This window comes from Brachyhypopomus gauderio, unplaced genomic scaffold (assembly GCF_052324685.1).
Source record: "Brachyhypopomus gauderio isolate BG-103 unplaced genomic scaffold, BGAUD_0.2 sc77, whole genome shotgun sequence".
NCBI classification, from domain to species: Eukaryota; Metazoa; Chordata; class Actinopteri; order Gymnotiformes; family Hypopomidae; genus Brachyhypopomus; species Brachyhypopomus gauderio.
The window spans coordinates 488,170-560,258 of NW_027506898.1; the positions used below are offsets into that span (position 1 = coordinate 488,170).

The 72,089-nt window shown below is 41.6% G+C and overlaps 3 protein-coding genes and 1 long non-coding RNA gene across 5 annotated transcripts in view; 2 read left to right on the forward strand and 2 right to left on the reverse strand.

Annotated features, from left to right (window-relative positions):
- Positions 1–29,983: 29,983 nt before the first annotated feature.
- Positions 29,984–31,582, forward strand: LOC143491590 (apoptosis-associated speck-like protein containing a CARD). 2 transcript variants are annotated; one of them, XM_076990750.1, is made up of 3 exons: positions 29,984–30,480; positions 30,855–31,113; positions 31,394–31,582. In XM_076990750.1, the coding sequence occupies exons 1-3, from the start codon at positions 30,192–30,194 to the stop codon at positions 31,395–31,397; spliced, it is 552 nt and encodes a 183-aa protein (XP_076846865.1). In that variant the 5' UTR covers positions 29,984–30,191; the 3' UTR covers positions 31,398–31,582. The 2 variants fall into 2 exon arrangements, with proteins under 2 accessions (XP_076846865.1, XP_076846864.1); XM_076990749.1 differs by having other exon boundaries at positions 29,987–30,480; positions 30,852–31,113.
- Positions 31,583–44,700: 13,118 nt separating this feature from the next.
- On the forward strand, positions 44,701–46,395 carry LOC143491566 (uncharacterized). Its single transcript, XR_013125235.1, has 3 exons — positions 44,701–45,287; positions 45,764–45,963; positions 46,258–46,395. It is a non-coding gene; the product is annotated as an uncharacterized LOC143491566 (long non-coding RNA).
- A 217-nt stretch (positions 46,396–46,612) lies between these two features.
- On the reverse strand, positions 46,613–49,290 carry LOC143491565 (uncharacterized). The gene is made up of 6 exons (XM_076990720.1): positions 48,850–49,290; positions 48,481–48,609; positions 48,006–48,199; positions 47,683–47,830; positions 47,004–47,208; positions 46,613–46,925 (listed from the first exon to the last, which is right to left on the reverse strand). The coding sequence occupies exons 1-6, from the start codon at positions 49,132–49,134 to the stop codon at positions 46,621–46,623; spliced, it is 1,266 nt and encodes a 421-aa protein (XP_076846835.1). The 5' UTR covers positions 49,135–49,290; the 3' UTR covers positions 46,613–46,620.
- A 15,659-nt stretch (positions 49,291–64,949) lies between these two features.
- Positions 64,950–72,089, reverse strand: part of slc12a10.1 (solute carrier family 12 member 10, tandem duplicate 1) — a 16,455-nt gene continuing 9,315 nt past the window's right edge. Inside the window, exons 14-26 of the mRNA XM_076990682.1 lie at positions 68,616–68,771; positions 68,402–68,501; positions 68,212–68,323; positions 68,005–68,139; positions 67,768–67,874; positions 67,509–67,591; positions 67,351–67,419; positions 67,028–67,132; positions 66,799–66,910; positions 66,625–66,711; positions 65,645–65,780; positions 65,383–65,450; positions 64,950–65,088 (exon numbers count right to left, since the gene is read on the reverse strand). Coding sequence (XP_076846797.1) covers positions 64,950–65,088; positions 65,383–65,450; positions 65,645–65,780; positions 66,625–66,711; positions 66,799–66,910; positions 67,028–67,132; positions 67,351–67,419; positions 67,509–67,591; positions 67,768–67,874; positions 68,005–68,139; positions 68,212–68,323; positions 68,402–68,501; positions 68,616–68,771 — 1,409 coding nt within the window. The remainder of the gene's footprint in view (positions 65,089–65,382; positions 65,451–65,644; positions 65,781–66,624; positions 66,712–66,798; positions 66,911–67,027; positions 67,133–67,350; positions 67,420–67,508; positions 67,592–67,767; positions 67,875–68,004; positions 68,140–68,211; positions 68,324–68,401; positions 68,502–68,615; positions 68,772–72,089) is intronic.

A 72,089-nucleotide genomic window follows, 5' to 3' on the forward strand; every position in this document is an offset into this window, starting at 1 on the left:
TGTCCTGTTTGTGAGAATAATCTGTGGTCATATTTTTTTTGTCTCCTCCTAATGTTATCTCTTGTTTTCTCCCCGCTCTGAGGAGTGAATGGCGGCGCGCAAATGTTGTGCTATTGCGGCTTCTCCGACTCAGGGCTCCCAGTGCTTTAACACTGGTCCCGGGGGATGTTATCTCACTTTGTGTGACGTGACAATAAAAGCATCTTGTATCTTGTATCTTGTATCTATTGTTAAAACAAAAGTATAATAAGAGTAAGTATATATTATACATTTAATTATGCATGGCTTCTAATTATGACCTATATATACCCACATGCTACAAGAAACCAGAGATCCTCTTTGAGAATTGTTGCTTGTGTTTTCAGATTCAGGTGTCTTTTACCACCAGCATAAATAATGGAGTTGTTTGGGATCACAGTCACTAATCCCTTTTCACCCAAAAGTCATATCATATACACACTCATCACTCCACACTTCCTCCCTTTCAGTACCACAATGTCATTAACAACATTTAACTTTGAACAAACACTGAAACTATCACTATTACAAGTAACTCTAAAAAGAAACTTTTACATCACACATAGGAAAATACATTTATAAAGTCTTATCGGTGTTATAGTTTATAAGTCAAAATGTGAAACAGCATTATTCAAATACAATTTGCTCTTACCTCTATCATGAACAGTTTACAGTGTTATTCTGGGACAGTAAAATGTGAACTAACACAGGAGAAGATCATCCCTCCCTCTTTTACCAAACCATCACTGCTGAGAATACAGAAATAAAAATGGTGAAATATAGGCCTATCATTGCGTGTTTGAGCTGTGACCCTGCTATAATTGTACAAAACAGCTGATAGGTAGTGGCTACTACTTGATATATCTACATTTAGATAATAATAATAATAATAATAATAATCATTATTATTATCTCTTACTGGCACTACAATAAATAGGTGAAATCTAACTTAGACAAAATCTGGCGTTTTTTAACCTTTGCAAGACATATAATCTCAACAGGTGTTATACTTTGTGTAATGAAATGAAAATAATTTTTTTAAGGAGTGAGATGTTTTATAACTGCTAGATCCTGAAATGAGACAGACCTCTGACTGACCAAATATATCTATAGAGCACTGATCCTGTCACTTGTAGATTAATCAAAGACATTTTCATGGTTGCACTTGGAGTTATACACATTTCACATGGGACTACATGTAGCAGGTCTGTCTACCTCTTTCCTGTCTCTTGCATTGCTTGAGTCAGCCGATGTTTAATCATGTGGTTAATTCACTCAAGAATGCCTGATGATTGAGGGTCAAATGAGGGGAAGTGAAATGCCCAGTCAATGCTCTATTTGCAGAGTTCCTCATTAGTCTAAACACTCCACATGCAAACATGTGGTTGAAAATTATTTGCAGAGACTGATAAGGAGTCTCAGAAGGGGGAAACAACTCATGCTTTTACTGTTTTTATTTCCACATTAATTTTGTGCAAAACAGGACTCTAGCATGAAATGTTTTCATAATGCAAAAGTGTTTTTCATTATGAAAATGATGAAATTCTTTTACACAAAGGCTTGGCATAATCACAAATTGTTGCCAATGGTGGCACATGGTTCACATTTATTGACAACACGTAGCGAAAACAAATGCTCCTTAAATTTCCAGTGCTTGAAGGCATCTGTCATTATTGCTGCTTGAGCTGAAACTGAACCGCGCGCTTGCTGCTCCAGCACAGAAACAAACAGGAAACAGCGATATAGGGCGCAAAGCAATAAAAAATATCATTAAATATTTCGCAAAGGTTTTTGTTTATATTTTTTAAATGTAACTAAAATTGTAATTCTTAATATTTCCAGAAGTAACTGTAACTGAATTACATATTTTCTCATTGTAACAAATTACAGTTACACATTTTTTGTAATTAAATTACGTAACGTCATTGCATGTACAGTTAAGGTCAAAATTATTAGCCCCCTAGGAACTTTTAACTATTCCCCTAAAATACTGGCAATTCTTTGCAATATACATAAAATTTCATATAGTAAATTATTAATCCATGATATAGGCCTGTTTTGGTCCACTTTGGAATGTAAAATAAATATTAAATATTTCTTTATGAAACAAATTGGTGAAAACTGAGATGGTCAAAATTATTAGCCCCCATGTGATTTTGTGTATTCAAAGCCAATTAACTGGGTTTCCAACCACACCTGACCAATCAATTAGGTTTGAAAACATACCTGAGCAATCAATTAGCACTTAACCTTATTTAAGTGACTCCAAGAAGCAGAGTTAGTATTACTTGACTGCTTGAATAAAAGGGATACTCTAGGGTTGCTCTATAATTGTTGTAGGAAGCAATATCATCATGCCAAAAAGAAGAGAAATCAGTCTGGACCTCAGACAGAAGATAGTGGACCTTCATTTTCAGGGGGAAGGATATACTGCCATTTCCAAGCGTTTCTTGGTTTCTAGAACAGATTTCTAACACCGAAAAAAAAATCTAGTTTATTTATTTCTGATCCATATCTATGATTCAGTGAGTTACTAGTTCGCTGTGGCGCCAACTATCGATCGCGATATAATACTTAATTTGTGTCCATTTCACACCGCCCCATCAACAATTTACACTCGCCACCCCCTCCAGGTTCAAATCTCACTCCAAGCGATCTTGAAAAGTTGGCAACCCTGATAATGGCTAAAAATTATTCTGTCAAATAGTCCTAGACAATATAAAGTGGTCAACGCAGGATGAAGACGATGTGTTAGAAACAAGCCTACTGGCACGCACACGCGTGTGCGCACACACACACACACACACACACAGTAAATACTTACCTCGTTCCTTCTTACTGCTTTTGAAACTTAGCATTGGCATGCCAACAAGCCTACTGCTACACACTCATCGTAAATATACTTACTATTTATGAGAGATTGCCATTGTGATGAATATATGTTGCATGCTCACTGCTACATTGATGTTGGGGCTGATACTCAGGTGATGTACATATACTTGTATCTCTTCATGAATACCAATTGTGTTATGTGGACATTCTGTGCAATCCCTCAACGGTACCTAGTCAACGGTACCTCCTCACCAGGGCTCTCAAGTTTTGGATTCATGTCAGAGTGTGAGAGTTGTTGATGGGGGGTGGCGAACGTTAATTGTTGAGCGGGGGGGGTGGCGAACGTGAGTTGTTGAGCGGTGGGGTGGGGGTGGCGAACGTGAGTTGTTGAGCGGGGTGGGGGTTTGTATATCGCGATCGATCGCCAGTGGAGGGCGACATAGATATGGATCGGAGGTAACTAAACTAGATTTTTTTTTTCTCGCCGTGTGAAATCAGATGTGTGGCGTGTGAGCGTGTGAAGACGGTCAAATGCGTGTGTCACGCGCTCAATGCGTGAGACTTGAGAGCCCTGCTCCTCACGATTGGAACGTCCAGGACCAATATCCACAGATTCTTCATCGTCATCGACAAGATTGCCATCCCATGCTGCGCCACAACATCACTTGGGGCCTTTGATGAGCTATTCAAAGCGCATTTTGTCTTCGGAACAGAGTTCAATGAGTGTCTTGGTAACATGTACACTTTCATTCAGACCACCATTTTCAACATAGACGTCGGACTAGTCAAAGAAAATCTGCGTGTCATTGAGCTTCGATTAAGTTTTTTTCAGTAGTCCCGATAGATATTTTACCCCAGATATGATTTGTTTCATTTGCAAGACCCATCATTCTGATGCAAATGTTTCAGTGAGGCATTTAAAATTAATGCATGGACTATGTCCTGGAAGAACCCTCAGGTTGAAATGTGGTGAGACTGGTTGCGCACATGTTTCTGGAAACTTTTCTGGATTTCGTAAACATATTACAAGATTGCATGAGCAAAGACCTCCTAATGTTGAGGCTTCTGAAGCTACTAACCATTTTCAAAGCAGTCATGACCTGTCATTAAATCAAATCAAATATATTTGTATAGCGCTTTTCACAACATATGTGTCACAAAGCGCTTTACATGATTTACAAGGTTAACAATACTATGGGTCCAAATCCCTAATGAGCAAGCCAAAGGCGACAGTGGCAAGGAAAAACTCCCTAGATGGTGGGGAATAGGAAGAAACCTTGGGAGGACCAAGACTCAAAAGGGAACCCATCCTCCATTGGGCGGCCCGTTAACACACAAATGACACAAAAACAAATTATACAGACTAATACACAAGTTACAAATAAATCACACAATCAGGCCAAGTATAAGGTAACTAGAATGAAAATTCCGGGTGCCGACACCATCAATGCAAACGTCCTATGATGAACGCCAGGCCTTCATTCCATGCCGGAGCGATGACACCGGAACTGTAGGCAGCAACCGCAGTGCCACTCCCCAAGTGAACCTCGGAGAAGAAAGATATGTGATGTGGTAAATATGTAACAGATTATGGAGTCCCGAATAAAGGCAGGAAGATTATTCCACAGTTGTGGAGCTTTAGAAGAAAAGGCTCTTCCACCTGCTGTGATCTTTTTGATCCTAGGAACAGTTAACCCTCCTATTACTTGGACGAGAAACGGAAATGTTTGGATTAAAGCAGGAGAACGAACACAAGCCAAAATAATAAAAGAGAAAAAAGAGTTAGATGAGTTCAGGAGGGGACAAACAACACAATGACAAAGCATTTAGGAACAAAGGAATAACACAAAGCTATTCAAATCAAATAAACTATCATAGACACAGATAACCAAAATATGGACTGTGATGATACAGAAATCAAAATATATAATTCAGATAATATTGTAGATGTAAATTTTTTTCCAGGAATTAAACAATGTGACTACTATAATGAGGAACAATTTAACAATGATAAACAACTAGATGGAGCGCTGTCAATAATTCATTTTAATAGTAGAAGTTTGAATGCAAATTTATCTAAAATAAAAGACTACTTAAAACAATTACAGAGAAAGTTCAGTGTTATAGCCATTTCAGAAACATGGCTCAATGATGAAAATATACAAAGTATTGAAATAGAAGGATATGGACTGTACTACATGAATAGAGGTAATAAAAGAGGTGGTGGAGTCGCATTGTTTGTAAATACTGAAATAAAATGTAAAATTAAAGATAAAATGTCAACAGCTGTTGACAATCTAATGGAAATAATCACCATTGAAATCATAAGTGAGATCTCAATAAATATAATAATCAGTTGTGTTTATCGGCCACCCGACTCAAATATTGAAATATTCTCTAATAAAATCATGGAGCTCCTTGAAATGAGTTATAATAAAACAGTTTTTTTGTGCGGTGATTTCAACATTGACCTTGGGAATCAAATTGATACCAGTAATATGTTCATTAACGCAATGTATAGTTTGGGTCTCTATCCATTAATATTAAAACCAACAAGAATTACAACATTTACTGCTACAATAATTGATAATATATTTACTAATGTAAGAGATGGAGAAGTGTTGAGTGGACTTTTAACAACTGATGTAAGTGATCATCTACCAGTTTTTACTGTTTATAAAAATTATCAATGTAAAAGGTCTATAGCTACAACAAAAAAGAAAAGGTTTAATACATCAAAACATACTTTGGATAAATTGAAAGATGATTTAAATAAACAAGACTGGAAAGAAGTATATGTTAATGATGTTAACAAAGCATATGACGCATTTATGAATACTTTGGAAGTTTTGTATGAAAAACATTATATGGAAAATGTTCCCAAGAAAGATGTTGTGGACAAGCCATGGATGACCAAAGGGTTGAGAAATGCCTGTAAAAAAAAGAATGCTTTATATTCATCCTTTTTGAAATTAAGAACAAAAGAAGCAGAAGACAGATACAAGAAATATAAAAATAAACTGGTATGGATTATAAGAACACATAAGAAAGAATATTATAGTGACTTATTAAGCAAAAGTAATGGTGATACTAAAACAACATGGGGAATAATAAATAGTGTCTTAAAAAATCATAAAGCACGATCAGGTATTTCACGATACTTTGTAAAAGAAAATAAGGAACTTCATGACCAATATGAAATAGCAAATGAATTCAATCATTATTATGTTAATGTTGGTCCAAGTCTTGCGGCTCAAATATCAAAACCTGATAATGACGTGACTGAAACAATCAGAGGTTGCGCAAACAGCATCTTTCTTGGTGAAACAAATGAGGATGAAATATTGAGTTTGGTCAAAAATTTTGCTGACAAAAGATCAAAAGATTGGGTGGATATGGATATGATGTTTGTTAAGAAAATAATGAGATATGTTATTAAGCCATTTACATACATATGCAAGTTATCATTTTCAACAGGAATATTCCCAAACAATATGAAAATAGCTAAGGTAATTCCAATTTACAAAAATGGTGAGAAATGTGTATTCAGTAATTATAGGCCAATATCCTTATTACCACAGTTTTCAAAAATCTTGGAGAAATTGTTTGTGACCAGATTGGATCAATTTATCAATAAATATACCATTTTAAGTAATAGTCAGTATGGATTTAGAGCCAATAACTCAACTTCAATGGCCCTCATCGAACTGAAAGAACAAATAACAAATTCTGTTGATCAAAAAAAATACTGCGCTAGTATCTATGTTGATTTAAAGAAAGCATTCGACACAATTGACCATAGCATTCTACTTGAAAAACTAAATAAATATGGGATTAAAGGACCAGCATTACAATGGATAACTAGTTATTTGGAAAATAGAAAACAGTTTGTACAAATACATGATGTAAGATCTGAACTCAGTGGAATAACATGTGGAGTTCCTCAGGGATCAGTACTTGGACCAAAATTGTTTATCCTATATGTGAATGACTTGGTCAATGTGTCTGGGCTCTTTAAATGCATATTATTTGCTGATGATACAACATTTTTTTGTTTGGGTAAAGACATTGAACGTATGTTAGAGAAAATGCAAACAGAATTTGTGAAAATACAAAACTGGTTTAAATTAAACAAATTATCATTAAACTTGGATAAAACTAATTATATGATATTTACAAAAAGACAAAGAACTGTTAATATTCCGTTTAGAGTTGGGGGTGTGGAGATAAACAGAGTCAGTGAAGTAAAGTTTTTGGGTGTTACTATAGATGAGAAATTGACATGGAAACCTCATATAAATCACCTAAGAATAAAACTAGCTAAATCTATTGCATTGCTTTATAGAGTAAGGGACTTGTTTAATGATAAAGTTTTGGATATGTTATACAACACATTAATTGTCCCACACTTGGTTTACTGTGTTGAGGTATGGGGTAAAGCATGCAAGACTATTACACATCCTGTTTTTGTTTTGCAAAAAAAAGCTGTAAGAGTTATCACTCGAAAAAATTACCATTATCCATCTAATATATTATTTTGTAAATTGAAATTATTGAAATTTTATGAGTTGGTTGATTATAATATATTGTTAGTTATGTACAAAGCTCACCAAAACATACTACCTTCAAACATTCAGATAAATTTTGTGAAGAGAGAGTCCTGTTATAATCTTAAGGGAATAGAGATGTTTATAAAACCTAAATGTAGAACATGTTTGAAAGAACGGTGCACCGCAATCCAAGGAGTAAGATTATGGAATGATCTGAAAGATGATGTTAAAAGGGCCAAATCACTGTACATGTTTAAGATATTGATAAAGGCTCGACTTTTAAAAAAATATGAAATAATATGAACTGTATACATAAGATTTGTCATTCTAGAATGATCTGATGCTTTTTGTTTTGTTTTTGTTGACTGGATTATTGTGTTTGAGTTTATATTTGAGGAAAAAGGGGCAGACATTATAAGATTTTCTCTTCTTTCTGCCACCTTTCATTTCATTTTATTTGTGTTTTCTTTTATGTACATAGAATCATTTGTCTTTTAAGAAATGAATAAAGTTTGAAACTAAAAAACTTTGAAACTATTATGTGCATCCTTGCAAAACAGCCGTACTGTTTAGGGTAACTTTGACCCTGGTGCATGTTTAATTGTTCAAAAGATGTCTGAAACCAAAAAAAATCCTAACAAACAGTGTGAATATTTAATTACTAACTACATTACTAAATATTCTATCAATATTTAGTGCAATGGTGTTCCTTACTTGTAACAGGTAATGGTTCAATTAGGATCGTTTTTCATAAAAATGCGAAAATTCCCATGTTCAAACTATGATACCAAACACACACAACACTCTCATACACTTATACACACACACTCACACACATACACACACACATACACACACACAAACACACACACACACACACATACACACACACACACACACACACACACACACACACATACACACACACATACACACACACACACACACACACACACACACACAAACACACTCATACACACACATACACAGACACACATACACACACAGACACACATATACACACACACAAACACACACACATACACACAAACACTCTCATACACACATACACACACACATACACACACACACATATACATACACAAACACACATACACACACACACACACACACACATATACGTACACATACACACAAACACACATACACAAACACACACACACACACATACACACACACACAAACACACTCTCATACACACACAGACACACATACACACACATACACAGACACACACACAAATACACAAACACACACACACACATACACACAAACACACACACACTCTCATACACACATACACACACACAAACACACACACAAACACATACACAAACACACACTCTCATACACACACAAACACAAACACACACTGAAACACACACACAAATACACACACAAACACACACTCAAACACACACACACACACTCAAACACACACACAAACACACACAAACACACACACACAATTGTACACACACACATACACACATACACACACACACACATACACACACACACAAATTAAAAAAATAAAAATAAATTTTTTTAAAAAGGGTCAAAAATTTAAAAAAAGGTCAAATTTACCCGAACAGTATCTATGTGATACTGTCATGCATATTAATGTAATCTAGTCAAAATCAGCATGTTCTTGGAATCTAATTAACATTATAGGACATAGCTTTTCTAACCAGAATGGTGTTTATAATGACGACTAAAAGTGGTCTGTGGCTGGCAACACAGGCCTCTATTAAGGAAACCACGCAGCAGCAGCATGTGTGAACAGATGTCAGCACTATATATAACAATAGAATAACATCAGAGAAGAAAATTTTATTGTAAACAAAAAGTAAAACATTGACAGACCTGAGCATTTACATGCAAGTTTTTTCATCATTGTGTCAGAAGTGGTTGTCAGACCATCACTCTTTTAATAATAATACATATGAAATAATAATGACAAATGAAAAGACTGCTAAAACACTGCTGGTATTTTTTATTATTACACATATTTTAAATTAAAAAAAGAAAAAATGCATAGTGAGATAAAAAATAATGAACAATTGAACAGTCTTAACATTGAAACTAGGTCTTAACGCAGAGCAAACAAAATGAATGCAACAGGACAAAAATTAGCTCTGGTGGGTTTAAAATGCTCTCAGATCACTTTTGAGCTGAATATGCCAGAACAGGAAGACAGTGTACATGTCAGAGTCTAAAAGATTCTGCAGTGCACAGTGAGGCCAAGCTGATCACCTCAGATTACTGAGCTGTGTGTTTTTGGATCATCTGGATTCTGTGGTGGTGTCATCTTTATGGCTGTGTTGTACCCTCTGTGTGTTTGGGGTGTCTGACTGAGATTCTCCCAGTAGACCAGTACACAGAGGAAAGGCTCTGAGACCACTCTTAAACTCATCAGACAGTTACTCACCACGTGAATTTGCCAAACATGAAACAGAAATAAATACAGGACAATATATACCATATATGGGACAACCATGAACATTACAAAACCCAACACTGTATAATCTGACCTCCTGGTCCTGTATGAGGTTTCATCAGTGTGTGGTGGAGTTGTACAAGTGAATATAAATGTCATAACTGTCAGAGCTAACAGAAGTGACAGATTCAACACAAGAAGATAAGGGAAACCAAAAAATTCAAATACGAAGAAACAAATGAACACAATGATTGAGAGTATAATGGAGCAAGAAGGAAAGAAAACATGAGCAGAGCAGTATGGATGTCTTATGGAGAGAACACTCTCCAGCACTACAACTATATTTAGGTGAAGACCATAGTGTCTCGCTGCTGATCATAAAGAAGTAAGTGTCCTGCACATCATGCTTGTGTTCCAGCAGTCTTCATCCTGTAGCATTTTACCAGTATGTATGGATCCAGAAACAGTTCCAATTGGTCACTAAGGATCAGTGTAAAGATGAGGGCTGAGATTTGGCCTCCACTCTTACGATGATGCCACAGAACACAACCAACCCAAATTAGAGCTGCCACACCTGCACTTGCACCAATGATGAGGAAGATGGACAACCTTGTATTGCCAGCCCAACATTCATGATAACTTGCAGATCCATAATAGCAATCTGAGAACAGGATGTGATAAGATTTATCCTGTGATAAGATCTAGATTTCGAATGTTTAAAATAAAAATAAATATTTGCAAACATGATTTAAACCATGGTGGTATTCAGTCATCAGTGAGAACAATCCTTTGAAAATGAGGTGATGCAGTACAATCCACCAAACAAGACTTGAAAAAAAAAAAGGTTAGAAGGGGTCATAAAATGTGAAATGTTTCAGCTCCAGTATGTGCAACAACATGTAGTAGACATTGTAGACATTGGTATCAATCAACAGTAGACATTGGTAACAAAGAAAAAGTAATTTCATATAAAATTTTTTAAGTTTTACTATTAATGTCATAATTAGTTAATTCTCAGGTTCAATATAGGCTCACAAGTAGGTTTCACTATTAAATTGTCTTGGTTACAAAGTTCCTATTGTTAGAACAAGAGTGTAAGTGTCACGGTACAGTCCCTGACCTCTCCCTTCCAGTGTGTGTATGTGTGGTCTGCATCTGTTTATGTATTTCTTTTGGGTGTGGTTCAATGCATGTGCATGTTCATCCGTCTCACCTGTCACTCATCTCATCAACGTTGTGTTGCACTTGGTTCTTGTTTGTGTAAGGTATTTAATGTTTGTCAATGTTATTTGTCTTTGTCAGAGTCAAATCCGTGTTTTGTGATTTCACATTCGCGGTTTAAGCGCTCAACATGCTGTAACAACAAGTACTCTGTGTTAAAGCTACGACTCACTCTCTGCATCTTCTTCATGCCCCTCGTTACAGTAAGTCCTCATAAAACTTACATCACACATAGGTAAATACACATATAAAGTTTTATTGGTGTTATAGTTTCTATGTCAAAATGTGAAATTACATAATGCATATACAGTTTGCTCTTACCTCTATCATGAACAGTTTATAGTGTTTTTTTTCTGGGACAGTGAAATGTTCTGAAATAACAGAGGAGAACTATCCCCCCCCCTTTTCCCTCTACCAGAAAAAAAATAGCAAATGTGGTAATACTTGTTTGAGCTGTGACTGTTGTGGCTTCTACTTAATACATTGTACATTTAAACACTTGTAGCGATATATTGATTGCTTATGAATAATTATAAGGGGCACTACCCTGAAATTTCAGGGAAACGTAACTGGAATAGATCAAATTGTGATATATCAGTCTCATTAACGAACATGAAGCTGAGAGTCTGCGCAGTGACCCAATACCACTGGTTAAAATATATTTGCCACAGTAGTTGGTTTAATGAATAAATGCAGATTTTATTGATCAATAGATATCAACAGATATCAGGGTTAGATATTCAGGGTTGCCAACTCTCACGCATTGAGCGTGAGACACACAGATTTGACCGTTTTCACACGCTCTCAAGCCACACTTCCGATATCTCACGCCGAAATAAAAATCTAGTTTATTTACCTCTGATCCACATCTATGATTCAATTAGTTACTAGTTCACTCTGGCGCCATCCACCGGCGATCGATAGATCGCGATATAACCCTTAATTTGTGTTCGTTCACCACGGACTAGCTATGAAATAGAAAACTTCCATTCAAAAAAGAGAAGCTGAAAAACTACGATTGCTCCATCAGATGGCGCCAGTTGACTATCAAGTACTTGAACATCTGCTAACTCAGCGTCAGGTTTTATATTTATTGGGTCATTTCATGTCAAATCAACCAAGAAGTTGTGTAAATTTGTGTAAATGATTTTTTTGTGTAAATACTGCATTTTAGCACAACATAAATTTTGTTTTGCTTCTTTTTTGAATGTTATTTTTCCATGATATTGGTGATTTTCAGTGGTGAATAAAACCAGTATATCAAAAAAGGCCATTCCAATTTTTCTACCATATAATCAGCACATATCAGGGTATATAACAGAACAAAAAAAAAGAAAAAATAAATATAGATATTTTGGGAATCAGTGTCCAAACAAGGGTACCGTACATGTGAAATCGGATATTTGACAGCAAATTGTGCAAAAACTGGACCACATACAGGCAACTTAATTATTACTTCAAAATTGCCACTGTAAGTACTTTGAAACATAAAACACAGATCAGCCTTCTTCTACTACATCCATGAGATAATGACAGGTGAAAAAGACTCTTAGTTGATTTTTTTTCCAACTTTGGGAATTTTTTCTATTGACACAACACAACGTACCGCACCAGAAAGTACATGAATTACAAGAATTTAGCCACTTTCGCAAAAGATGCGTCTGAGGGTGGGGTTACAAAAACTGCTGTAATTCTTGAAATATTGAACATGGAACGGAAATACTTTGGATTTTTCCATGAAACATATCTGCCTACAAATGCGGAAAGTTTGAAGGGATTCTGAGATGGTCAGGTGGGGACCATTGTTTGAGTTGATATGGAATGACCCAATAGCAGCAAACCAGACTGACATCAAAGCGGCATGATGAATGAAGGCGCCTTACTCAGGGCGAGAGTCTTCTAGGCTCGGATGGGTGTCACTGGTACAGGTGTTCTGAAAATCTGTGCTACCCATCGAGCTGTCCTACCTAGGGCTACTGCGCATGCGCATGCTAGGGGTGGGCGATACTCGGAATTTTGGTATTGATACGACACCGATACGATACTGGTCAGTATTGCAGATACCGATACCGATACTTCCAAACCGTTGGGGGGGGGGGGGGGGGCGATGTAATGAAATGTAAAAAGTGTCTATTCTTTTTACTTGAAATGTGACTCATGATCATTGAATAGTTTATAATTTTGCCTTAGTTAGTTGATTATGATTAAACACAGGATGAAGATTTTAGGCAAATAAAAATGCTTTTTATTAACTAGAACAATATAAAATATTTAAGAATATAAAGAATAACACACATTTGTTTAAGAAAAAGGTCTCTCGTGCAAAATAACAAAAAAAGCAACAATTTAACAAAAATATAAATATAACAATATAAACACAAAAAATGTCTTTCATTGCACACAGATATTTGTAAATAAATTCAGTAGTGCAAATAAAGTGTATAACTATAATTGGCTCTCTTTCGTAACCTTTGGCTCTTTGCTCACAAAGCCCTCCTAGGAAGTATCCCTCAAGGTGCCCTTTTGGCTCTGTTCCCATGTTGACAACAGATTTAAAGGTTTTTATTCAGGAACAGTAGCATGTTTACATTCTTCCCTTTTATTACACTTCTTCTCTGAGTTATTAACTGTCCCGCCTTGGAGAAAAGAAATGGCAGAGACTGTAGACCAGGGGTCGGCAACCTTTGAGACATGGAGTGCCAACTTTAACATGTCCAGTCAATGAGTGTGCCACTATGGCGGCGAGTTTAAATTGTTGACCAAGGAGAGGAGGGGGGGGGGGGGGTGTAAATGGACACAAATTAAGTATTATATCGCGATCGATCGCCAAGTATAAACGCCTCCGCCGTTCGCGCGAGGTGTGCGTGCGGAGTCGCGCGCTACGGTCACTCGCGAAAGTATAATCCATTAATATAATAATTTATATTAAATTATATATATTTTTGCTGATGCTGGTCCAGCGTGTCGCGTGCCAGTGATTATCCCTCGTGCCAATGGTGGCACGCGTGCCATAGGTTGCCGACCCCTGCTGTAGACGGTCAACCAGTTTCAGCTGTGGAAAATTCAATTAAAACAGGCGAATACACCACAATTAAGCCAACTACAGGAAAGTCTGATGTATGGAAGTCATATTCCATTGTAATTAATGGAGAGGGAAATCGGCTTGTTGTGATTGATATCAGAAAGTGTTGGTGTACGTCACCTGACGGCATGTGTTTGGACTGTGGTAAGAAATGGGACAGCGCGATCCATCGCTATATTGCTGTTTTAATAAATACATAAGAAAATTTCAAGTACTAAATCTAATTAATTCAATTCATATTAGGATTGCGGGCGGGGGGTGACAGAAATGTGTATGTGGCGGGCGGGTGCGGGATTAAAACAAGCGATTTTTTGGCCGGTGTGGGCGGGAGCGGGACTAAAACAAGCAGGTGCGGGCGGGAGCGGGATTAAAACAAGCGATTTTTTGGCGGGAGCGGGATTAAAACAAGCGGGAGCGGGATTAAAAAAGCAGTCCCGCGCAGACCTTTAAACTGCAGCAAAAGAATCGATATTTTCGTCGTGGTATCGATCCGATACCGATCCTCACCTTTGTATCGATACTATCGATATAAATATTGATCCGCCCACCCCTAGCGCATGCTAATTTCACATCAGTGTCAGCGCACACCCATAGTGCAAAATTTTAGACATATCTATAGATTCATGCTACCGTGTCAAAATGTACTACCGCAGCAGTAGCTGTACGTACGATCATTTTGTAGGATATATTAACTTATCAGAACGTGCTTCTAGCATTAATACTGTTGGAACAATCATTTTATAGGCTAAAATGATCAGAACGTGCTTCCAGCAATAAGAGTTAATTAAGTCATGCACTGATTACTGGAACGCTGTGCTTAATATTCTCATATGCAAATAACATGGTATCATGGGAAATATGATCAATAATATATATGCATTAATACAGGGTTGCCAACTTTTGAAGATCGCTTGGAGTGAGATTTGAACCTGGAGGAGGTGGCGAGTGTAAATTGTTGATGGGGAGGGGGGTGGCGAACGTAAGTTGTCGACGGGGGGGTTGGGGGGGGGGGGGGGTGGCGAACGTAAAATGGACACAAATTAAGTGTTAAATTGCGATCTATCGCTCGCCGGCGCCGGTGGTTGGCGCCAGAGCGAATTAGTAACTCATTGAATCACAGATGTGGATCAGAGGTAAGTAAACGATTTTTTTTCCCGCGTGACATATCGGAAGTGTGGCGTGAGAGCGTGTAAAAACGGTCAAATGCGTGTGTCTCACGCTCAATGCGTGAGAGTTGGCAACCCTGATTAATATGGAACACACAATTCACATAATCATTTTATTAATAATGAGACAGGATTTAATTTTTCTGTTCAAACATAAGTCCTGATAGCACAGTGTAGAATTGTCTAGTTCCAGAAACTGAATATTGTTGGGTCCATGATCAGATAGTCCTGTATTCTTCAACTACAATTTTATCATTTTCTTTATAAGAATGAATCCAAGTTTGGTGTATTTGGAATAGTCTTGAAGAGCTGCTTCACCTAAAAAGGGTTAGAAACCAGTACCTATCCCAGAATTTAGAGTTATAAGAATCATGGTTTATTCTGGTATTCTGGGATATAGGTCTGTTCGCAAATTTCAAAGGCAATACTAAACCTAATCCTATGTGCTTAGGTAAACAGAGAGGCCATAAATGAGGCCCTCTTCCTTGGTGAAAGCCATATTTCCTCCAACAAGTTCCTGGTGAATCTGATAAGAAGGTTTCCTCGGTCCGGGGATCGTGAACTTTGGGTCCCCAGTGGAGGGGCTGAAAGAAAACCGTTCTTAGTATTTTTCACTTCATGCTGCAGGAACCTTGAAGGACCAGAGACAATTAGCTTCAAATTTTGTGAGACATTGCACTTCCTGTGTTTATGCCCTCAGAGCAAGGAAGTGAAAAGTCTTCTGCGGTCTTCACACTACACACTAAATCACAAATTGCAAACACAAGATCTGTCTGTTTTAACCTCTATAAGACTAGTTATCTTAACAACTATTCCATTCTGCGTCAGCTGTCAAAAACAAAAAGATTTTTTAAAGGAGTGAAACATTCAAAAGTGCTAGTTTGCTTTTTCCTTCAATTTTCAAGGTTGCGGTCTGTTGTGTGTCAGTCACATATGACTACAGATAGCAGGTCTATCTACTTCTTTCCTGTTTCTTGCATTGCATTGTACAAAAAGGTACAAAATTAAAATTAACATACAATAGACACAGTAAAATTGTTATAAAGAGAATGCAGTCTTAAACAGATGAGTTTTGAGTCTGGTTTTAAATAATGGAAGAGAGTCTATATTGCGAAGAGATGGTGGTAGTGAGTTCCATAGTCGGGGAGCAGAGCGACTGAAAGCTCTGTTCCCCATAGTGACCAGTCGAGCAGATGGTACATGTAGATAGGTAGAAGATGATGATCTGAGAGTCCGGGGAGGTGTGACGATTTGGAGCAACTCTGACAGATATGTAGGTGAAAGATTGTGAATGACCTTAAATGTTAACATAATAATTTTGTATTCCGAGCGGTACTTAATGGGTAGCCAGTGAAGCTGCTGTAATACAGGAGTGATGTGATGGGTGAGAGGTGTTTTGGTAATGATGCGGGCAGCTGCATTCTGGACTAGTTGGATTTTATGGAGTGATTTATTGGGAAGACCTGACAAGAGAGTTACAGTAGTCGAGGCGAGAGGTGACGAAGCTATGGATGAGAATGGCAGTGGTTTGTGGGGTAAGAGAAGGACGGAGACGATTAATGTTGCGAAGGTGAAAATAAGCAGTCCGGGTTATGTTATTAATATGAGATTGAAATGATAGGGTACTGTCGAGGATGACACCCAGACTCTTCACCTGAGGGGAGGGTGAAACAGTACAGTTATCGATAGATATGGAAAATGAATTTATTTTAGATAGAGATGATTTTGTGCCAACAAGGAGAAACTCTGTTTTATTGCTGTTTAGTTTAAGAAAATTTGTTGTGAACCAAGCTTTTATTTCTGTTAAACAGTTATTAAGCGTTGAGGTCTGGAAATTGGTGGATGGTTTACTGGATAAATAGAGCTGAGTGTCATCCGCATAACAATGAAAATTAATTTTATGTTTCTGAAAGATATTGCCCAAGGGAAGAAGGTAAATGATGAAAAGCATGGGACCTAAGACAGAGCCTTGTGGTACACCAGTTGTAACTAAAATTTTTTGGGATGTGCATGATTTCACCTGAATGGCCTGAGTGCGGCCTGAGAGGTAAGATTTAAACCAGTTTAGTGGTGTCTGTGTCAAACCAATGGTTGATAGTCTATTAATGAGGATATTGTGAGAAATGGTGTCAAAGGCCGCACTCAGGTCGAGGAGAATGAGAATTGAGACTAGTCCAGAATCAGCTGCCATGAGAAGGTCGTTGGTTACTCTTATTAGTGCTGTCTCAGTACTGTGAAGGGGGCGAAATCCAGACTGAAACTGTTCATATAAATTATTGTTTGTTAGGTGGCAGTGTAGTTGAGCAGCTACTGTTGTTTCCAGGATTTTGGATATAAAAGGAAGATTAGAAATTGAAGTTGGTTGGGTCAGCACCAGGTTTTTTGAGTATTGGAGTTATGATAGCTGATTTTAATGAAAAAGGAACCGTTCCAGTTATTAGGGAAGAATGAATAATATTAGCGATTGGGGAAATTAATGAAGGAATGCAAGCTTTAACCAGTACTGTGGGGAGTGGATCTAACTGGCAGGTCGATGTCTTAGATTTGTGGATGAGGTCAGATATTTCTGTGTGAGTGGGAAGCCGAAAGGAGGAAAAGATATGAGTAGGTGATGGGAGTACAGAGGAAACGGAAAAGGAAGGTTCTGAAGAGAGATGCTGGTGGACAGTGATGTCAGTAACGCGTTACTTAGTAACGCGTTACTCTAATCTTACCACTTTTTTCGGTAACGAGTAATATAACGCGCTACTATTTCCAGTCCAGTAATCAGATTAAAGTTACTTATCCAAATAACTGTGCGTTACTATTTTTATTTTCCCTAGTAAAAATATATATTTTTGCTTTCTTCTTGGCTCAGTTCTACTTTTGCGTCTGACCGTAGCGCTCGACCCAATAGTATACGGCGCGAGACTGGGAGACTCTCTCACCATGGCTCTCTCATCCTGGCTGCACCGCGCTGGTGAAGTTCCGTTATAGTATCGCGTGATAGGAATTTCTAAATAAAAGTAATAAATGCAAATTTACCGTTTCTACATAAATAACTACATATACTACTTATACCTTCACTCTTTGCATTTACGAAACATCCTACATGGCATTATAAGGATGTTTGCAAAGGATTTGAAAACTTCAATGCACATTAAACTTAATGTTTTGCAGATAAAATTCAGGTAGAAATACATGAAAACACACAAACAAAATATTTCCATTTAGAACTTTATTTTTGCAAAAACCGCATGGCTTCCCCTCTTTAAACACTGTTCAATTTACAGTTGATTGGTATTCCCAATTTGTCAAGCATTGTTCATTGTTCCCATGCGAAGTTTACAATGCAGAGAACAGAGCTATTCTTAAATGTTTTCCTCTCCATAAAGTAACTTTATGAACATATACACTGCCAATACAAGACTAGAATGTAAGATTCGTTTGTCTACAAAAACGAGGTATTTTAACTTACACTAAACGCTGGCGTCGGCCATCGTTTTGCACACGAACGAGCATGCGCGAGATCAGGAACGCGTTTGTGCCATGGCCAGGCAGCCACGCACACGCAGCCACGGGGAGGTGGTCTCTTTTCTCGAGCCGTACCCTCCTCGCTCGACTCCGCACGCTGCGCGCGACCCTGTGAGAGCGCGAGCGCGTTTTACAAGTCATTTTTTGCAGTGTCCTCCCGTAACGATATGTGGTAGTATAAAGAAACACCCCTCAAAAACAGAGGAAGGAACATTTACCTGAAGAATTTTAATGTTGCACTGTGTTCCACGTTTGAAAAGTGCTGGAATTTTGACTAACGTCGCCTACTTTAAAATGCTTGAAATTGTAATGGTATTTCGTTTCACAAGCTGTCTGACTGAACTGGGGTGGGTTTCCCGAAACGTTCGTAGCAGGTTTGCGTTATCAATAAAGTTTCCCTCCTCGGGATTTTTGGATTAAGCAGTTTCTGCCTCGGTTACCGAACCTGCTTCAATACATTGCTACTGTTAAAAATGCACTTCCAATAAAGTGAGTATTGGAAAATTTTATTTTGCTGCTGAATGTAACTACTAAAGTAACTTGTAATCTAACGTAGTTACTTTTAAAATCAAGTAATATGTAACGTAACTAAGTTACTTTTAAAAGGAGTAATCAGTAATCGGATTACTTTCTCAAGGTAACTTAGCCATCACTGCTGGTGGATGCTCTGGATTTTCTCTGTGAAGTGTGACATGAGTGAATTACAAAAAGCCACAGAGTGAGTACCTGGAAGTAATGTATCGGGACAACGGTTAATGTTATTAAATAGTGAGAATAATGTTCTAGAATTACCAGCATTGGAAGAAATGATATGTGTATAATATTTGGATTTAGCGTGGTTTATAGAGTCCTTATATTGTAACATATGTTGAAAATACAGTTCCTTATGAGTAATCAGCCCAGATTTTTTATAAAGTCGCTCCAGTTGACGTCCTCTGGCTTTCATTACTCTGAGTTCAGTTGTAAACCAGGGGGCAGTTTGAGAGAATGTGACAACCTTTGTTCTTAGCGGTGCAATGGAGTTGAGAATGTGTTGGAGTCCGGTGTTGTATTGAAAAACCAGTTCATCAGGGGTGGATGTATTGTATGTATCAATGTGCAGGGCAGTGTTAATGTCAGAAGAGAGAGATTCCAGGTTAATGTTCTTAATATTGCGGAATGAGATGGATCGAGAGGTCTTGGTAGTGGAAACAGGAAGTGTGACATTAAATGATAACAAGAAATGGTCCGTTAAAGGGAGTTCAGTTGTAGATATGTGAGAGGGAGAGGTTCCAGAGCAGCATATCAGGTCTAAAATGTGACCTTTAGTGTGTGTTGGTACGTTGGTGTGCTGCTGTATGCTGTAACTCTCAATACATGACAGGAAGTCTTTGGTTAGTGGATTGGAAGTGTTGTCTATGTGAATATTGAAATCAAACATTTCATTTAGTTTCTGTGCAATATTTACAGAGAGCCTCAAAAATCAACATACATGGGAGTCAGCTTTATTAGTGAGTTTGAGAGTAATGCATGAGTTTGAGTGATGCATGAGTGTCAGCTTTATTAGTGTGTTTGAGAGTGATCTCAGAGCTCTATTGTGTGTGCGAGGAGGAGAATCTCAGGGCTCAGACACCCACACAGCTCAGCGCTGACCAGTAGACCAGGAAATTACCATTTTTACACTCATCCTTTCAGATTTTATTTTTTATTTTTGTGCTCTTATTCATTTGTTCTACTTTCGTATTTTTCAGGTATTAAGCTTTTTGTGCATCTTGTTTATTTGCGGTAGTCTTAGTAGTTTATCTTACCTAATAAATCATAGTGTCCTCAGCAGAACTTGATGGTTAAAAGGTCAATAAAACACACATATGCAATAGAAAATAGCTTTACTTGTGACGCTCATGGGTCGGCGAAAGACGAGACACAGAATCCTTCCTTTATGACTGACGTCACTTTTAATTTAGACAATGATTGCGCAATAGCGCACAGATAACAGAAACTCTCACACAGCAACGTGTAGACATAGACAACGACGAGCACAGGACACTGCGCGAGCGCACATTAAATAGACAAACCACATTAGCCCCACGTGATCACGAGACGATTCACAGGTGAGACTTATTAATCACACGACAAAACCCTAACCACGTATATACACTAACGCAGACAAAGCACGTGGACAACGTTGACACACGCCCAAAAGGGAGGGGCCGGGGTCCTCAACGTGACAGACGCCCCCTCCAAGGGCACTACCCGTCCCGGGGTGCCAACAGGACCGAGTGCCCCGAACCCACGACGATGGGCGGATCCGACATGCTCAGTCCTGCGTCTGGGAGGTGACCGCCCTTGGTGAAGCGTCCGCCACGGACCGCCTAGAACACCCTCCCTGGGAAGACGGGGGAAAAGACGGGAGACACATTAAACGGAACATTCACAAACACACACAGACACGTTTACACAAAGTGGCACAAGAGGGAAAAACGGGTTAGGTACACAAAGGGGAAGACTGACAAACACAGGAACACACACATGTGACATAGGCGCCAGGCTTCGCGCCAGGAGAAGAGCGAGTAGGGGAGAGAGGTCCGGTGCTGCTGGCGCTGTGTTGGGCAATCCCCCTCCTGCCTTCGCTGCGAACCCTCCGCCGGGTGCAGCGTGGCTGGCGGACGTACCAGGCGCAGGCGCATCAGCTCCTCCTCGCCCTCCAGGACCCCCTCCATGGACTTAGCCGGACTCTCACCCCGGGAATAGTCCATGGGGCTGGCCCCGGAAGGACTGGAGGACGCGGTCTCTCCAGGAGTCCTCCTCCCTTTGACGGTTCTCACGGAGGAGGGAAGGCTCTCCTCCTCGTCCTCCGTGTAGGAGTCGCTCTCGGGTGTTCCCGAGCCCACAGATGGGGAATAGTCCTCTGCTCCGTACTCCACTGTGGACCTGTCATCCTCCAACGGAGGGTAATGGTCCCGCTCCTCCTCACCCTCCTGGCCCTTGGGAGAGAGACCCACAGGCAGAGGGAGGTAGTCTTCCTCCTCTGACTCCTCCTCCTCTTCGCCGTAGTCTATGGTGGTGTCGGTGTAGATGGAGGGAGGGTACTTCTCTTCCTCCTCCCCCTCCCCAACATAGTCCACAGTGGGAGCGGAGTAGATGGATGGAGGGTAATCCTCCTCCTCCTCTGACTCCTCCTCGGAGTCCCCCTCCCCGAATTCGCTCTCTGGGGTGGACTCCGTAGCACCGAAGACGCAGGAGTCCACCCTCAGAGGCGAGAGGGCGCGTGCTGGATGGGGGCGTCGCTGGCGCTCACGTCAAATCCGCACCACCCCCTCGCGGAGCTCCTTGGCCAACTCGGAGTCCTGCGTCCTCCGTGCTGCGGCCAGCTGGAACGCGTAGACGGGATCCTGCTTCAGCTGCTCCTGCGTCGGGGGGGTGGGGGGGTCCTCTTCCTCTACAAGCTCGCCCTCTGGTGGCGATGCCTGGTAGAACTCCGGGACGCTCACTCTTATGGGCGAGCCCTCCCGGGAAGGTGCGGGGTGCCGCTCTCGCCACACTCGGACCCCAGTCCGGTAGTACTCCTCCTTCAGCTCGGGAATAGTGGTCTCCTGAGCCGCGCAGAGCAGGTAGGAGCACTCCGGGTCCTCCATGAGCTGCGTCCGAGTCGGCGGAGCTTCGTGGCGTGGGGGAGAAGACGAAGAGCGGTGATGCCGCCTACTGGGCTTCTTGCCCTTCTTCGGCTTCCCCTTGTAGCCTGGCATTTTGGGTTGGTGTCTCGAACGGCTCGTCATTCTGTGACGCTCGTGGGTCGGCGAAGGACGAGACACAGAATCCTTCCTTTATGACTGATGTCACTTTTAATTTAGACAATGATTGCGCAATAGCGCACAGATAACAGAAACTCTCACACAGCAACGTGTAGACATAGACAACGACGAGCACAGGACACTGCGCGAGCGCACATTAAATAGACAAACCACATTAGCCCCATGTGATCACGAGACGATTCACAGGTGAGACTTATTAATCACACGACAAAACCCTAACCACGTATATACACTAACGCAGACAAAGCACGTGGACAACGTTGACACACGCCCAAAAGGGAGGGGCCGGGGTCCTCAACGTGACATTACTGTTCAAATATTAGTATAAATGATGCATATATATGAAAAAGAATGCAAATATGTGAATTAATAATGTAGGCTATTTGAGGCTAAAAGTTAACTTTTCATATTATTTATTTATTATTTATTATTTTATCACAAATACATGCATGTTTCTGTATATCTTTAAAATATTTATTTTTAAATAATGCTGTTAGGATGGTTCTGGTGGTAGGACTCAGAGTCCTGTGCGAATAGGAACTGGAATATCCTCATGAGCGGAGGTCAATTCAATTTTATTTATATAGTGCCTTTTACAACACATGTTGTCACAAGCTTGTCACAGCTTTATTTCAGTCCTCATCATTACACTGATCTTTGGTGGCCTTTCGGAACCGTTTCTGGATCCAAGCACATGCGTCCAGATCCCTAATGAGCAAGCCAGGGGTGAAAATAGCAAGGAAAAACTCTCTATGCAGGGATTAGGAAGAAACCTTGGGAGGACCAAGACTCAAAAGGGAACCCATCTTCCAGTGAGTGGCCCAGCTAGTAGAAGTCCATATTTATAGTTCCATTTCTAGGCCGTGTAATCACAATCCCTCCAGTGTGGATGCCTCAGGTAGAAGTTGCCATCGCCACAACCACTGGCAAGCCAGACCATCTCCTAGTTGCTTTTATGGAATTGTCTTTGTAGAAGCATGCAAACAAGATACAAAATACAGGTAAAATATGTAAACATTAAATAAAACATCCATATATATAGCACACTTGCCAGTGAATGTAACTGAGTCAATCACTGATTTGAGCTGGAAGACTGTTCCATAACTGAGGGGCTTTAAAGGAGAAGGCTCTGCCTTCGGCAGTAGTCTTGCTAATTCAGAAGAAAACCAAGTAGTCTGACCTGGCAGCTGAGTTTGGGCAGGCTGATTGAAGGACAGTGGCAGTGGGGTGTAAGGGTTTTGTTGGATCTTCAGGATCTGGTCTGCTCCGTGAAATAGGATATACATGATCAAAATCGATTGGGCATGACCAAAGAGCTTAATCCTTTGAGGAACTGCACCACCCTTTCTCTTGCTTGTCTCTTGAGAAACGGCAAGAACCCCTACACCATGGTACATGAACAAGGTGTGCACCGCCTCTTCATCGAGAACACTGAGGTCACTGGTTTATGGGTTCTTCCCCTCATTCTCCAAGGGCTACTAGAAACCCTGTTGGCATCAGCATTATGGTTTGGCAGACCTGTAATAAATATTAAAGCTGTAGATCGACAGTGCAGCAAGTCTTGCTGAGAAATTTTGCAGTTTTGGGGATGAAGACATTAAATTGTTTTAAATTGTTCTGTTTTAAATTGTTCTTTGAATTGCAACATTGGAAGTGAATCTGAAAAGTGACTCCCTGGAGTGTGTATTGTAACATAAACTTAAATATTCTCATAACTTATTATTATTATTATTATTATTATATGTGTTATTCCAACACATATAAGCATAAGCAGTCATAAATGCTGCTATCAAGAACTTTGACGTCACATTTACATGATTATGAAAAGTGCCCGATAATTAATATTTTTGTTCAATAAACTGGAATTGGAAATGTGTTTTATTTGACTGGCTTGAATTACGAACTGCTCATGACCAATTAAAAATGCTCAACACATTCTTGTCCATATGTGAAAATATAAATTTCTTTTCAAATGAAACTATGCACACCAACAATGGTGCTACAGCTACTTCTGAAATATGATTAATTGTCCCATAGCACCACCACTAATTTGAAAACCAAAAAACATAATTTACACTCTGCACTGTGCTGATTAACAACTACTTAATTTATAAAATAAAACACTTGAATGATTTTGACCTTTTACTTTTACATAGTTTTGCTTTTGTTAGCTCAGTAGTGAGCAATGTATTGATTTATGGTCAGCAGTCAACTGACAAAAACCACAACACTGAAATAGATGCGCAAGTAGTTCAAATGAATAAACAGTGCTCCACTGGAACATGGTCATAGTTGGGCCACAGCTAAAGACTAAAGGAGTTACTCCTCAAGTCCACTAATCAACAGTTGTACACTTTGCTTTAAATGTGGCGAGTTGATGTGCATGTTACTCTGTGTGACGCTGGCGTGCCGGAGGAAGCAAGAGACACGACGAGCGTCTTGGAGTGCACAAAAAACGTCTAATTATCACAGACACGATGAGTCCAGCACAAGAGACGCAAGCACGCTGACGCGATGCTTGCATAGGCATGAACTATAGACAAAGACGAGCACAAGACACCGCGCTAACGCACATTAAATAGGTGAATAACACAGACCCACGTGACCTCGAGACAAGGCACAGGTGTAACAAACGAACACGCTCACAAACAACCCACGCCCACGGAAGTACAAACATGGACATAACGACACGCAGACAACGTAACGGCACGCCCACAGGGAAGGGTCCGGAGCTGTGACCGTGACAGAACCCTCCGCCAGGGGCTCGCTACTCCCGGAGCGTCCCGCGCAGCTGGAATGCCCCGATCCAACACCGACGGGCAGGTCCGGAGCCGCCGGGATCACGAGCCTCCGAGAGCAGTCGCCCCCGACGGCGGGAACCGCCGCGAACAGCTCTAGTACACCCTCCCTGGGAAGACAGGGGAGAAAACATTAAACAATGGCACGTTCACAAACACGCACACTGGAACATGAAACACAAGAGGCATAAACGGGAAAAGGAAGTTAGGGAGACACAAGGGGATAGACAAAAACATAGGAACACAGACATTCATTCCCGGAGCTAGGCTTCCCGCCTGAGGCAACGCCTGTAGCGGCGCGAAAGCTCCGGGGGCTGGAGACGCTGCAGCTGGCGGTGTTCCTCCCGCCTGTTCTGACCGCTCACCGCCAGGTGCCGCACGGCTAGCGGACGCGCTGGGCGAAGCGCGACTGGACGACTGCTTGGTGGCAGTCCCTCTGGCGGACGCGCGAGGCTTTGCGCGACTGTCCGACCACTTGGGGGCCGTGCTTCGGTCGGACGCGTGGGGTGCAGCGCGACTGGTCGACCACTTGGGGGCAGCACACCTGGCGGACGCGCGAGGTGCAGCGCGACTTGTGTTCCGCTTGGAGGCAGCACGGCCGGCGGGTCTCACGGCACCCTTCCTCCCGGGTTTGTGACTCCCTCCTCCGGGAGAACCGTAGGGGCTTGCTGCTCGATAGGCCTGCCGACACTCCCTCTCCGGGAATCCCCCGTAGGAAGACCCTCCTTTGCCAGGCCAGCCCCCTTTGGAACCGGTATCGGGGGTGGTGTCCATCTCTGGCTCCTCCTCCTCGGCCACGCTCCAGTCCATGGACCGAGCGGGGGTCTCGCATCGGGAGTGGTCCATGGGCTCCTCCCCACAGGAATCCCCACTCCCCGACGCGAGCGAACTGTCCGGTCCGCTCCCTCCCCCTTTGTATACCGTCGGGAGCGAACACACAGACGGAGGGCTTTCCCCCTCGCTCTCCTCGCCGTAGTCGGATGGGAGGGGACTGACGTCATCCCCTCCGTAACGAACGGTGCTCTTCGAGCATACGGACGGGGAATACTCCTCGGAGTCCGTCCCCTCCGTCTCTTCCTCCGACGGTGGGAGACTGCTCTCCTCTCCCCCGTAACACACAGTGCTCTTTGAGCACATCGAGGGGAAATAGGACTCGTCCTCTTCCTCGCTTGGGGAGCCCGCTTCCTCGAACTCCTCCTCGGGAGGGGTGAGGGAAAAGGCGCCCGCGCTCACCATAATCGGCTCATCGTTCTCCTCCTCCTCGGGGAAGACCGGGAGCAGTGCGCCGTCTTCCTCTCTTTCACAGCTGCCCGTTGCACGGGGTGGCAGGTCCACGGACGCGGGGTTCTCTCTCTCCCTCCACACGCGCCTCGCGGTCTGGCGGAAGCATTCCGCCGTCTCTGCGTCCTTCGCGTCCCGTGCCGCGCAGAGCATGTACGCGCAGAACGGGTCCTGCTCCATGGTCCGCTCGGTGACGGGGACATCATGCCGCCGCGCTGGGGAAGCACCGAGGCGACGTCGGCCTTTCTTCTTCCCCTTTGCGTGCTTGGCGTATCCGGGCATCTGGTTCGGCTCGTCTTTATGTGACGCTGGCGTGCCGGAGGAAGCAAGAGACACGACGAGCGTCTTGGAGTGCACAAAAAACGTTTAATTAACACAGACACGATGAGTCCAGCACAAGAGACACAAGCACGCTGACGCGATGCTTGCATAGGCATGAACTATAGACAAAGACGAGTACAAGACACCGCGCTAACGCACATTAAATAGGTGAATAACACAGACCCACGTGACCTCGAGACAAGGCACAGGTGTAACAAACGAACACGCTCACAAACAACCCACGCCCACGGAAGTACAAACATGGACATAACGACACGCAGACAACGTAACGGCACGCCCACAGGGAAGGGTCCGGAGCTGTGACCGTGACACTCTGGACATTTAGTGTCTAATTAAGTGCAAATAAATATCCACAATGTGTTTCGTTTAATCTAATTTCCCTATGTTATGTTTTTTGTCTATTTTGTCTTCATAAAGAACAAACTTGTCTGGCCAGAAAAGGATCTGGCAGCAAGTTAAAATTAAATACAAAACATTTTGCGACTGGTAAGTGACTTTAGTGTAGATAACAATGAACAAATGAGGTGAATAGATTTAGGTGTCTTCTCATATATTGAATGCCTGTATGATTGTAGCATTAAAAAAAGCCCATAAAACTGGCACAGGGGGTGGCCCACCAAGCCAGGGTTTGAGCCCAGCAGAGAAACTGGAACTCCATTTACAGTTTTTGACGACTGCTAACGTGCATTTCCCAATACTTGTGATACATTGTCAAAACTCTAAACACAGCAACACATTGACCTCACACAAATAGCCAAATGGTTAATATCGTGTTCAAAAGCGCATTTTCTTAACTAAATAACAACTCTGCATTTCACAATGCAAACAACTTTGTTAAAACACAGCAAACCTGGTTCAGTATCCAAGCATTCTTTCAAACACTAGCACATATTCTCTTTTCGAGATGAACATAGTCAATCACTGCACAACCACTGTAAAAAAACTAACATTTGATGGCAATACAGAAACAGTATTACACGTAATATTTTACCCTCTCCCAGCAAACAATAGACATTTTACAGTAACATCTGTTGTTTTCTTAGTCAGTTCATTTTTACTGTAATCCGCTTCATTTGGAATTTTTTTTTCAAATGTGTGCATTTTTGGCAACATACTGTCTACACAATGGGTGATATTTACTGTTAGGTACTATATGGAATGTAGATTAGACAAAAAAGGAGTCAGTAACAGTTTTGCAGTAAAGGGTATATTTTACTGTATTAGGGACATTACTGTAAATTGTGGCATAATTGTAAACATAATTAGCCATGGTCCCATATGTGTAAAAATACACATATACAAAAAAAGCCACACAAGGGGGAAAAACAGAATACAAAACTAAACAGTCTTGTTAGGTCTAATCTAAACGGTCTTCAGCAGATGTGATGAGGATGTTTTCATCCTCATCACATCTGATGTTGGCTCTTGCCATGCACCTGGGAAAGAAAAGCTTGGTATGCCTTATTCACCCCTGGCAGTCTTCAGCTGAAATGTCTCTGCAGCCAGGATCCATTGCATGCAGCAGGGACATTTGGTCACTGGGCCGATGATCATACACCTTCCACCTCCAGATTGAAAAAAGTTCCTTAGTGGGGTTGAGGAAAGGCGAGTAGGGCGGGAGGAAAAGGGACATCACTCTTGGGTGGTCTATAAACCAGTTTGTGATGACATGAGAATGACAAAATGCTACATCGTCCCATCACAAATGTCCTCGTGTTTCCTCCCACCTGTTCCCTTTCTGCTTCTGGAACCAGTTGTTGGTAGAGTTCATTCAAAAACGAAAGAAGGAGGTCACTGTTATAGGGACCAATCTGGCATTTGTGAAGGACCAAACAAGCACTTGAGATTGCAGGACAAATTGTTATATTTGCTCCTCTCTGACCCGGTACATTACTGTACTTCAATTTATTTCATTGATCTATATGTGCAAAAATATGTATTACAGTAATAGCTTTTCAGCTGCCTTTGTTTTTGCAGAACTTTGCATTTTATACAGTATTTAAGGTTTTGAACCTTAGGTTTTCATTTTTGACATGCTGTGTGCAAGCAATTGTAAATAAGGCAAAAATGATCCAGAATTTTGTTATTGGATAACCTTGTGTATAGAAAATTTAAGCATTATAAAAACATGTAAAATGACTGCATTTTGTGCCATAACAACATGAATTGAACTAATAGTATAGCCACTGAAGACTGATGTTGTGTTCAATGTGTTTAGAGTTTTGAAAATGTGACTACAGATTGGACAAATGCACGTCAGCAGTCGTCAAAAACTAAAAAAATAAAAAATAAAAGATTCGATAATAGCAACATTCCACCGGTAGAGGGCGATATTTACTAGGCAATTTACCAAACAATTCCTAAATCTGACAAGTTTATAAAGATGTGTGTAAAAGGCCTTCAGTGCACCAGCTTGTTCTTCAATTTAGAAAGCTATTACCATATACTCTCCAGCCACTATAAACGTGTGTATTTTGAGTTTCCAGTAGCATCTGCTCCTTGAGTATTGTTTACATTCTCTATAAACCCCGTGACACATATCTTATTGAATAAACCTCTACGTGTATATTTACGAGCTATAATCCACCTGGGAAGTTGGGAAGCTGCACGTTGGGAAGCTGCAATGTTTGTCAGGTACAGTTGCAATTCTTGTTTCTTTCTTCCCATTGTTCATTATCATTGCTGTATTGACCGTGGTTTGCTGTCAAAAAATTGACAGCCGACAGTTTTATTTAAAGACTTTCCGTTATTTCTCGACTATTTTGTACTGTAATTTAAAGATCATCCACCAAGCTAAAATATTTCCTGATCTCCAAAGAGAGCAGAACTTTGAACGTAGAGCTCGAGGACGTTGTGAGTACGTCAGATGTGTTTTTTAGCAATGCTGCGCGGGCTTTATATGGGCGTGGCCTCGTGGAGCCGCGAAACTTCCTCATAACAGTAGGGGCTCTGACGTTTACTTTCACTTATACTACGGAGGATTTAGCAAGATCGGCCTGTCGACTACATTACATATATAATCTAGTAAATGTTAGTAATGCATATTATTTACAAATCTTTGTAGTTTACCATCTTTAATTGGATCTTCCTTGAACCCTAGCTATCTTTTATTTATTGCCTTCTTCAGTAAATCAAAATGATTCCGGAGTTGCTGGTGAATAACCTAAACGAGCTAGTACAGGCGGAATTTGACAGATTTAAATGGTTTTTGAGACAAGGTGTGGATGATTATAAAAAGATTCCCAATGCAAGACTGGAAGATGCGAAATCAAGGGAAGCTTTAGTGAGCGAGATGATATCCACCTACGAGCCAGGCGGTGCTGCTAAACTTACGGTGCTTGTTTTGAGGAAGATGAACAAGAACTACAACGCAGGACAACTGGAGCGTGATCTTGAGCCCGTGCTCGGGAGTGGCGGTGTAACAGGTAACACAACCCGAACCCAACTTATTTATTAAGATGATTATTTCGGACCCACACCTATCGCAGCTATCATGTTTGCAGTAATCAATGGACATGCTGTCCAAGGCACTTCATATGTTAATATTACAGTTAAAAGAAGTAGACAGCACAAAAAGTCATGCAAATTTGTTCACCTGCTTTCTTGTTTTAACCATTCAGTGAATATTTCTATATTCTTAAACTCGCTCTATATTTTGATTATTGTATTGTAGTTTATTTTTAGGTGGAGTAGTCACCAAAGCATTTCACTGCCTGTTGTACTGTGTATGACTATGTATGTGACAAATAAACCTTCACTTGACTTGATCAGTCATTCTTTTCTTCAATCTTTTCAGTAGGACCATTAAGTTCCAAGGCAGTGACATTTGTGAACATGCACGAGGCAAAGCTCATTCAGAAGGTCTCATTGGTGGACCCGATCGCAGATGATCTGAAGCCACTGATCGGGGATGAGAAGTACGCAAAGATTAGAGCAGCTGTAACACCTCAGGATAAGATGAGAGTGCTCTACTCTTTCCTGTCAGGATCAGCAATAAAGGAGAGATTCTACCAGAGCCTACTGAAAAATGAGGAATTCCTGGTAAAAGAGCTTGATAGGTAAGGCATCGATGTGTTGATAAATTAACTGCAGATAAGTTATTTTACAACTCAGAGTTTGTGAAAAGGTTTTGCGGAATGTTTCTGCAAGAACATGTAAGAACCCAAACTATAATAACACAATAACAACTATTCTAATGTAAAGTGATAAGTAGCTGTAGTTAATTGTTGCATTTGTAAAGTAACTGCATGTGTATCCAAAAGCATAGTTTCAAGATTGTATTTTTTTAAGATTCAAAGAAAATTAAACAAAAACTAATTTTGTTCTTTTTCCTTCTAGCTAGTGATTGGAAGCTTTATTGAAGAGGCACATAAATGGATTACCAAGAAAAATCAAAATAGTTAAAAATGTTATGTGAAAAGTGATAAACGTCAATTGTAACAATTACCTGTATGTTTTAGTATATTAAAATTTTGCAATATACAAAAATGTGGAAAATGAATAATAAAACATTGTAATGCACAGTTATGATTCCAACCTCAACTAGTCATCAATCAGTCAGACATCAAGAGTCTTTCCCAACCCAGTCCTCAGGGCCTACCTGACAGTCCCACAGCAAGTTCTCAGCACATTAGGTTGGAACAAAAATGTGGAATCGTTGAGAGACACTGCTGTCTAAAATAGTCTTTTTCATCTTATTCTTCAAAACAAAAACAATTACAAAAAAAAAAAAACAATGCTACACATGCAGAACTAAGCCTTATTTTCTAACATAATACAGCAAACAAACCCTACTGGTCCTTTGGCTTTATTTGGTTAAATATGTCATTTAGCACATGATGCTAAATGTTGAGTTTACACTAAGTTTACTGCTGTTCATGCTCCTTGTTTATCAGTCGTAAATCATATACCACCTGTTCATGCCTGACATCGCTATCCACTTGAGAAGTCTTGAGAAGACATACATACTTTCCTGGCCATATCAGACCTAAGCTAAGCTTTTGAGAGGTCCCTAAAATGTCCTTCAGAGGAGAAATTCATAAACACATTTTGCAAACACTTTTTATGTTTTTAAATACCTATTCAGCGGTTAGACAAATACTTGATGTAACCATGTTTTGCTACAAAATCACACATTGTTTCTAGCAACTTTTTCCCAGGCTGTTCATGTTAGTTGTAGATGATGATGTTTCATGTAGACATTGTAGAACAATCACTTTTTTATTTGTTGTTCAACCACTCCTGTTGCTTTGGGATTTGGTTTGTTAGCAACTGCAAATATTTTTCAACAGTCATCTTTTGCTGAATTTTGGAGTTTTAAGTAACAAAAAAAGTCAGTTAACCCATCTGTGCAGTTAACACACACACACACCAGTGATTACTAGGGGGCTGTGGTGCACACATGCCCAGAGCAGTGGGCAGACCTAGCCCGGCGCCCGGGGAGCAGTTGTGGTTAGGTGCTTTGCTCAAGGGCACCTCAGTCATGGCCTCAGGTCTGGGAATCGTACCCACGACCCTCCGGTCACAAGACCAGTTCCCTACCACCAGGCCATGACTGCTCCAAACATAAAGAATCATGATATAAAAGATTGTGATAAAATGTCACAATATATGTGTCACGGTACGGCGGCCCCCTACTGGTCGCCCCCGTCTACAGCAGCAGCTTGTCATGTGGGTGTGGCGTTGTGTTCGTCCCTCAGGTGGGCGGAGCCCGCGATCCGTCTCACCTGAGGGTCGTTTGTTCGTCTATATATGTCTTGTCTTTGTACCAGTTGACTGCTGGTTATTATATCCTTAATTCGGATCAGTTCACGGGTTTTGGTTTGCGCACTTTACATATTAAACCATCCTATTTCCCTGAGACTTGGCGTGATCGCTTCCATTTATTTTCGCTCACCCTGCCCGTCACAGAATAACCAGCCACCTTCGGAAGCCGCCAGTCTCCTTTGCTTTTTCCTTCGTTCGTGGTCATGTCTCGTGGTAAGTGTTTGTCTGCGTGGTGTTTTGTTTGTTGTTGAAGAGCCCCGCCGTGCTGAAACGTTGTGTGTGTGTGCAGCACGGCGGTGACCAGGGCAACCGTCCCCGGTCGGGCTCTTCGTGTTGTGTGGTCACTTGTGTGTGCATGTGTGTGTGTGTCAGTGAACGGATGCATGGAACGTTGTGCGGCGCTCGCGTGTGTTAATTGTTAAATGTGTTGTGTGTGACGCTGTCGCCGCTCGTCACGGTCGCCTCGCTCCCCCGTGTGTCTAGTGTTTTATGTGGGGAGCGACTGCGAACTTGAGCGGCGCGTCACCACTGTTTATGTAGAGCGCGCATGTGAGTCCTGTCCGTTTGCCGTTTTGCACCGTGCTTTTGTCTAGTCTTTGTGTGTTTTTGTCCTAGCGTGCTTGTGAACTGTTGTGTGTAATTCCACACATGCTCCTCCCCCTTGAGTGTGTGTGTGTGGGGGTGGACCAGTGATGGTCCCGTGCCACGGGGAGTGGCACGGAGGGCGTCGCTCCTAAGGGAGGCCCTGACCAGGGAGTCGAGGGTGTTCTCCGGAGCCGGTAGGGGCCCCTCTCCTGATGCATCAGGTGAGTTGTTTGGTGTCCCCTCCTGCTGAGATGGAGACCCCTCCCCCCGGATGCGGGGTGCCGAGATGGTCAGGGTAAGTGCGCGTATGTGTTTTGTGTTGGTGTGTGTGGGTGTGCGTGTGCTTTTTGTGTTTTATGTGCAGGTGCTTCTCCCTGGTGGTGGATCGTGGCAGTCCTGGACCTTGTGGGGGTCTCCAGCTGGCAGGAGCCCCCTTATGATGTAGGGTGACCGGAGCCCGGTCGGAAAGAGCCCCTCCCTAGAGGACTGGGGCCCCCGGATGTTTGGGGACGATAGGGCTCTGGTCCGAAGAGCTCCTGCTGAGGATGGAGATCCTCCCTCCTGCTCGGGGTGACCAGGAGGCCCTTGGGGGCTGTTCCCCAGCCCGCGATAAGGGTGCTCTGGGCCTCGGTCTCTGGCGCTCCTGGGTTTGGTGGAGGAGTCCACCTCGTAAAGTCAGGCTCCGGCTGGGGCTGACTCCCCAGGAGGCTGGGGTGGCCCCTAGCAGAAGGCAGGGGCCAGCTCCGGGAGGAGGTAGGTCCAGGAGGTGACTTAGCCACGCCCCAGGGAGGTAACCTGCACACATACACCCCGGACGGACATGGAGCCGTGGCCCGCCGTCCTCGCACCTGTGGGGCTATGCGGCTTAAGGCCGGTTAGGGCGTGAGGGCCCTGTGACCGACCGGGGCGTGGTTTTGTCTTGTTGACGGCCCAGTCGGTCCAGGGTCCCACCCAGGTAGGTGAGCTAACCTGTGTTTGTTTTGTGTTTCAGCTCCGGGACTACAGGGGGTGTGTCCCTTGTCCCTGCCTGCCTGCCCCTTTGTTTTGTGTGCTGCTGCTGTAGGCCGCACAGCCGGTGGAGGGGAGTGCGGCTTGGAGGGGGGATCTGTCACGGTACGGCGGCCCCCTACTGGTCGCCCCCGTCTACAGCAGCAGCTTGTCATGTGGGTGTGGCGTTGTGTTCGTCCCTCAGGTGGGCGGAGCCCGCGATCCGTCTCACCTGAGGGTCGTTTGTTCGTCTATATATGTCTTGTCTTTGTACCAGTTGACTGCTGGTTATTATATCCTTAATTCGGATCAGTTCACGGGTTTTGGTTTGCGCACTTTACATATTAAACCATCCTATTTCCCTGAGACTTGGCGTGATCGCTTCCATTTATTTTCGCTCACCCTGCCCGTCACAATATGAAACATTTAATACTTTTGTTATAAATTACCTCAACCTGTTTCTTCTGGTTCTGCCTGTGTCTGTTTTCCAGTGGTGAAATTTATAATCGAGGTAATGTTGCAGTAAAAAAAATGTCAGGGTTAGGCTTAGGCTAACAAAATGTAAATCAAAATGTTTTTTTCTTTCCATTTTAAATGTAATAAAAAGTCGTAGTCTTGGAATACCGTACTATTACATAAGTCAATTACAGTCCAATAGGCTGAAGGTGCACAAATATGTGTCACGGTGAGGGGGCCGGGTCGCCACCAGAGGGCGCGCAACCCGGCCAGCAGCCGATCCCAGCACACACCCCCGCGCACGCAGCCACTCCCACAGTCGCAATCACCATCATACTGAGCACCTGTTTCTTGTTTACTTTGCACTTCTTAAGCCCACAGGTCTTCTGGTCCAGTGCTGCACATTGCCGCTACACGAGCGTCTCTGGTGGACTGCACGTCCCTACCGTGTGTGTACGAGCGTCACCTTGCATCCACAGTGTATGCGCTACGAGCTTTACCTTGCATCTCCAGTGTATGCGTTATGAGCTTTACCTTGCGTCTACAGTGTATGCGCTACGAGCTTTACCTTGCATCTACAGTGTATGCGCTACGAGCTTTACCTTGCATCTACAGTGTATGCGCTATGAGCTTTACCGTGCATTACGTGCTACGAGTGTTACTGGTTGCCATGGATAATAAACCACCTTCTGTCCAACCCACGTCTCCGGCTGCCTCTGTCCCGATGCCCCCGGCGTCACAGAATGTGCAGCCTGGAGCAGCCGGAGGCGAGGGCGCCTGGGCATCCTGGGCAGACAACAGCAGGAGCTCCAGGAGCTCCGCTCAGTGGTAACTACCCTGACGACCTGCATCCAGGCTCTGACGGTACAGGCATCTGCGCGCCCTCCGACGCCAAGAACGCAGATTCCTCCACCCGAGCCCTACAACGGGGATCCGGAGCGCTGTGAGGGCTTCCTGGTCCAGTGCCAGCTCTATTTTACCAGCATGCCCCACCTGGAGGAGAAGGAGAAAGTCGGCTTCATGGTGAACAGGTTGCAGGGCAAGGCACTGGACTGGGGAGCAGCCCAGATCAGCGCGGAGAAGCCCTGTACCCGCAGCCATGACCAGTTCGTTCGCGAGCTGCGGGCGGTCTTCAACCACCCCAGCCGCGGGAGGGTCTGCGGCCAGAGCCTGTTACAGCTACGGCAGGGAAGCCGAAGCGCCGCAGACTACGCTCTGGAGTTCCGGACCCTGGCCGCCAAGACTGGTTGGGGAGAAGCGGCTCAAACAGACGTCTTCCTGGCGGGGTTGAAGCCTGACCTGAGGGCGGAGTTGAGCTGTCGGCCCGAGGGACAGGACCTGAATCAGATGGTGCACCTGGCCATAACCATGGACAGGTTGCTGCAGGAGCGAGGCAGAGGAGCGGCGCTTCCTCCTACCCCGCAGGCTCCCGTGCACACACCGCCCCGTGAGACCACGCCCGCCGAGCCCATGGAGATGGGTGCTGCCGCCACCCCCCCCCCCACTCGTACCGCTGGTCCGAAGAGGGGGCGGGCTAGGGTGAGTATCGCTCTGATGGGAAATCTTTTAACGTGGGAAGCGTCAGTGTCTTACGGGGCGATGTCCTTATCTGTGTTTGCATTGGTGGATACGGGAGCCTCGGGGAACCTGATGCCACCCGGAGGAGCACCCGGAGGAGCACCCGGAGGAGCGTCGCTGAGCAGCTGAGGGTGCCCCTGATCCAACTCGAGGAGCCGAGACGCGTGCACGCACTGGACGGGCAACCTGTGGGCGGGGGTTTTATTTCTCACCGCACTGCACCAGTCACCATACACGTTCAGGGCCGAAGGGAACAGATCAGTTTTTTTGTACTCCCTTCCACACGCTATTCCATCACATTAGGTCTCCCTTGGTTTAAACTCCACAACCCCGTTATCGACTGGTCCACGGGTAAGCTGCTGAAGTGGGTAGCGCCTCTACAGGGCACCCGGTCTCCCTCCCGTGTGTTCGCGCAATCCACCAGCGTTGAGAGCCCTAACATCAGCTCCACCCCAGTCATTCCCGCTCCGTACCGTGATCTAGCAGAGGTGTTCAGCGCTGCCAAGGCCACCCAGTTACCACCCCACCGACCCTGGGACTGTCACATCACCCTCAAGGCAGGTACTACGCCACCGCGCGGTCGAGTCTATCCACTTTCTCAGGAAGAGGAGCGGGTCATGGCCCAGTATGTTAAGGAGGCTCTCGCTCAGGGCTATATTACTCCCTCCACCTCTCCTGCCTCAGCCAGCGTCTTCTTCGTAAAGAAGAAAGACGGTGGGCTGAGGCCATGCGTAGATTACCGAGGGCTCAATTCCCTCTTAGTGAACTTTGCCTACCCGCTGCCTCTAGTGCCGTCGGGGCTGGATCAGTTAAGGAATGCTAAAGTCTTCACTAAATTAGATCTGCGCAGCGCCTACAACCTTATTCGCGTACGCGAGGGTGATGAATGGAAGACGGCGTTTAGTACCTCTACGGGGCACTACGAGTATCGCGTCTTGCCTTATGGCTTGGCGTCTGCTCCGTCGTTCTTCCAGGCGTTCATTAATGAGGTCTTAAGGGAGTATTTGAATAGATGCGTTGTCGCTTATATCGATGACATCCTGATCTATTCTCCCTCCCACGACCAACATGTGCGTGATGTACGGGCAGTTCTGGGCACGCTCTTGCGCAATCGGTTGTATTGCAAGCTCGAGAAGTGCGAGTTCCATCTCAGCGAGATGAACTTCCTAGGCTACACCATTAGGCCAGGCTCCGTGCACATGCAGCACAGGAAGGTGGAGGCGGTTGTAAAATGGACACAGCCTCACACACGGCGCGAGTTGCAAAGATTTCTGGGCTTCGCGAATTTCTACAGGCGGTTCATTCGCGCATATAGTCAGATCGCAGAGCCCCTTACTGACATGCTGAGAGGGGGAGGAGTTAAGCTTCGCTGGACAGAGAGATCTACGAGAGCGTTCGACCAGCTGAAGCAAGCGTTTGTCGACGCGCCGGTTCTGCACCAACCAGATCCTAACCGTCCCTTTATAGTGGAGGTAGACGCGTCGAACGTGGGAGTAGGCGCGGTGCTGTCACAGCGACCGAAAAAGCATAGCTCTCTCCGTCCCATAGCCTTGTACTCGAGGAAGCTCACCGCCGCCGAGCGTAACTACGGGGTGGGAGACCGTGAGTTGTTGGCCATGCGCAAGGCGTTCGGTGAGTGGAGACACTGGCTGGAGGGAGCTAAGCATCCATTTACCGTGCTTACTGACCACAAAAACCTGGAATATATCAGGACCACGAAACGGATGAACGCCCGTCAAGCCAGGTGGTCTCTGTATTTCTCTCGTTTCAAGTTCCAGGTGACATACCGGCCAGGAGAGAAGAACCAGCGTGTGGATGCGCTATCTAGGTCCTTTCCTGGCAGTACGGAGTCGACAAGCGAGGAGCCGGTGCTTACGCCTGAGTGCGTCGTGGGAGCTTTGGAGTGGCAGATCGATCGGGAGATCGAGGCAGCGAACCCGCATCCAGGTTGCCCGCCGCACCGTAAGTACGTTCCCCCCGCGCACCGTAGTGCCCTCATCAGCTGGGCTCATACGTCAGTGGGGACGGGGCACCCAGGGGTGTCAAAAATGGCTCAGTTGTTGGGGGCTCGCTACTGGTGGCCGGGGCTGCACCGGGACGTACTGCAGCAGGTGGCGTCCTGCGCGGTGTGTGCGCGGTGCAAGGTGCTACACACTCCTCCTGCGGGTATGCTCCTCCCTCTCCCTGCACCCAAGCAACCATGGACGCACATCGCTTTGGACTTCGTCACGGACCTCCCCCCGTCCGAGGAGAACACGGTCATCATGGTGGTAATAGACCGGTTCTCGAAGATGGTTCGCTTCCTTCCCCTGCGGGGCCTGCCCACCGCTTGGGAGACTGCGGATCTCTTGTTTCGGCACATATTCCGGCAGTTCGGTCTGCCTGAGGATATCGTGTCGGACAGGGGACCGCAGTTCACCTCGCGTGTGTGGCGGGAGTTCCTATCCAAGCTCAACATCACGGTTAGCCTAACCTCTGGTTACCATCCGCAGGCTAACGGACAGGTGGAGCGAGCGAACCAGGAGGTGGGAAAGTTCCTGCGCGCGTACTGCAGCGAGCACGCGGACACATGGTGCGCCCTTCTGCCCTGGGCCGAGTACGCACAGAACTCCCTCACACATTCCAGCACGGGGATGACACCGTTCGAGTGTGTGCTCGGTCGCCAGCCGCCGCTCTATCCTTGGAACGCCGCGTCCTCAGACCAGCCCATCGTCGAGGAGTGGTGCAAGAGGAGCGAGCGGGTGTGGGAGGACACCCATCAGCGGCTGAGAGAGGCGATTCGGCGATTCAAGCGGAAAGCCGACCGTCGGAGGGGAGAGACCCCATCTTATCAGGTAGGGGATAAGGTGTGGGTCTCCACCGAAGATGGACGCCTGGGCAGGAGAGGTAAACTGGGGGAGAGATGTGCTGGCCCGTACGTCATCTTGAGGCGGCTTAACCCAGTTACTTACCGCATCAGTCTGCCCGAAGACAGACGTGTGTCACGTGCATTTCATGTGTCCGCTCTCAAGCCATACAGAGCAGGTGCATTGGAGGAGGCCTCGACGTCACGGCCGCCCTCGCCGCTGCAGTTGTCGGACGGACCCGCGTACCTCGTGGAGAGGTTACTGGACTCGAGGCGCAGAAAAGGTGGCTTACAGTACCTGGTGGACTGGGTCGGATACGGACCGGAGGAGCGCTCCTGGATACCGGCCTCTCAAGTGGTAGGCCCCTCCCTTATCGCCGACTTCCACAGGGAACATCCAGACCGGCCAGCTCCGCGGCGACGGGGAAGACCGCGTGGGAGTCGACGGGATGGGTCCTTGGGGGAGGGCTCTGTCACGGTGAGGGGGCCGGGTCGCCACCAGAGGGCCAGCAGCCGATCCCAGCACACACCCCCGCGCACGCAGCCACTCCCACAGTCGCAATCACCATCATACTGAGCACCTGTTTCTTGTTTACTTTGCACTTCTTAAGCCCGCAGGTCGTCTGGTCCAGTGCTGCACATTGCCGCTAAACGAGCGTCTCTGGTGGACTGCACATCCCTACCGTGTGTGTACGAGCGTCACCTTGCATCCACAGTGTATGCGCTACGAGCTTTACCTTGCATCTCCAGTGTATGCGCTACGAGCTTTACCTTGCATCTACAGTGTATGCGCTACGAGCTTTACCTTGCATCTACAGTGTATGCGCTACGAGCTTTACCGTGCATTACGTGCTACAAGTGTTACTGGTTGCCATGGATAATAAACCACCTTCTGTCCAACCCACGTCTCCGGCTGCCTCTGTCCCGATGCCCCCGGCATCACAATATGTTCCAAATTTGCATATAGTTGCCATATGGTAAAAGCAGGTACAAACATGGACTTGCTGGTCATGTGATGTAAAAAGTTACTGTTCTTGTCAAAGTAGAAGTCTCCCCCACCCTCCCAATTAAATAGTAACACAGATTTTATATTTAGACTTATTAAAACCAAGATAAAGTAATTGCAATAGTTATTGTTCCATGCAATAGAACAGGGGTACTCAACTATCCGGACCCAAACGCAGTCCTGTCCGGACCCAATCTCATTCCTGATTAACTGGATACGGACCAAAAAAAAAAACCGGAGCATTTATTTCAGGGCTATTGAAAAAACACAACGTCACGAGTGTTACGAGTATTTAGTTGAGTACCCCTGCAATAGAGGGTTAAAAATGTAGTTTCCCTTATATGAGCATGACAGTCCAAAACAGGTCTTTGCATCTTCAGAAAAAATGCAAACTTCTCAGAGCAGCAAATTGCTACTGCAGCTTCATGCCGTACTCAGTCTTTGAGCACAAATGGAATGTGCCTTAGAGTTTACCTCTCTAAATTATTTGAATTATATTTCAGGATGTAGTAGCTTTAGCAAAAATAGTCTTTCTGGCCTCCAGCCAGCAGGAACACCACTACCCACAATCCCACACCCCGGCTTACGTCGTCCTGTCCTGATTACTAGACTCACCTGAATCTTATTTTCCTACCCTTTAAATACTGTAGTTCTCTGTTGTTCTGTGCTCTATGTTGTTTGGCAGTATTGCAATATTGCTCTGAGTTTGTATACATATCAAGCATTCTACTATCATATGGTCTTTACCCGTTGCTGATCTGATCTGGTTTTTGCCTCTGACTCGCTCTGCTGGTTTGTCTGCCTTCCTTCAGTATTTTCCTACTTTTGACGCTGGGCTGTTTTGACTCAGATCTTGACCTAGGTTTCTTGACCTCTGTATTTGTCTTTGGAATTGTGCTGTTGCATTTTGAATCTGTTATCTTCTGAATCCTGCTTCACCTATGTCACAGATGTCACAAAGTCCAATCTTAGTTTTAACCAGTTTAAGGGCAGTCATGGCCTAGTGGTTAGGGAACTGGTCTTGTGACCGGAGGGTCGCAGGTTCGATCCCCAGGCCATGACTAAGGTGCCCCTGAGCAAGGCCCTTAACCCTCAATTGCTCACTTGTATAAAAAATGAGATAAAAATGTAAGTCGCTCTGGATAAGGGCGTCTGCCAAATGCCGTAAATGTAACCATTTACCTTAAACATGGTCCACAAAAGCACTACATCGATCTTACCAAGAACACTTATTTTTATATTTTTCAGTGAAAATATTTCAGTTGAGTTGACCTACGCTCTGGGCGATGGATTCTGATGTATTTCCATGGCATCTAAGCCATGATGTGCTTGACTTTGAGACAATACCTTATGATGTCCTGAGGTTGCAAAATATAGTGACCATCATGATCAACCACTATGGTCTGACAAAGCTGTGAGAGTCACTGTGCTCATTTTAAGCACAATTACCCAGTCCACTATAAAGAACTAACATTATTAGTGTATGTATAGTTAAAAAACTATTAGAAAGCATTATGTATATTATTCAAAATCACATTATTAAAAACTGACTTTTTCGTTAGATGAAATGGAAATAAAATAAATGACTATGAATAGCAAACACACAACAGTGAACACATCTGATACACAATCACTGACAATGTGAAGAAAAATGGGATTTATGTACACATGGCAACTGGAGGGAGAACAAATGTCGTGTGTAACAACAAGTTCACACGGTGACATGGCAACATAGGCCAGTGCACACGTGACAGGGCTGTACCACTTGGGTTAGGGTTGCAACTAACTTGAGAGTAACTTCATTGGTCTTCTGTGCATTATTGTCACTACTCCCAGAGTCTTCATTAAGAAGAATGACGAATGACGTGGCAATGCCAACTCCTACCTGAGGCCCAACATCCACATTGGAGGGACTGTGACTACTCAGCCTAGAAATAGAACTATAAATGTGGACTTCTACTAGCTGGGCAGCCCAATGGAGGATGGCTTCCCTTTTGAGTCTTGGTCCTCCCAAGGTTTCTTCCTAATCCCTGCCTATGGAGTTTTTCCTTGCCACTGTTGCCTCTGGCTTTTTCATTAGGGATCTGGACCCATGGGCATGTAAAGCTACTTTGTGACAACATGTGTAAAAAATGCTATACACAGGGGTGAATCTACCGGGGTGACATAGGGTGGCAAATGCCACCCTAAAAGAAAGCCTTGCCACCCCTGCTGCCACCAGTTGGCAGCAACGAATGAAAACAAAAGTTATGGGCAATTTGACATTTACGAATGCGAATCTCCAATGTCTGGCTGTAGTGAATCCAGCATGAGATAACGTCAGAGTGGTAAAAGACATGGGATTTTTTTGACATGGGAGGAAACAGGTAAAAACTGATTAACTATCTATCAAGATATGAAATTATAGTGAAAGCACAGTGCTGGTAAAGGTGCAATGCTGATTTAGAGATGATAAAAATCAGGTTAATGAACGTTATTTTGTTAAACATACATGTGTAGCGACTACTACTCCTTACAGCGAATTCCCTAACGCAGTGGTTCCCAAAGTGGGGGGCGCGCCCCCTAGGTGGGGTGCGGAGCTATTGCAGGGGGGGCGCGGAGCTTGGAAGTAAAACATGTGCACATGTGTCAATATGTGTGTGTGTGTGGGGGGGGGGGGGGCGCAAAAATATTTTCATCTACTAAAAGGGGGCATGGCAGAAAAAGTTTGGGAACCACTGCCCTAACGGACAGGCACTTGGCCACTCAAGGAGTCTTAGCCCTTTAAGTAACACTGGGGGGGCGGCGCCTGCACGCGCTAGGGGTGCAGCAGACTAGGGGGGAAGAGGTTAGTGAGAGCGGACAGTGCTATTGTTCAGTTGCGTTGTCAATAAAGTTTACCTCCTCTGGATTTTTGGATTAAGCAGTTTCTGCCTCGGTTCCCGAACCCACTTCACATGTAATGTTAGCTAGGTCTGACGTTAGTTCTGTGTATGTCAGGGCTGGCTCAGATGCCACGCCTTCTACCTCCGCAAGAGGCACCCGAGTCAGTCCCAGACTTAATCGGCATAATCAGCAGTGATTTGTCTAAGCTGTTTTATAGGCTTCTTAAGGAAGCTTGGTGAGACAAATCACTGCTGAATCATTTTGGTTATGCCGTCACGTTTTCAGCCTTTCCCTGCCTTTACTGGTTGCGTTCATTTGCAAGGTGTCTCACCACCTTTCTCTCTCTCGCTTAACTTTCATTTATTCGAGTCTCTATCTCCTGCGCTGCTCTCTAGCCATTCTCAAGTTTCCCCCTACTGTTTTCTTCCTATCCGTGTTACCTTTATTTTGGGAAGGGTTTTATTTTGCTGCGGCGTGTTTTGCCTGCTGCCAGCTACTTCCTCTGGCATTCTCAGTTTCATTATACGAGTTGCATTTATTATTTTTTTCTTTCCTGTTTCTCTACGGTTAATTTTCGTTTTGCATGCGTTGAATTATCCGCGTTGCTTTGTGTTTATTTTCTACTGTGTGCTCACGTTGATTCATCTGCATTGTTTTGTGTTTATTTGCTACTGTGTGCTCGCATCTCTCTCTTACACTGAAGATGGGCGTTGCCTGTCTTCAGTGATGGCTAAGTTACCTTGAAAAAGTAATCCGATTACTGATTACTCCTTTTAAAAGTAACTTAGTTACGTTACTGATTACTTGATTTTAAAAGTAACTATGTTAGATTACAAGTTACTTTAGTAGTTACATTCAGCAGCAAAATTAATTTTTCCAATACTCACTTTATTGGAAGTGCATTTTAAACAGTAACAATGTATTGAAGCAGGTTCGGTAACCGAGGCAGAAACTGCTTAATCCAAAAATCCAGAGGAGGGAAACTTTATTGATAACGCAACCCTGGTGCGCGCAGGCCCCGCCCCCCTGTGTCACTTAAAGGGCCTGACCATTGATCTATATTACTGGATTGGACATCGCCTGTTGCCGCTATAGCTAGCGATGCGCCGCCATTACTATGCATTGAGTCATGTCAGCAAAGCAGTGTAGTTCCTAAGTGTCTGTCACAAAAACAGTCCTAGCGCCCTTATTTCTTATCCAATTTTGATAAAATATGGCTTAAATTAAAGGGTCCGTGTATCTTTTGGTCATTGGATTTTCCGTCTAGAAATGGGTAATAAAAAACAAGAAACGACGGATTATTTGATTTTTGTTTTAAAAAACAAAAAAGAAAATTAAAAAACAAAGAATTTCTTTTTTTCAGTGTCAAAAAGGGATAATTAAAATTTTAAAAATCATTTGAGTTTCATTTTTCATTTCGGATAACAAAAAACAAAATTATTTGAAAAATTAAACGAAAATAGGCTTGTTTATTCCTTTTCTGAGACCGGATGTTGTCATTTACGCGACAAGAAGAGGGCGCCAAATTTAACTGTGCCGGTGTTGCTTTAGCCCACAGCAAAATGTCTTTGGAACCGTTCTCGATTATGATTTTAGATATGGCAAAACAAGACCTGTCATCTACAGAAATCTCAGCGCAGATATCTGAAGTAAGTGGAGGAGCAAGAGGATGTTCTGCAAGAAACGTGAGGAGGTTTTGCAATGAAAATGGATTAAGTTTGATGGGATTACCTGACGAACATTTGGAGTTGGAGGTTGCAAAAGCTATAACCGAGGTAGGATTAGAGAGAGAGATGTAAAAACGAACATAATATGTGCATGCACACCTACAGTGTCTTCCATAAATAAATAAATAAAATAGCCTCAGACCTCCATTACTTATAGTCACAGTCAACATAATCCTCACACGGGTCTTTTCAACACATAATTCCAACTCAAAAACGCAAACTTATTTCATGATCGGCTACATCAGCTGGTATGCAGGAATGTGGAAATCATATTTATTTATATTCTAGACTGGACCAACATTTGGAAGAAGGATGATGAACGGGTATCTTGCCATGAAAGGAGTGTATGCTGCAGAGAAACGAATTTCATCAGCACTTAGAACTATACATCAGCCTTACCATGAAGCAAGACAGAGGGTATGTTACTGTTAGCTCCAACATTTTACATAATCAAGCATTGAATTTATTTATTTCTATTACCTAACGAGTGCATGATTTTATTTTTTATGTGTTTAGTTGCAGTTAAACACTTGATCTGGAGATATTGTAATCAGAATAAACTGATTACATATATATAAATAAATATAAATATAAGTAAATATAAGTATATATATAAATATAAGTATATATATATATAAGTAAATATATTTACATATATCTTGTTTTTCTAAACATTAAAAAACATTGTCTGTTAGTCCACTTAAACATATTCCTAACTTTGTTGCTCAGACTATTTAAAGTTATTGTTTTTTTATCAGCACATGTTTGCAAACCCTTTGGTCATTAGTGGCTTCTAAAATGTTTGAGACAAAGATTTATTTTGGCTACCACTACCAAATATCGCTGAAACACAACTGCATACTGTATTACTACTACAGTTTTTTTCCTTGTAGCAGCCGAAAAGATGAAGATGCTGCAGGGATTGGAGAGGTCAGTGAGAAGATAGAAGAGCTTGTACTGGCATCACAGAGCCTACCAGATGTGACTGCAGCAATCAGAGAGCTCACCAATGTAGCTGCCACACAAAGAGTGATCCTGACTCCTGACCAGCTACTGACCATAAAGCAAGGGTTCTGCTGTGTTGTTTGTATGAGTAAGTACACAGTAAATAATCATTGTCCCACATGTACATTTATTTAAGATGCATTTTGTGTAGTTTGTTCCAGAATTAGTATTTTCCAAATACACATAAATTATTAAATTTCATAAACGTAGTCTATGCCTCACTACAATAACAGATTCAAACCTTTTTTTAGCCCAGGGTGTTAACATTGGGAAAGATATGTTAGGTCTATTAAAAAGAAAGCATTATCACCCAGTACATCAATAAAACATTACAGTCACACACTCACACATAATGACTAGTTTTTTTACTTTTATCTTTTAGAGTTCATTGAGGAACCAGTCTTCACAGAGTGTTGCCGGAGTATTATTGGCTGCAAAACGTGTGTGGAACAGTGGCAGGAGAACTCCGTACACTGTGCAAAATGTAGAGGGAACACAGTAGGCAACAACATATTTGAAGTTAATGGTCTGTCAGATGCATTTTCAGTTCTGAGATCCCTTTTTGAAGAGTAAAGTTTTGCACTTTTACACACACAAGTATGTTCAAAAGCCATTTTGTGTTTAAGTTTGCTTTAAAGGTTCAAACATGTGGGTCAGACTTAATAGTGTAAATGTTATTGACACGTTAGGGCTGTATTATGCCACTTTGGGTTTTTGGTTACAAGTTATAAAGAGCTAATAACTTTCACACATTGCGCTGAGTTGTGGTTATAAGACAGAGCAATGCCTGTTTGTAAGGAGCAAAGTCATTGTTCACTGCTCTAGAGAATAATTCAGAAATGTCTGAATATTGTTCAGCAAACTGGCTCTCAACTGTAATCTTGTCCTGTTCAGAAGAAAAAGGATCAACTCCGAAAGTTGAATGTGGGGTCAGTGAGGAGCCCAGCTGTTGGTTGTAAAGGTCTGCTGCTTCAGCTGAATGAGGCAGCAGCTCCAGTGGTATTTTTTTGGGACACCCTTGGCGAGCCAAGTCATTTGGTATACCTTTACCTGAAAAATAAAGAATGGTTTTGAAACTTGTGAAAGTCTTGTAATTATTGTAATCTTGAAAACACTGTTTAACTTCACCTGGAATGTAATGGGCATTCCATGATTCCACCAGCCTTTTAACACCAATTTCGCACAAGCGGCCAGTCAGGTTAGACACACAATATCTCACAAGACTGTCATTCATGTCTAGTTCCTCTTGATCCACCAGCTGCAGGAGAGCTGTCTTCAGTGGATAGTTGACACGATTGTTGACTTCAGGCCAGATTCGTTCAACTATATGATTCTGTATTTGCACAAAAGATGTGTAATGAGTCAACTTATTCCAGTGGATATATGAAAAATATAATGTATTTAGGTTAAATAGTCATTCAGAATTCTCAGAAAATCTGTACATTTACCAGCTCTGCAATAATTTTGCATATTGATTGCTGAGATAGTAAATTTAAATATTTACCTGTAAGTCTGCTTTCCCAAATACAGTTACATAAAATCAAAATGCTCATAATCAAGTAGAACATAAAGTTTGAATTAAATCCAGTGTAGTTGCTACTGCAGTTTAAGTTGTAACCAGATTTAAAAAATAACCCTGTTCTTGGCCATGGTTGATTTTCTATGTTTAAGTACTCTAACATTTTAACAACAATTTGTCTTGTGCATGCAAGAAAACAGTATGCGCCTGAAGTAAATATAAAGATATTATTAATAAAAGCTGGCTTATAAGAGTATTGCCAAAGCAACCAAACAAACTATAAAATACCCTTGTGGATGAAGTCTGTAAATAAGGGCTTCGCTCCTGGTTATGTCGGTGAGATGACAACAGCTCCTGCATGAACAGCGTCAAATAAAACTCCTTGCCATGATCCACTCGCACCTGGTCCCACATACCATAGGTAAGTACTGCTGGCCTATTGGATGAAAAAATCTTATTTTGTGTAAAATGGACAAGTTTATTTTCTCATGGTAATATGCATCATAATAGTGTAAATGTTCAACAGTTATTACACAGTTATATATTCTCTATTGATGGTTGCTATGTGTGTGCAATCCTTATTGTTTCTACAATAATGCATTCACTGTTACCTGAAAACCTCCTCATAGATGGCAAGGTTGTTTTTTATTGGCATTGTAGAATGAGCAACAACCTTTTTGCTGAAGCCATCAATGGCTACAACATGAGTGACCCCAAACATTGTCAGTTTTTCATTTTGGTCCAGATGAACCTTTTGACCCATATAATCAGCTTGATACGGTATGGGGTTGAGATTGCGGGCTCCCTAACAGAGATAGGAAAATGATGTAACTATTTCACACACAAAAAAAATTGTTACTCACTGCATCAGTTGCACACTTTCTAAATACATCATGATGTCTCTTTGTGTCTGTCTAAAAATAAATTGAAAATTAAGGCAGTTTATTCTGATTACAATATCTCCAGATCAAGTGTTTAACTGCAACTAAACACATAAGAAAAATAAAATCATGCACTCGTTAGGTAATAGAAATAAATAAATTCAATGCTTGATTATGTAAAATGTTGGAGCTAACAGTAACATACCCTCTGTCTTGCTTCATGGTAAGGCTGATGTATAGTTCTAAGTGCTGATGAAATTCGTTTCTCTGCAGCATACACTCCTTTCATGGCAAGATACCCGTTCATCATCCTTCTTCCAAATGTTGGTCCAGTCTAGAATATAAATAAATATGATTTCCACATTCCTGCATACCAGCTGATGTAGCCGATCATGAAATAAGTTTGCGTTTTTGAGTTGGAATTATGTGTTGAAAAGACCCGTGTGAGGATTATGTTGACTGTGACTATAAGTAATGGAGGTCTGAGGCTATTTTATTTATTTATTTATGGAAGACACTGTAGGTGTGCATGCACATATTATGTTCGTTTTTACATCTCTCTCTCTAGTCCTACCTCGGTTATAGCTTTTGCAACCTCCAACTCCAAATGTTCGTCAGGTAATCCCATCAAACTTAATCCATTTTCATTGCAAAACCTCCTCACGTTTCTTGCAGAACATCCTCTTGCTCCTCCACTTACTTCAGATATCTGCGCTGAGATTTCTGTAGATGACAGGTCTTGTTTTGCCATATCTAAAATCATAATCGAGAACGGTTCCAAAGACATTTTGCTGTGGGCTAAAGCAACACCGGCACAGTTAAATTTGGCGCCCTCTTCTTGTCGCGTAAATGACAACATCCGGTCTCAGAAAAGGAATAAACAAGCCTATTTTCGTTTAATTTTTCAAGTAATTTTGTTTTTTGTTATCCGAAATGAAAAATGAAACTCAAATGATTTTTAAAAATTTAATTATCCCTTTTTGACACTGAAAAAGAGAAATTCTTTGTTTTTTAATTTTCTTTTTTGTTTTTTAAAACAAAAATCAAATAATCCGTCGTTTCTTGTTTTTTATTACCCATTTCTAGACGGAAAATCCAATGACCAAAAGATACACGGACCTTAAAGGTTAGAATATTGCCAATGTTGTGATATGTAAAACTTAGTATTACCCCAAGAGATAAATTTATAAGCAGTCTGGGAATTTTTCAATTTAGGTAAAATTTTTACAAAACCCTGCATAAAGCCCTTGTAACGTACTGATCAGGCAGACAAGGATCCAAGTGCGGATAATAGTCGCTTTTATTGAAACAGCAATTACGGAGTGATCAAACAGGCGAGTAACTCTGTTCAGGGGGTGTAGTGCAGGAGTGATGTGATCGTAGTCAGGACAGTCCAGGGTCACGCCGATGAGACAGAAGCCAGGAGGTACAAAGGGACTAGGCAGGGGACGAGGTCTAGGAGGAGAGCAGAGGTCGGTACACGGGAGAGCAGTAACACTGAGAAAACGCTTGGTATGTGGCATGGCAACAATACTTCGCAACCCGGAAGAGAGAGGAGGAAGCTTAAATAGTAGCAAAGGGGAGGGGCGATGAGCGACAGGTGAACCGCATCACACGGGTATCATGTGCTGTTCCTGACAGCCCTTTTCTTTCACCTGGCTAAAACTAAATAACACATGTATGTCATGTTTTTGATATTCAATCATAATTATGGTAAAAAGTTGTAAATAAATAACTTTGATAAGTTTTAATTATGATCACAATTCTGATATTGAAAGTCAAATTTATGAGTTTATCTCTTTATTTGTCAACTCTCCCCATTACAGCTGTAGTTTTCATAAATTCTTTAAGTGCAATACCTCTTATATATGTTCAAGTATAATATGAGATGGCATTAGTGTGGAGGAGCATCTTTGAGCACTACATGACTAAATGTGGGTGAAATTAATTATGAAATTATGATAGAGAAAATAATGAGTTTGAATCTGAAATTTATGACAAAATTTGTCATTCTTTTTACCTTCAAGTAGCAGAAAAGAGCTTACACAATTCAGTTCCCCACAAATACATAGATAAATTGACCTGACACAAAATATACAATTTTCAAAATCATTTATTGCAGCCACTTCTCATTGGCTACAGAATTTCATCAACTTTAATAAAATATTTATTATTATTAATATGGTCTGGAAGGTTGAAAATCTGTGGCACTGCTCCTTCTCTAACATGCCCTCTTCAGTGTACGGTTGATATCAGTGGGCAGTGAGCACTACATATCCCTGCTGTAGATGACGGTCCTCTCAGACGTCCACACTTTCTGACCCATTTACTTTTTTGACAATTTATTGCAAAACATTGAGTCCCTCTTTGGTTTTCCTTACGTGACTGTCTGCTAGATCTAATGTTTATGTCCATCCATGGATGGTCCTCAATGCACAACTCAATGCATAGTAATGGCGCCTGTGTGGCGCATGCTAAGTCACGTGATGTCCAATCCAGTAATATAGATCATATCAATATATAGTGTCCGTTAGTGAATTCACCATGAGCAGTAGTAGTCGCTACAGTATCTCCTGACATTACGTTTATATTATATTATATTATATTATTACGTTTATATATAATACATTACGGTATTATTTGTGCATTTATTTGTAAACGTAATACAAGTGAACTGTTCAGTCAGACAGCTACTTGTGAAACGAAATACCATTACAATTTCAAGCAATTTAAAGTAGGCTACGTTAGTCAAAATTCCAGCACTTTTCAAACCTGGAACACAGTGCAACATTAAAATTCGTCAGGTAAATGTTCCTTCCCCTGTTTTTGAGGGGTGTTTCTTTACACTACCACATATCGTTACGGGAGGACACTGCAAAAAATGACTTGTAAAACGTGCTCGCGCTCTCACAGGGTCGCGCGCTGCGTGCGAAGTCGAGCGCTACGGTCAGACGCAAAAGTAGAACTGAGCCAAGAAGAAAGCAAATATATATATTTTTACTAGGGAAAATAAAAATAGTAACGCACAGTTACGTGGATAAGTAACTTTAATCTTATTACTGCACTGGAAAAAGTAGCGCGTTATATTACTCGTTACTGAAAAAAGTGGTCAGATTAGAGCACATGTGTCAAAGTCAAGGCCCGCGGGCCAGATCCGGCCCGCGAATTGATTATCTATGGCCCCATGGATGATATTTAATTACTATTAGAACCGGCCCGCAGGCCACAGCCTCCCGTTGGTGTTTTGCACGCACAAACACTACATTCCCCACAATGCAACGGTAGCCCGCGAAGTCACTGCAGCGCACACAAGCGGCGAGGGTCCGCGCGGCGAAAATGACGTAATCGCAGTGGCTCCGCCCGTGCGTGAGGGCATCGCACGCTGTCGATTCGCAAGGTCGTGCACCTCTCGAATTTTGTAACTGCGCGCACCAGTTAAACTTAATTAAGTTAAATATTTATACATATTGTCGAAATTATTTTAAATAATTCGCTTTTTTATTCACATTATTTAATGGTTGTTTATTTTCAAAATGCCCAATCTTAACGTCTTCATGTTCTCTCATGTTTCGTCCTGGAATTACAAGAGGCTCGTATTTGTTAACATAATACAAGATAACTGTTCAGTCAGACAGATATTTGTTGTGAAACGAAGTCGTTACAATTTCAAGCATTTTCAAGTACTTTACCATAAATTCCAGCACTTTTCAAACCTTTATTACTTTATTCATTTAATGTACAGGACATGTTTTCTTTGAATGAAGTTTGTTTTTATCTGTTTGCTTGTTGAAAAATATTTTCACTTGAAATTACTGACAGATCCATAAGAAAATATTGCTTTATTCATTTAAGCATTAAATAATATACACTGTGTTATGTCTTGGTTCAATAGGCTATGTGCAATCATTTCAATATGTTTTAATAAACATTGAACCAGTCCGGCCCTCGGCTTGTAGCAAATTTGGTTTTTTGGCCCTCGGTGTATTTGACTTTGACATCCCTGGATTAGAGTAACGCGTTACTAAGTAACGCGTTACTAAGTAACGCGTTACTGACATCACTGCCTGTCTTTTTGTCAGCGTGAGCCGGCACTTGGGTCATTCTGGTTTTTACACGCTGTGTTTACTTGTTGGTACCACCATGTTACAGTGTAAAGCAGGTTAAGCTAATATTTACTCATTGTCTGTCAAGGAAAACATTGTGAAGTTACTTTGAATCTTACAGAAATGAAGAGGAAAGGTAACATACATAGTTTTTCCTACCAAAGAGAAAGGCGAGAGACATAGAAAATAAACACCTGAGCAAGGTAAATGAAGATGAGGTGGAAGGAGAGAGAGAAGAAGAGAATGAAAGTCAAGTCAAATTTATTTATATTGCGCTTTTTACAACACATGTTGTCACAAAGCAGCTTTACAATCGTATGGGTCCAGATCCCAAGCCAGAGGCGACAGTGGCAAGGAAAAACTCCCTATGACTGTGGAGATTAGGAAGAAACCTCGGGAGGACCAAGACTCAAAAGGGAACCCATCCTTCATTGGGCGGCCCACTAGCAGAAGTCTGTGTTTGTAGTTCTATAGGGTCATTCCATGTCAAATCAACCAAAATATAGATTGACCATCTCAGAATCCCTTCAAACTTTCCCCATCTGGCGCCATCTGGTGGAGCAATCGTAGTTTTTCAGCTTCTCTTTTTTGAATCTGCTAACTCAGCGTCAGGTTTTATATTTATTGGATCACATACAGGCAACTTAATCATTACTTCAACATTGCCACTGGAAGTACTTTGAAACGTAAAACATAGATCAGCCTTCTTCTACTCAATCCATGAGATAAAGACAGGTGAATATGACTCTTAGTTGATTTTTTTTTCCAACTTTGGGAATTTGTTCTATTGACACAACACAACTTACAGCAGGGATGTCAAAGTCAAATACACCGAGGGCCAAAAAACCAAATTTGCTACAAGCCGAGGGCCGGACTGGTTCAATGTTTATTAAAACATATTGAAATGATTGCACATAGCCTATTGAACCAAGACATAACACAGTGTATATTATTTAATGCTTAAATGAATAAAGCAATATTTTCTTATGGATCTGTCAGTAATTTCAAGTGAAAATATTTTTCAACAAGCAAACAGATAAAAACAAACTTCATTCAAAGAAAACATGTCCTGTACATTAAATGAATAAAGTAATAAAGGTTTGAAAAGTGCTGGAATTTATGGTAAAGTACTTGAAAATGCTTGAAATTGTAACGACTTCGTTTCACAACAAATATCTGTCTGACTGAACAGTTATCTTGTATTATGTTAACAAATACGAGCCTCTTGTAATTCCAGGACGAAACATGAGAGAACATGAAGACGTTAAGATTGGGCATTTTGAAAATAAACAACCATTAAATAATGTGAATAAAAAAGCGAATTATTTCAAATAATTTCGACAATATGTATAAATATTTAACTTAATTAAGTTTAACTGGTGCGCGCAGTTACAAAATTCGAGAGGTGCACGACCTTGCGAATCGACAGCGTGCGATGCCCTCACGCACGGGCGGAGCCACTGCGATTACGTCATTTTCGCCGCGCGGACCCTCGCCGCTTGTGTGCGCTGCAGTGACTTCGCGGGCTACCGTTGCATTGTGGGGAATGTAGTGTTTGTGCGTGCAAAACACCAACGGGAGGCTGTGGCCTGCGGGCCGGTTCTAATAGTAATTAAATATCATCCATGGGGCCATAGATAATCAATTCTTGTCAAGGGCCTTGACTTTGACACATGTGACTTACAGCACCAGAATATACATAAATTACATACAAAAAAATTCAGCCTTCTAGCTGTAATAGTTTTAGAGACATTCACATTCAAATATTGCTATTTAGCCACTTTCGCAAAAGATGCGTCATGGGGGGTTACAAAAACGGCTGTAACTCTTGAAATATTGAACAAGGAACAGAAATACTTTGGATTTTCCATGAAACATATCTGCCTACAAATGGGGAAAGTTTGAAGGGATTCTGAGATGGTCAATCTAAATTTTGGTTGATTTTACATGGAAGGTTCTAGTTCCCAGGGCAAGTAGTCGCAGTCCCTTAAGTGCAGATGGTGAGCCTCAGGTAGGAGTTGGCATCAGCACGTCCTCTTGCAGCAATGGCACATCCAACCACGGCATCGGCACGTAAGACAGACCATCTCCTAGGTGCTTGTATGGAATCGTCTTAGGTAGAATTACGCAACAAGATGTCCACATACTCAACCTGTATTGCATATCAATTTAAACAACCATTGTAGCTCACGTGCCAGTGATTAGCATGTGGCTCCGGCAGGTTAATCTATAGCAGCATAACTAAAGGGAGCGGTTCAGAGGTGACCACAGTCATGAGAGCTCACTGAGACATTGCTTTCTAGCCCAGTCATTGTCCCAACTAGAGTGATGCCATGACACAGCTGGATGACAGCATTGACATCTCAGATTAACTGAAGGCTTGATTAAATAGGTGAGTCTTAAGTCTAGATTTAAAGATTGGAACTGTGTCAGAATGTCAGATTGGAGCTGGACCCATAACTGAGGGGCTTTAAAGGAGAAAGCTCTGCCTCCAACTGTAATCTTGGATGAGATGGATTATAGGGTGCAATGAGTTCACTCAGATATTGTGGAGCAAGGCCATTTAACGCCTTATAGGTCAACAAAAAGAATTTTAAATTCAATTCGATATTTAATCGGAAACCAGTGTAACACCGAGAGAGTAGGATATGTTGGAATTTTCTAGCCTTAGTTAGGACTCTAGCTGCAGCATTCTGTACAAGTTGTAGCTTCTTTATGGACTGTTTAGAGCATCCAATTAGAAGACCACTGCAGTAGTCCAGTCTTGATGAGACAAAAGCATGGAAAAGCTTCTCTGCATCAGGTAATGAAAGTAAGTGTCTCAGCTTGGCAATATTACATAAATGGAAAAAGGCAGCCTTAGTGACGTTGCATATATGTGTGTGTCAAATGAAAGATCGGAATCAATACTGACACCTAAGCTTTTTCGGTAGATTTAGGTGTTACTGAAAAGCCATCTAGGGTGAGGGGAATATCAGTCCAATTTCTTCTAGCAGCTTTGGGTCCAAGAATCAACACCTCAGTCTTATCAGAGTTTAGTAGAAGAAAATTAGATGCCATCCAGCTTTTTATGTCCTGGATGCAGTTCTCAATTTTGAGAGTAGTACTGATATCATCTGGATTAGAAGATATATACAACTGAGTATCATCTGCGTAGCAATGGAAGCTAATACCATGCATACGAATGATAGTGCTCAGCGGTAGCATATACAATGAGAATAATATAGGGACCAATACAGATCCTTGAAAAAGAACAACAAATGACAAAAACTGACATTTTGCTGTAAGGTGTATTTATGAGACACTGCTTAGACTTCTTCAAATAAATATAAAAAATCCTTTTTTTATAAGAATAATTAAAGAAACTTGAAAGTGTGATGAGGGACAGAGTTTTAATATTTTGTGAACAATGTATCTATTGCTAAATTCCAAAATTAAACAAATTAACCTAAAAATATTCCCCCAGGCTAAAATGTTAGTGTGTGTGTGAACAGTCTAATGGGGGTGAATGTGTGTTATGAGCAAAAAAAAAAAAAAAAAAAACAATAAGAAACCTGTTTGAGTGCCATGACCCTTTGTTACGTGTACTGTGGATTTTGGGGAGGTTGTTTTCTCTTTCGGTTAATTTTGATTTAACAGGTGGATTGCCTCATTACTGGTGGATTCTGTCGGCCAATCGAAGATCGCGATTTGGATGAGGGGGCGGATCTTCGGCTTCATAATCTGCATGACGGAGTTGCTAGAAGTCGCTGGGAGGCGACACGAGCATTTCTACCTTTACGGTTGTGTGTGTGCACAGAGGCGGTCTTTGCATAGAGGCGTGGCTAGGCAACTGCCTTGGGCCCCTCCCACTGCAGCCCACTGTATGGGCCCCCTGATTAGCGGACTTATTTCTCGCATATTAATGTTGATGGGCCCCCTAGCAAAATTCGCCTTGAGCCCCCAAAATTTCTAAGTCTGCCACTGTGTGTGCGTGAGACCTTTGAGAAACTGTAGCTCATGATTCTCATGTGAGAGATGAGGGTTTGTGCGATGGCTTTTGTCATGAATTATCATGAATAGAGTTGTAAAAATCGCCACAATGGAGTAAGAGCATAGCAGCATGTGCGCACTCATATAAACACTCACGCAGGTATGCTTTGTTAGAAACAGCAGTATAGAGGCGTACACCGTGTATGTACTTTTTGTTTGAGATTAGTTAGAGCAGTACATATATATTTTCTTTATTTCTATTAGTAAGGTGTGAGTCTTGCTTTGTTACCTTAGTGTAGTATATTTATGGTTCACACACGTAGTGTGGGAAACCTATTGTAATTGTTTGTTTGTTTCTTTTTTTGGTGCCGTCTACTGCCCCTTTCCTTGGTTGGTTGGTTTATGGTTAATCGTGTATTTTTGTACGTACGTGTCTGTTCAGTGTTTTGCTGCGTAGAAAATGCTCTTCTACTCTGCAGGAAAGAGTTCTTTTTACGTATCCTTCTGGTTTTAGCGTTATTTAATTCCATTTTGTCCACTACGTACATGCTACTACCCCACACCACAAACCAAGACCCATGACATCGTGGGGTCGTAACACCCTTTTATTGCCACATTGTGTTTATGCTCACCTTAGTACAGTTCAGTCCATAGATTTTCATGGGTAAATTTTTCTTTGAATAGTTTGTTCTTGTACAAATGCTTCCTGCAGTGCAACCACTCTGACACAGTCAAAAACTTGACTTTCCCTCTCAAACATCTGCCATTCATCACCTGTGTCTTACTTTAATGCCTTTCCTTTGATAATGCCCTCCTAAAGTAGTTACCATATCTCCTATGAAGTATTTAAGTTTATTACATTATATGGTCATTTATTCCTAATATGAACTGTTTCACAAGAAACCTCAAATGCAAGACATTAATCACATGAGATTAAGTTTGTCTGTATGAGTTTGTAAATGGCAGCCCGTGCCCTTTTGTATTGTGTACATACTATTTCTCATCTAACTGTGATTAAAGTCAGAATATATACGTCTGCTATATTTTGCCACTGCTCAAAAATTCCTGCTCCCTTCTCGCCACCACAAAATTTTTTTTTAATAGAACCGCCCCTGGCTATACAGTACAAATACATTTGACTTGACTTGACATGTTCATAACACTTCCAGAATCTAAGCACAGCCAGTTGTAGATTGTGGCCCTCTGCTGACAGAAGAGGATATTGCTTTTAGCAATCTTTACAAACTAGACTGAAAAGAAATGCATTTTAATCACAGAGATGGTTGGCATTGAAAGTGCTGTGGCTCTGTTTATATCAGCAGACTATGTGAAGATTTTAGATGTGAAAATAGACAAGTAAAAATGAACTCATTTGGAAAAATGGTTACTTCTGTAATGTTTTAGCTGCAACTGGAATTTTACCAAAACAGTCTTCGAAAAAAGAATGTACTATGCCACTTTTAAAGGTTGGCAAAGAGCACAAAAGTATCATATATCATATAAGTTGTTTATAGTCCCACACTGCGGAAAAATGCAAATAGGTCATGGTCTGTAGCAGATATAAATGACTATTCAATGTAAATTTCAGGTAGACCCATGACACTATGTTAGGTTTTCGAAAACAGTTCTGGCTTGGTATTCTCCAGTTTTAGTTTAGTGCACTTACATTAGGCTTGCATGACATAAGGACAACATGCAATGTGTGATAATGTTCTTCAACACTATGATGATGATATGATAAATGATCAAATATTTCAGTGTGCATATTAGCTTCAGAGCGATTCCAAAAAAATGTTATATCATGGAAAAGTTAATTTATTTCTATAATTCCATTCAAAAAAGTTAAACTTTCGAAAGAAGTTTTAAAAGTTAATCTTTCATATATTATAGATTCAGGGCCCACAATTGAAATGATTTCAAGTATTTATTTGTTTATTTTTACTTATTTTGAGCTTCCAGCTTATAAAACCCACAAAAGTAGTGGCGAGTAGTGTAAAATGGAGACAAATTATGTCGCGATCGATTCTTAATGTTTACTTACTCCCGCGGTAGCCCAACTAAAAAGTAGCCCAAAAAACAACACTGCTGGTTCATCGTTCAAATTCAGGCACAAAGCCAGAAGGCGGGCCAAATTATTTATCGGAGGCGCCCTCTAGATCAGGGATACACGTATGTTGTGTATCCCTGATCTAGAGAGAGACAGTAGTGGAACCTATTACAGATGACGTGATATATTTGAGTCGTGACGAATAAAACCATGAGGTTTCGAGTTTCGATATCGCTACGTGGGCAGATTATAATCCGGGATTCGTCCAAGAAGGCGTATGGAAGTTTTTCTGTGTCAATATTCAAATGAAAATGTTATACGCATTTGCATTTACATGTTCCACTCATACAAGCAATTTTGAGCTCAAAATTCAAATTCAAATGCAATAAATCCATTTACATTTGCAATGTGATAGACATCTATTCATATTGAATTTACACATACATTTTGTATCCGTGTATCATTCGTTCATTTGATATTCAACTGAAAATCAAAATCGGAAAATAAAAAAAAACTATTAATTATTTTGTTTTTCGCTTTGAATATAAAAACAAAAAAACAAACCAGGCTTGTATTTTTCAGTTTTTTATTTGATGATCCAAACAAAAATAGCAAAATTAAAATACGGATTCGGAGCCGAACTTGATTTTGATTTTTTAACTTGACCCATTTGTGTGCCCCGGAAGTTACTGATATGTTTATTCTTCGTGGTCTTCGTTTGTGCGGGAGTGCACTGCAGTGTTACTTGTTCTACTCTGATTGTAGCCTAGACATTGGAACATAATCTATATTGTTATAGACAACATGATCGGACTGGAACCACATACTAGTTTAATTAAAGATTTATTTGAAGGTGGTAAGACGCGTGCAGAGATTTCATGCACGTTGCGTCAAATACTGCGATAAAGTTGGTTTCACGTTCGCATATTCAGAATTCGTTCTTCAATAGCTTTAAGACAGTTATAGCAAAAGTGCCAAAATATGCAAATTCTGTTTCTAGCAACATAAACAACCACCTACAACTCAAGAATAGGCGTATTTTACATCGGGAATAGGCGTATTTTAAATTGTAGATAACATGTTATTTAAAATAACTGCTGTCACCTCTGCAACGTCTAAGGCAACGAATTCTGAATACGCGAACGTGAAACCAACCAACAGTGGTGTTCCCTTGTGTATCTAGTGGTCCGGTGTTATTTGTCGTGTTTTGTAGTGCTCGTTTACTTTAGTCTCTGCCGTGTTTTCTGTGCTTTGTATTATTTCAGCATTCATACTTGTATAAACATGTTTTCCTTTCATAATTGCTGTGGTCCTTTATATTCCTTCGTGAGTGTTTCTGTGAAGTGTGTTCTCGGTATGCCTCGTAAGTCGCGCACTCTCCGTATGCGCGTGGTTCACTTAGAGACTAGCTCCGTTAAAGTAGGTGCCAGCTCTTTATCGCGATTGTGTCCAACCCTGACTCCCACCATGTTACACAGATATTGATATATTATTTATTTCAGTAATTCCATTCAAAAGGTGAAACTTGTATATTATACTCATTCATTGCACGTATACTGATATATTTAAGAAAAGTTGAATATTGTGAAAAGGTTCAATATTGAAGACAATATTAAATAGCTAATGAACTAAAACTGGTCTCTCAGTCTAGTTCTGTATGCCACACAGTCATGGGGAAGAACAAGTAGTATATATTAAGTGCATCCTAAACAGCAACCTACAACTCTTACATGGGTATTTGTACCTTGCACCAATTTGTTGTACTCAGTTGATGTCTTGTTATTTCAATAGCTTTTAAATGGTCCATCAGAAGACCACCTAAGAAGTTGTATTAAACAAAGTGCAACAACCTACAACTCAGACATGGGTATTTACAGGTGCTGTTCATAAAATTAGAATATTATGAAAAGCTATTGAAATAATTAGATAAAAACTCACCACCACTATTAGGTAAGAGGTAGAAATACCCATATCTGAGTTGTAGGTTGCTGGTCATCATGGGTTTAATGTAATACAACTTGTTTGGTGCTGTTCTGATGCACCGTTTAAAAGCTATTGAAATTAAAAGATAAAAAACTCACCACCAGTGATGCCGGTAGCGTTACTTAGTAACGCGTTACTGTAGTCGGACTACTTTTTTCAGTAACGAGTAGTGTAACGCAACTACTATTTAAAAACTAGTAGTCAGATTAAAGTTACTTATCTAAAACATTGTGCGTTACTATTTCTGCATTTCGGGGGAACGTAGGTTATATGTATTCATTCTTATTTTTTGGCTACACGTTTCTTACGTGGTTACGTCATCTCTGCTTTGCGGCGCCAAAGTCAGATGTAAACAATATGGAAGGAGAGAGGTTCGCCTTTAGCAGCTGGAAATACAGGCATTATTTTGATATTATTTCGGCTAAGGATGACAACATTAAGGTCCGTTGTACACTCTGTGCTGGCGACAGAGTGCTGTGTACCTTCAAAAACAACGTCAAATCGAACGTAAATTGTTACCGGGTGGGATGTAAAATGGACCAAATTCAGTATTATATCGCGATCTATCGATTGCCGGTGATTGGCGCCAGAGCGAACTAGTACCTCATTGAATCGTAGGTGTGGATCAGAGGTAAATAAACTAGATTTTTTTTTTTGCGTGAGATATCGGATGTGAGCGTGTGAAGACGGTCAAATGCGTGTGTCTCACGCTCAATGCGTGAGAGTTGGCAACCCTGTAAGTGGGCGGAGTTGAACAGAAAGACTGTCTTATTTATTTTTTATTTAAAATACATGTAAGCCTATTTCAAGAAAAAGTTAACAAATGCCAGTGTCATTTTTGATGTTCCGGTTAAAATACATGTCAATAAAGTGAGTATTGGCAGAACCGGTAGTCATGTTATAGGGGCGGGGGATCAGCCTTTGCTGAAAGTAACTAAAAGTAATCTAACTTGGTTACTTTTAAAAGCAAGTAGTCAGTAACTTAACTGAGTTACTTTTTAAAGAAGTAGTCAGTAGTCGGATTACTGTTTCAAAGTAACTATGGCAACACTGCTCACCACCACTATTAGGTAAGAGGTAGAAATACCCATATCTGACTTATAGGTGGTTGCTTAGGATTGTGCTTAATATATAAGAGCTTGTTTTATGATCTTATGATGCACCATTTAAAAGCTATTGACATAATTAGACAAAAACTTACCACTACAAATTGGTGCAAGGTAGAAATACCCTTATAAATGTGCCATATTTTGTCAATTGTGATTTTTTTTTCACCGCAATTGAAATTTGTCCTCCACTTTTTACCCATCTGTGCAGTTAGAACACACACACAAACACACACTAGTGATCACTAGGGGGCTGTGGATCACATGTGCCCAGAGCGGTGGGCAGCCCTAGCCCAGCGCCCGGGGAGACGTTGGGGTTAGGTGCCTTGCTCAAGGGCACCTCAGTCATGGCCTCAAGCCTGGGAATTGAACCCATGACCCTCCGGTCACAAGACCAGTTCCCTACAATCAGACCATGACTGCCCGTTGTATTACACAAAGTGCATCCTAAATAACAACTATATAAAAGTTGCAGATTGTTATTTAGGATGCACTTTGTGTAATACAACTTGTTTGGTGCTCTTATGATGGACCATTGAAAAGATATTGAAATTATTGAAGAAAAAAAAAAAAAACAAACAGAGTGCCCAGTGCTCTGGGGCCTTTACTACCACCACTTGCGTCCATGTTAACCGTGTTAATGTAATTTGTGGACGGTGCCTTAGACGTTGTAGTGGTCACAATAGTACTTTTTAAATAAAATGTTGTATACAACTTAAATATGTATATTCCTGGCGTAAACAAAGTTGTAGGTATTTATTTTGTTTGCCAGAAATGAGAATTTGCACATTTGGGCACTTATTATTGAAGAAAGAATTCAGAATATGCAAACGTGAAACCAACTTTACCGCAGTCAAACGAAGACCATGAAGAACAACTTCCGGGGCACACAAATGGGTCGAGTTAAAAAATCAAAATCAAGTTCGGCTCCGAATCCGATTTTTTATTTAGCTAGTTTTGTTTAGATCATCAAATAAAAAACTGAAAAATACAAGCCTGGTTTTTTTTATATTCAAAATATTCATCGCGGTGGCTCCACCCACCTCGTGCGAACTTCCGCGAACGGCGGAGGCGTTTATACTTGCCGCATCACATTCTGTGCAGTGTTGTCTGAAACGATATGTGTTAGCGTAAAGAAACACCCCTCAAAAACAGGGGAAGGAACATTTACCTGGCCAAGTTTAATGTTGCTTTTTGTTTCAGATTTGAAAAGTGCTGGAATTTAGGCTAAATACTTGAAAATGCTTGAAATTGTAACTACTTCGTTTCACAACAAATATCTGTCTGACTGAACAGTTTTCTTGTATTACGTTAACAAATATGAGCCTCTTGTAATTCCAGGACGAAACATGAGAGAAAGCGAAGACGTTAAGATTGGGCGTTTTGAAAATAAACCACCATTAAATAATGTGATTAAAAGCGAATTATTTCGAGTATATGTATAAATATTTAACTTAATTAAGTTTAACGTGCTGGGAAATATTGAAATGGACCTTGAAAGTGACGTACGAGTGCTTTAATTCCACCTTGTAAAGATGTATAAACCCTGCAAACATGACTTTGTTCATCGACAGCGCGCGAGGCCCTCGCACACGGGCGGAGTCACCGCGATTATGCGGACCCTCGCGCCACGTCAAGTATAAACCAGGCTTAAACCTACCTTTAAATCACTTCTACGGCACTTTCAAGGTCCATTTCAATATTTCCCAGCTGACTCAGGTTCTCTCTAAGCTCGGTTTCTGGAACGGAAAACCCTGAGTTTTCGTTAACTCTGAGTTTACTTACCCGGTTTAGTCACTAAATCCGCTTTCTGGAATTACCACCCTGTTCAGTCAGCTATTTGTTGTGAATCGAAATACAGTCACAATTTCAAGCATTTTCAAGTACTTTAGCCTAAATTCCAGCACATTTCAAACCTGGAACACAATGCAACATTAAAATTCGTCACGTAAATGTTCTGCCGTTCGCGGAGGTTCATTCGCGAAAGTATAAATTCAGGCTTAATTTGTCGCTGATCACCTACCTACCCTACTGTTTCTCGCACAGCTCACACACGCGCACATACGTCCACACGGAATTAACACAAACGTAGCGATTTCAAAATAAAAGCATCACAGTTGTATTGCACGCACGACATAGATATTTGTTTCATTTATGATTGGCCTCTCGCGGGCCGGACAGGGACGCACAACGGGCCGGATAGTTTGCCCAGGTCTGATGTAAGGCCTTTCTCCTTCATTCACATGCATGGTCCGTACTGGATCCCTGGAGGTGGCATTGGAATATTGCAAATGATAATGAGTTGCGGATTGAGAAGATTGAACCTGCATATGACATGTTGAAGCAACCTTCTCTTTACATGATTTGCCAGTTGCATGTCTTTTAAATAAATAATATCGTAAGCATTGTTAAACATATAAAATTTGATAAAAATGTGTGATATATTAAGGGGAGGCGGGTATATCTGAGAGTTCCTGCTAGTATTGCAAAAAAAAAACAAAAAAAAAACAGAATTAACAAAAGTCCTTTGAATTGAAGCAGTGACACCTTTTTAGTTACTGTACTTGTAATGCTACAACCATTATCAGAAATATATAGGCTACATATCTCACTCTAAACACAAAACTGTCTTAGAAATAAGTTATAGTATGATCAGCATTATTATTGATTAAAATGTAACAAACAATATAACAGCTTGCAATTTTAGAGGTTTTGAAGATTTTTCCTAGTCAAAGGACACACCCAAGATTGCATATATTTCAGTTAACTGGTGTCTGCAATGTATAAAACTATAGCTAGTTCTTGGAAAACCACTATGGTTAGATAGTAGATGTATATTATCTAATGTCTATCCAATGTTGTTTGCAATTTTGCCCCAGCTTCACATGTAGTTTACATGCATCACAATACCAGCTGCAACCTGTAACCTCAGCTATCATGAAGGAGAAAGAGTAGACACTAGTTAATAGATGGGGAAGCGTAGACACTAGGCAAACATGGGGTAGATTGTTAGAGCACTGTGGTTTTCCCATTCTAGCATTATGTGATTTCACAACTTCATTTACCCAATGTATATTAAGATGGTCTGTGTTAATGCACTCAGTTCTGAATGCCACACTCTGGATGTGGGTATAAATTTACATGGTTGGCACATTGTTTTTGTGATTTATATGATATACATGTTTCAAATCAGCCTGGTTTAATAAAAAAAAAAGCTATTTTTTATCCAGGACCAGTCAAATCCAGCTGACACTACACTACATATTAAGAATGGGCCCTGAGCATACTGGATGGAGTTTGAACTAAATTATAAAGATACGTTTCCAGTAGGACTAGGCAGACCTGGCAGACCACTGCATTAGCAATATTAATCCTAATAGATATATTAGATATCTTTGTTTTCAAAGGAAAATTTGTTTTATATACATATTTCTTGATAAATTGTAATTAGTTGCTGATTATGTTACTGGCAGTAGAATGTGAGAACATTTTGCTGGTTTCCTCTTATAAGTAGGACAGGACAGTGTAGTCCACAACTCAGGGTATCCAGCCATGCCATGTAGAGAGAACTGGGGCAGTCACTCTGAGGCACAGGTAAAGAGCTGTTACACACACACACACACACACACACACACACACACACACACACACACACACACACACACACACACACACGCACACACACACACACACACAGAAAGCATTATAAGAATGAAGAAATCATTTATGTTAAGTAAATGTGAATATGAGAATAATTTAACACCAAGTCTTCAGTGAACACCTGAAGTACATTAAGGATGTTCAGATATTATTTGAATGTGCATTGTTCAGTTATGACATGAACAGAATTTTTATTAAACACATGTTAATGATTATCAACTGGTACCAGTACTTACACTAAGACCAGAGCAGCATGTTTGGAATTCCTCCGGATAATCTCATTTAATCTCACCTTTTTCTCAGACTGCAATAAAAAAAATCAGTCACAATGTGATCAGCAGAAAAATGATTTACAACTTGATTTACAAAAAATGATCAAAGATACAGTTCTTGCACCCCCCCACACGCACATGTGCGCACACGCACACACACACACACACACACACACACACACACACACACACACACACACACACACACACACACACACACACACACCTTGAGTCTAAATGCATCCATTTGTTTGTCTGAGACTTTCCAAGGACATTCTGACCGTGGCTCCCCCGTTGACCCCTCCCCTTGCTGTCCCTCTGTGAGCCTGAAGGACGTGACACACTCCTCAAATCGCTTCAAGCTGCAGAAAATGAATGTGCGTCTGTTTGAAAAGGATCAGTTTGAAGGCGACGACTTGTTGAGTGTGTTTATCATTACAAGTTACTTAAGCGGGCTTGGTCTTTTTTGACCATACTCCAGTGAATACTCTCAACATGGAACTACAAATCAGTTTGGCACCCTTGATGATCCTCAGAAGAACTTTTACATTTTCCACATAACTCTACCTGCTTATTATCAGAACCAGTTTGGTGGAGTTTTCCCTGCAACATTTACCATTGGCTAAGGCAAACACTACAAAATATTATCAGTAAGATAATGTATTTAAGTATTTTAACAAGGATAATGATATTATTACCATAGTCTAATGGAGGCAGTTTAACATAAAAATCAATGTATTAAAAATCAACAGCCAGAGCATTGTCTTTGTGCAAAGATGTATAGCTGACGATCAAAAACATGATATTTGGTAATATTTACAAACATTTAGTGATAGTGATATTGGTAAAATATGGGTAATTTTAGGAAAAATCAGACCAACTGTTTTAGGCTGATTGATATTTAGTATTTTCTTCTAAACGAATGAATAAAACAATTAATGAAATGAATAAAAGGAAACAATATATGTTTATGCTCAGATTTGAACTAAAAGACCTTCATAGTGGCTTGTTGTGACACCACTAAACCATGATTCATACAACCAAAGTTAATTTACTGCACGTGAGCCTTGAGCTAAATTTAAGAATATTCTTAAGTACGAGGTTACGAAGTAGCCTACTTAGTGTTACAAATATTTTAGGACATAACAAATTGATTAATCAATGTATTGATAAAACTTAAAAGTACTTATGTCTTGACTGACTTACGTTTTGGAAAAAGGTGGCCGTTCGGTATCTGTCATCACTATGACATCGTGGACGTCTAAACGAAATCTTCGCAGTAAAGCCACCATCCTAAGGACAGAGATTTACTGGACATGAAGAACAGAGCAAGCGTGTGTAGAACAGTCAGCAAACAACTTGAATTGAATGGAAAAATACTCTTTGCGCTCATTCTCCATGGTCTTCTGCTCCCCTATGACAAACACCCGAACTTTACTCTTCCGCCAGCGCTTTCTCCGGGTCAGCAAGTATGGCACCAGCAAAGTCAGGCCTGAAACGGAGTGGAAAGACAAGTATGAGATGCTTTTACAAAATCACCACATCACTTCGGGAATTGGAATGCAACCGTCAAGCTGTTGCTATGGCTATCATGGCAGGCATGTCCTACCTCCATCATCAGAAATCCAGTACACGTCTATGGTCTTCCTCCCTTGTTTGTTTTGAAAAACCGTTCGGATTTCATCATTCTTAATGTCATTTGTGTTTTCGTCATCTGGGGTAGAGTAAAAAATAAAAGAACAATAGAGCCATAGAAAACTACGGCTTTCTGATTTTAATACTAATGGTTGAAGCAGACCACTAGATGCCACTAGCTGAATCTTTTTGATACTAAAATAAACAACTAATATATGAGAGCAGCTAAATATGAAATGGAGAAATTGTTTTTAGTAAAAGGTTTATATTTCATAGCATCAGTGAGACTTTCTTTACCTGATTCTCTTCCTGAATTCTGACTGTGGTCTGACTCGATTGCCTCATCAGATTCAAATCCCGCGTTTGCTGTGAGAGAAACACACCCGTTACTTTCCAGAGAACTGTTCCTGAACTTATTACACAAAAGTGTCAAACATTGCCAAACAAACGCACACCTTCACATTGTAACTCCTCTGTAATATCCAGTCCATCCATCATCCTGAGAATACACACTCCGTAGTTGGAGTCGAAAGCATCGCTGACGAGAGAAAATTATAAAAACAGAGATGGAAGGGGTTTTAAATGCCCTTTGCTTTTAATTCAGATTATAATACCAGACAATAGTTTGTTAATTGCCACATGAAAGAATGTTAACTAATACCAACTAACTGGCATTAACATCCAGTTAATATTTTTAGTTTTGCATCTACTTACTATATAGTGTTCACATAGTCCTCCAAGTCATAGGGTGAGCCCTCCTTCCAGTTAGACTTGAAACCTAAGACCAATGTATTAGGCTTCAGTTTTCCCAGACCAGAAGCCTTTGAAAGGAAATAATTTTTTTTTAATTACATCTAAAACTCATTGTTTTGACAAATATTTATATGTGTAATCAGTAGAAAGTAGGAGGTAGATCAGCACAGACTGATAGTCAATGTACATCACATGTACCTGCATAAGATGGCGAGCTCCTTCCCTCAAGCTGTCTGCTTTAAAAGGTGCATAGAAAGAACGGACCTTCCTACAGTTCAACCATTTTACCAGTTTGTCTGTTTTGCCGTGGGACACAACTGACTGGCCATCATCCTGGGAGAGATGTAAGAAAGTAAGTACTTCTCCAGGCCAACTTCACGAAAGGTGAATGCAGTGTCCTATTACCATGAGAATGTCTCCACAGATCATTAGGCTTATATTTTTTGTGAATGAACCCACAAAGTCCACTAGAGCTGGACGCAAGTTAGGAGGACCAGTCAGAACCAAACACTGGGGCCTGAAAGGAGCATGATGGTTAATATTAAACAACATGAAAATAACATCATACAAAATAATATTTTTTTCTCAGTTTTACCTGAAATTTTTGACATGGTCTTCAACATTAGAAAGAGAGACAGAATAGGACAAAGCCATGTTGTAGGTACCGGCCTGGACTGACGAACCCCAATTCACCTCTGCAGTAAACACAAGACTATTATAATGTTTCACATCATTTTTGGAATCCACTGAATGTTCAGTGGCTGTTAAACTGTAGTAACCAATTAGAGATGAAGTGAGTAGTTTCTCACTTGGCTTCCTATATGTAACATAGCCCAGTAAGAAGAATATGATGCCAAATGTGATGAGCGCCGCCCACCAGGTGAGCAGGAACATCAACACCACAGAGACGACAGCCCCAAACAAAGCAGTCCATCGATTGTAATATTTGAACGATGGTCTCCAGCCTACACAGAGCAATAACGCTGCGGTCAGTGAAGTAATCCAGTGAAACTGTAGAGAGGTTAATTTATTGTTAAACCAAGCAGTCAACAAGAAAACAAAAGCACAATATGATTAAACATGTGCATCTATTTGTAAAATGTTAATGATTTTGTTACTTAGCTACAGTTATGGACGTAATTTTGATTTCAAAAGTGGGGGAGACATGGATTCGTCGCTATTTAAATATTTGGTTTTAACCGTAAAAACTGGGGGGGACCAAACCGGCTTTTGAAAAAGTGGGGGGGACATGTTTCCCCCGTCCCCCCCCAAAATTACGTCCGTGGCTACAGTAAACTACAATGTTAGCCACAGCACAGTTTGACAAGAACATTTAGTTTCCAGAGATTGTGGCTTGTGAATTGAACATACTGATAATGTTTTTGGTGGAAAAAAGGTTTTCTTTTCTTGTATAGTCATTTAGCAGTCACAAAGCAGGCACAAAAAACATCCTAAAGACAAAGCATATTTTATGGTGGATTTATATACACACAATGTGTTGGTAATTATTACGCAAATTGGATTTAAGTATCAAAGTTTTTTTTTCCCCCATTAAACTCGTGGAGGGTATTGTGTCTCAGGGCTCTTTGGATCACTGAAATTAATCTCAGACACCTGTGATAATTAGTTTGCCAGTTGAGCCTAATTAAAGGAAAACTACTTAAGAAGGATGTTCCACATTATAAAGCAGGCCAGAGGTATTTTTTCTGTTGTTGAAAAATGTTAAATAGTGCAAATTTTTGGCTGATTCAGAGCACAGATGGGTTCGTGCAGATAAAGGCAGAATGAGGAAAGTTTCTTTCAATTGTGCTTTCGACACAATTGATCATAGGATCTTGCTAGAAAGGTTAGAACGCTGGGTTGGAGTCTCAGGCACAGCCCTTTCATGGTTTCAGTCTTACTTAACAAATCGCTATCAGTTTGTAGAGCTCAATAATATTTCATCCAAACGTACAATGGTTAAATATGGGGTCCCGCAAGGCTCCATCTTAGGACCACTATTATTTACATTATATATGCTACCATTGGGCACAGTTATAAACAAACATGGTGTCAATTTTCACTGCTATGCGGATGACACTCAACTTTACATATCAGCCAAACCCGATGACAAACTCAGTTTAGGAAAAATTGAGGCCTGTGTAAGAGATATTAAATGCTGGATGTCTCTAAACTTCCTACAATTAAATGAGGACAAAACAGAAGTTCTCCTTGTGGGCCCTAAGGCCGCAAGACAGAAAATTCCTAATTTAATGCTTAATCTTGCAGACTGTCCCATTACACCTGGCACAGTAGCCAAAAACCTAGGCGTCATACTCGACTCCGACCTATCATTTGATAAATATATAGATAATACTACTAGGATAGCTTTTCTACATCTCCGCAACATTGCCAAATTAAGAAATGCATTATCACAGGATGATGCAGAAAAATTGGTGCACGCCTTTGTTAGCTCTAGACTAGACTACTGCAATTCACTACTGTCAGGATGTTCAAATAAGAATCTAAATAAACTTCAAGTAGTTCAAAATGCCGCAGCTAGAGTTCTGACCAGAACTAGAAAATTTCAGCATATTAGACCAGTCCTATCAGCCCTGCATTGGCTCCCAGTTAAATTTCGTATTCATTTTAAAATTCTATTATTAGCATACAAAGCACTACACGGGCTTGCTCCTGAATACCTCCAGGAACTTATTTCCTACTATGAACCCCCACGTCAACTAAGATCACAGGGTGCTGGTCTGTTATTAGTTCCACAAATTAACAAGGTAACAGCAGGGGGAAGAGCCTTTTCTTATAAGGCCCCCCAGCTTTGGAATAATCTTCCTAAATGTGTCCGGGACTCTGACACAGTCACAATCTTTAAATCTAGGTTGAAAACCCACTTATTTAGTCTAGCGTTTGATAATTAATATCCCCCTTAGATAAAGGTACAGATCCAGGGGTTCATAGACGAAGGGTTTTATGGTAGACTGGGGTGCTGGTGCTGTCATCCTGTCACTGCTCGTGGTCACTCAAGTTTGTTGACAGTGCAGTGGACGGATGCCATTGTCTCAGAATGCCCCCAAGCCTATGTTACCTTCTGGTTCTGCCTTTTTTTAGCTAGGCTGTAATAATTTAACTTAGTGCCGGAGTTGCTGCCACACTCCAGAAATGTTTATAATTTTACCTGTCCCGTATATGTCCTCATACAGAGCTAATTTTCCCTGTTTCATTTCTCCACATGGCTGCCCGCCTGCTTGAGGAATAATGAGATGAGGAGAGACAAGCGATCCATCCTGGCCGGCCACCTCCTGCCTAACCGGATGCCTACACCATGATGGACATTATTACATCTTTTTCGGTCTAAATGGACATTATTGCATCTTTTACATTCTGTCTACATTCTGTCTATATTGTTGTTGTTGTCATGGTGACCGGTGTCGGCCAGAGGAGGATGGGTTCCCCCCCTGAGTCTTGGTTCCTCTCAAGGTTTCTTCCTCATGCAAAAAACTAGGGAGTTTTTCCTTGCCACTGTCGCCTTTGGCTTGCTCACTGGGGGCTAGGACTCGGCACTTGTAAAGCTGCTTTGTGACAACAACTGTTGTAAAAAGCGCTATATAAATAAAATTTGATTGATTGATTGATTGATTTCTGCTAGGCAAGTTCATTGGATTAAGAGAGCAGCTACTAAATTGCCATCACAAATAAGCAAACAGGTATTTGAAGCTGCTGGTGCCTCTGGAGTTTGACGAACTTCAAGGTGTAGGATCCTTCAAAGGCTTGCTGTGGTGCATAAACTATTCGGCCACCCAAAACCAGTGGTCACAAGCAGAAACGGTTGCAGAGGGCCCAGACATGCATGAAGACTCATTTTCAAATCAATAATAAATGGAGTAGTGGATGGTTGGTGGATGGCCACCTCAAACAAGGCTGCGACGTCAGCCGACGTCAGGTGGCAAAGTCATGTTGTGGGGAGCTGGTAGGCCCCTTTAGGGTACCCAAAGGTGTGAAAATGACCTCCGCAAAGTATATAGACTTTCTCACTGATCACTGCCTTCCATGGTACAAAAGAAGAACCATGCTGTAGCAAAATCTTCATGCCTGACAATATCTCATGCTGAGAATACCTCTGTGTCATTGGCTGCTATGGGCATAAAAGGAGAAAAATCATGGTGTGGCCACCGCCCTCCCCTGACCTCAGCCATATTGTGAACCTTTGGAGAATCCTCAAGTAAAAGATATTTTAGGGTTGGATACATTTCATATCAAAGAAACAGCTCTGGGGGGCTATTACGACATCC

What these genes read in the sequence shown, in the direction of transcription:
- LOC143491590 (XM_076990749.1), top strand. Translation starts at nt 30,192, where the DNA reads ATGATTCCGGAGTTGCTGGTGAATAACCTAAACGAGCTAGTACAGGCG. An exon ending in CGGGAGTGGCGGTGTAACAG is followed by an intron (nt 30,481 to 30,851) that starts GTAACACAACCC and finishes CAATCTTTTCAG; the next exon opens with TAGGACCATTAAGTTCCAAG.
- LOC143491565 (XM_076990720.1), bottom strand. Translation starts at nt 49,134, where the DNA reads ATGTTGTCATTTACGCGACAAGAAGAGGGCGCCAAATTTAACTGTGCC. An exon ending in TTGCAAAAGCTATAACCGAG is followed by an intron (nt 48,610 to 48,849) that starts GTAGGACTAGAG and finishes TTTATATTCTAG; the next exon opens with ACTGGACCAACATTTGGAAG. An exon ending in ACCATGAAGCAAGACAGAGG is followed by an intron (nt 48,200 to 48,480) that starts GTATGTTACTGT and finishes TATCTCTGTTAG; the next exon opens with GGAGCCCGCAATCTCAACCC.